Source organism: Lissotriton helveticus, chromosome 8, assembly GCF_964261635.1.
Source record: "Lissotriton helveticus chromosome 8, aLisHel1.1, whole genome shotgun sequence".
Lineage (NCBI taxonomy): Eukaryota > Metazoa > Chordata > Amphibia > Caudata > Salamandridae > Lissotriton > Lissotriton helveticus.
Genome location: NC_136069.1, coordinates 1,116,772,092 through 1,116,844,180, shown reverse-complemented (window position 1 = coordinate 1,116,844,180; position 72,089 = coordinate 1,116,772,092).

Below are 72,089 nucleotides of genomic sequence, written 5' to 3'. Positions count from 1 at the left end.
CGTACCGGACACTTTTCCTTTCCACTGCAGCAGCACCTCACCATTGAAAACAGCGACGATTCCTGACACCATTTAGCACCTATGCACCCGGCTTCCCTGGGTGAGGTAACACGAGTAGTCCGGTGCTCACATGGGTGCTGGTCATAGAACTTTCTAAGTGTAAAGGGGTTTGCTGCAATTCCTCTCCGCAGTGTTCTTAATCTTTACTTTTCCAACAGCAACTTTCCCATAGGATTGTATGGAGCTTGTGGCTGTGTTCTCACACTGCACATGTCCCCCGTGGGTCCCCTGTGTCACTACCTTGTGTGGTTCCTTGGGGTCCCAGCAGTTCTACGTGCTCTAGGCACTGTGTCCAGTCAAGTAGTGGTTCTTCTACCACTTTCTTAATATATGGTTTGGTCTCCCCCTGGGGTCCATTGTATATTGTGCTATTTACTAATGTTCTTGGTTTGCTCCAAGTCCTCTCCAAAGTGTCCTTAATCTTTAGTTTTCCAACAGTGACTTTCCCATAGGATTGTACGGAGATCGCGGCTGTGTTCTCACACTGCACGTATCCCCGTGGGTCCCCTGTGTCACTACCTTGGGTGGTTCCTTGGGGTCCCATCGAATCTACGTGCTCTAGGCACTGCGTCTAGTCAAGTCGTGGTTCTTATACCACTTTCTTAATATATGGTTTGGTCTCCCCCTGGGGCCCATTGTATATTGTGCTATTTACTGAGGTTCTAGTTTGGTGATATTGTGTATCTTGTTCTCTAATCTCATAAAGAGGTTAGTAGAGAGTATTTAGTAATAAATACATATATGTTTTATATACCTGGTGTGGTTCTCCTTTCATTTGGGCATTCAAGAGGTTATAATCTGGTAAACCAAGCTGCTTTACCCTCCTTCAAGACTTAGCCTGAAGGTTGCTCTCCATAGCTACCACTAGGATATCTTTCAATAAAGGTTATCTTTAAATCTATAATCATTAAGGGTTGTTTGGACTGCTGCAAGGTGCCCACTATAACTAGTGGACAGCATATGCCAGGCCATCTTCTCACATTGGTGTGCAGCGGTTGGATTCAAGCTTGCTATTGCTTTACCAGATAATCTCATTTGAGTGACTAACTGAAAACCACTATAGGTACATAGGTACATATAAAACAAGTCTAAAATAAAGTTCTACTGAACTTAGAGTTGGGTAAGTCACGGGTCTGGCATACCCTTTCCCCAACTCAAGAGAAAGTTTATTAGTCCCACTAGAGTAGGTAGGTGCAGACACCACACCACACTAAATATGTCTTCAAAAGCTGAAGCCAGTGGCTCCAGATTAACTAAGTATGACCATGTCCATTTCCAGAATTGAGGAACATGTGTGCATCTAGGAATTTGAAGACAGGGAAAAACCCTAGGGCCCAACGCCTCATAGAGGTATTGCTTTTAGATGATCTCAGAATTGCTTTTAGATGATCTCAGAAAGACCCCAGGGTCTGAGGAGGCAGGCATGTTGGGTGGGGCAGCAGAACAGGAAAGGGAAGGAGGTGAAAACATCCAAGACCTAGACCTTGATGCTGACCAGGAGGATCAGAATGATTCTAACCTGGACAATCAAATTCACCATGTGGATGAAGAAGAGACCCCAGTGACCCTCTCGTCACCCCTCCAGGAAGAACTAGCAGTGTGCCTAGAAGGTCTAGATCTCCTTCTCAGGAATCTAATCATTCTGGTATATCTGTAGGGACATTTGTCTCTCATAGGACCTCAGCCTCCTACAGTAGAGAGTCCTTCTATAATAAAAAGTGCAGACTGCTCAAGTTTGAAGAAGCTAAGCTTAGGATCAAGAGAGAACAGCTGGTCTTAGACAGAGAATTCCTGGAACTCCAGAGAACTTCTATAAAAGATGTGCTAGAGCCCCATGGAGGCAGCTACATTGGCCCTAGAGGTAGAGCACATACTCCCATAAGAACCTGAACAAGATTGCCCCTCCCTATCAGAGTGGGGATGGCATCCACAAATGGATAGCTGCACTTGAGAGAGCCTGTGAAGTACAGAGGGTCCCTTGAAAGCAGTGGGCAACAATCTTGTGGCTCTCCTTTGCAGACAAAGGCAGAGACAAGCTCCTCACTGTAAGATAAGAGGATGCTGATAATTACAGTGTCTTGAACAGTGCTCTGATTGATGGGTTTGGCTTAACCACTGAACAATACAGAATTCAGTTCTAAGACACCCAAAAGGCACAGACTCAAGCCTGGGTTGACTTTGTAGATTGTGCTACTAAGGATCTGGATGAGCTGGTTAATTGGAAGTAAGGTATGTGATTTTAAAGGATTTTACAACTTAATTATGAGGGATCAGATCCTTATTAATTGTCAAAATCATCTGTTGCATCAGTACCTGGTGGACTCTGATCTGACCTCTCCCCAAGAATTGGGTCAGAAGGCAGACAAGTGGGTCAGAACCAAGGTGACTCCAAGAAGCAAGATTCTAAGAACTCTGATAAGGGTGGAGAAAGGGTAGAGACCAGCAGTCTTCTTATGGGCCCCAAAAATATGCATCTGGTGGGGAGTCACAATCCAACAAGGGAAAAGGCCAAAAGAAACCATGGTGTAAAAGCTATAAAAAGAAAACCCATTGGACAAGTGATTGTACTAAGTCCAAAGACTCAACTCCAGCCACCATTACCCTCAAGGCAACTGTTCCCCCTGGTTCAGCTCAAATTGGCGGTACTCAGAATAAGGGTTTAGTAGGGTTAACCCTGGGTTCTGAGATGGACTCTGGCCTAGTCAGAGTTACAACTCAGGCTGTACTGATCTGTGATGGAGGCATGGATATGTCCTCTTTTGTCAGCCACAGTAGTCTGGGCAAAGACAGACAGCAGCCTTTGATAAATGTAAAAGAGTCTTTGGCATACAGGGACACAGGAGCAAGTTTCACAATGGTGACAAAATATTGTGTGGCTCTTGAACAAATCATACTTGGGGAGATGCACCATGTGACCAATGATAGCAATGTCAGGACAGACCATTCCTTGGCAGTTGTTAATTTCACCTCGGGAGGGGTAACTGGCTAAAGAAGGTTGTGGTAAGTGCAGACCTCCCTGTTGAATGCTTGCTTGGCAATGATTTAGAAACTTCAGCTTGGGCTGAGGAGGAACTCAGGACTCATGCAGAAATGTTGGGTATCCCTGCAGATGTGTTTGCTATGACTCACAGGCAAAAATGTCTAACACTAAACAGGTCATGGATCCTGGAGAATGGACCAAGTACCTTCCATGAAAAGGAGCAGTAGGGGTAAGGCAGTGTCTTCCCCCTGGCTCAGAGTACAGATCAGTCTCTTGATGATCCTAGGCCTGAAGAAAGAACTGTCCCAGATGAGCTTGCACCTGATCAGGTTGAGTTCTTGTGGAAAGGGGAGCCTTCCAGGGCAGATCTGAGTCAGGAGCAGCTAAGCTGTCCCTTTCTTGATTTCCCTCAGACAACACGATGTTGGTGAGGTTGGTGGGAGTGCTAGTACGTCCCATAGGAACTACTGGGATGATGAACTCCTTTACTCAGAGAGTAGAGTCCCCAAGCCTGGTGCGGCCAGGAGGTTGGTTATACCTCTGAGGTTTAGGGGCTTCCTACTGACACTAGCACATGACAACTTTTAGCAGGACACCTAGGCCAAAACAAGACCTGGGACAGAATTGTCCCTTACTTTCATTGGCCTCATATGTCTAAAGACACAGAGGAGTTTTGTTGCTCCTGTGTCACCTGTCAAGCCAGTGGTAAGACAGGTGGTACAACAAAGGCCCCCCTGATACCACTACCTGTGATGGGGGTTCCCTTTGAAAGGGTAAGGATTGACATTGTTGGGCCCACGGATCCCCAAACTGCATCTGGGCACAGATTTATACTGGTGGTGGTGGACCATACCACTAGGTATCCAGAGGCAATCCCACTTAGGACCACCACAGCTCCAGTGGTGGCAAGGGCCCTCCTGGGAATCTTTTCCAGAGTGGGTTTTCCTAAGGAGGTAGTATCAGACAAAGGTGCAAACTTCATGTCTAGTTACTTAACTGCTATGTGAAAGGAGTGTGGAGTAAATTATAAATTTACCACCCCTTATCACCCACAATGCAATGGTTTAGTTGAGAGATTTAACAAAACCCTCAAGAGCATGATTAAAGGTCTCCCAGAAAAGCTTAGGCACAGATGGGACATACTTTTGTTCTGCCTTTTATTTGCCTACAGAGAGGTTCCACAGAAGGGGGTTGGTCACAGCCCATTTGAACTTCTGTTTGGACATCCAGTTAGGGGTCAATTGTGTCTAGTGAAGGAGGGATTGGCGTTACCTCTCAAACCCCCTAAACAGGATATTGTGGACTATGTACTTGGTCTCTGCTCCAGGATGGCTGGGTACATGAAGAAGGCAACTAAAAACCTTGAGGCTAGCCAGGAGTTACAGAAGGCCTGGCATGACCAAAAGGCTGTGCTGACTGTTTACCAGCCAGGGCAGAAAGTATGGGTGTTAGAGCATGTGGCCCCAGCACCCCTTCAAGACAAGTGGAGTGGCCCTCATACTATAATTGAGCAAAAGGGAGAGGTTACCTATCTGGTGGACCTATGAACTCACAGGAGCACCCATCGGGTGCTCCATGTCAACAGGCGGCTCAAACCATATATTGACAGGGCAGACATGGGCTTGCTCATGGCTACTGATGAGGGGCAGGAGGAAGAGAGTGATCCACTCCCTGACCTGCTCTTACAGAACCCTCATGATGGTTCAGTAGATGGTGTAGCATTGGCAGGCAGCCTCACAGGCCAGCAACAAACTGATTGCAGAAGAGTTCTACAACAGTTTAGATATATGTTCTCTCTGACTCCAAGCTAGACTACCTGGTGCACTCATGAAGTGGACACTGGGGACAGTCTGCCTGTTAAAAATAGGATTTACAGGCAACCTGATCATGTCAGGGACTGTATCAGGACTGCGGTCCAGAAAATGTTAGATTTGGGAGTCATTGAACCCTCCGACACCCCTTGGGCTTGTCCAGTAGTTTTAGTCCCCAAACCTCACACCCATGGTGGCAAGAGAGAAATTAGGTTTTGTGTTGACTACAGGGGTCTCACTGCAGTCACTAGGACAGATGCTCATCCAATTCCAAGGACAGATGAGCTTATAGATACTTTGGCCGCAGCCAAGTTTCTGAGCACATTTGACTTGACCGCTGGCTACTGGCAGATCAGATTAGCTGATGATGCAAAGCCAAAAAACACATTTACTACCCCTAGTGGGCACTACCAATTTGTGGTGATGCCCTTTGGTTTGAAGAATACACCTGCTACTTTTCAAAGGTTGGTGAACAAAGTCCTTACAGGCCTGGAAGACTATAGTGCAGCATATCTAGATGATATTGCTGTTTTTTGCTTGACCTTGGCGGATCACCTGGTCCATCTTAGAAATGTTTTGGAGACCCTGCAGAAAGAAAGCCTAATTATCAAGGCCACCAAGTGCCAGATAGGGCATAGTCAGGTTGTGCACCTGGGCCACCTTGTGGGTGGAGGCCAGGTTCAACCATTGCAGAGTAAAATCCAGACCATTGTGGACTGGGTTGCTCCCACCACCCAGACTCATGTCTTAGCTTTCTTGGGCCTGACTGGGTAGCATAGAAGATTTGTAAAAGTTTATGGATCCATAGTGACCCATTTGAATGACCTAACTTCTAAAAGAATGCCAAAGAAAGTTCAGTGGACAGTAAGCTGTCAAAAGGCATTTGATGACCTGAAGCAGGCCATATGCACTGCTCCCATTCTGTAAAGTCCTAACTACTCCAAAAGATTCATTGTCCAAACAGATGCAACTGAGTTGGGAGTAGGGGCTGTGTTATCACACTTGAATGCTGAAGGTCAGGATCAGCCAGTAGCTTTTGTTAGCAGAAGGCTGACCCTCAGAGATAATTGTTGGTCAGCTATTGAGAGGGAGGACTTTGCTGTGGTTTGGGCTCTGAAGAAGCTGAGGCCATACTTGTTTGGCACTCACTTCACTGTTCAGACAGACTGTAAGCCCCTCCTTTGGCTAAAACAGATTAAGGGTGAACACCCAAACTTTTGAGGTGGCCCATTTCCCTACAGGGGACAGAATATACAGTGGAACATAGACCTGTGAGTAACCATGCCAATGCAGATGGACTCTCCAGATATTTCCACTTAGAACACAAAGACTCAACTGGTCAAGGTTAGTTTAATGTCCTTACGTTTGGGGGGTTGTGTAGGAGAGTAGGATCTGTTTCCTATAGTAACCCCCACTTTTTGCTGATGTTTCACTGTTTTTCTACTTTAGTCTGGCTGGGACCCTGCTATCCAGGGCCGCAGCCCAGCTGCTTCCTCTCTAAAATGATTGCAGGTATTCCACAGATTGGATTCTGGGGTACCCTTATAAGTCCCTAGTACATGGTATCCTATATGCCTAGGGCATAGGTACACCAGAGGCCTCTCAGGGGATGCAGCATGTATTATGCCACCCTGAGAGACCACTCAAAATGACACCACAGGTCTAATACAGCAGCCTGTGTAAGGTGGTGTATGCACCCCTTACTTAGACATAGGTTCCCTATATCTACCTTATATCACTACACATATAAACCTATCAGTAACCCCATTGGCAGTCCTTATCAATCCTGAAGGCAGGGTGCTGGGTTTTGTGTGAGAGGGTGCCCATGCATGAGCAGGGCCCCTCAGCAGCCTTTGGAATCTATTATTCGGGGTTGTTCTGTGATGCAGCCAAACTATATACTATATCTACCTTATTTCACTACACATATAAATCAGTCACCCCTATGGCAGGCCTCATCAATCCTGAAGGCAGGGTGCTGGGTTGTGTGTGAGAGGGTGCCAATGCATGAGCAGGGCCCCTCAGCAGCCTTTGGAATCTATTATTCAGGGTTGTTCTGTGATGCAGCCAAACCATATACTCTTAAGTGCATTATACCCTCACGGTAAATGATAACTCTGGAATGGCTGCAAGGAAACATGTTGTGCTTAGTTTCAAACACCTTGGAATCATACCTCCCCGCCAGTACTGGCGGCGAGGTATGATTCCACCCTCCTAGCGGGAGAAATGTGACTACACTGGTACACCCGGTACAAGCTTAACAGAACCCTGACATCACAAAATGGATGCTGCAGCCACAGGCACGAGTCTTTCCTCCTGCTGCTGGATGAAACTCCAGCAGGGGAGGCTCTACAATAGGTTTCCTATCACAGGAAGGTGTAACCACCTCTCAGACAGGCTTTAGTATATCGGGCTGGGTGGGTGCATTCCAAGAGTGCTTTGATGTCTGCACTGGGGGCACATTTGGTGTTCCTGTGTATAGTACAGCTCAAACCGGTTGCAGGGGCTACCAGCCCCTGCTCTGGTGTGAAACTGGACAAAGTAAATGGGTGTAGCCACCCCTTTTTCCTGACCCTCCCATAGGTGGGTCCAAAGAGTTGGTCCCACCCCTTCCTTGGGTATAAAGTAGGAACCCCTAACTATAGGAATTTAGATTTACCTGGATGACACTCTGCTACAGAATTCCAGAACTTCAACTATTTACACTTCGTTGAATGACCAAATAATCTCCTGTGGAGTAAAGGAGTTACTCCCCTGCAAGGCAGGCACCAAAGACGCATCTGTCCAGTTTGCAACTACGCAGCTCCTGAAGGACTCCGAAGACTTTGCAATACAGGAGGTGGGTTTCCAAGCTTCCTCAGCAAACCTGAGAGCCAAAGCCATTGCAGGGACCATGCAACCCAAACCCCTGGACACCATGACCATTTGCAGCTGCATGTACTTCTTGGCAATCCCTGAGGCGGTGCATTGGGCTACTTATAGTCTAGACCCTGAGCAGTGATTCCACTGAAGATTACTGGCCTACACTCCATGAGTGACCCGTGGGCTGGTATTTAGGGATTCCTCTTGAGGTCACTGTGCGATCCCTTGTCAGTCAACTTGTGGGTCCCTGAGAAGGGTACTTCATTTTTGAATGGGCTTACCTGGTTGCTCCCCACGTGCCCTGACTCTTCATCGATTGGGGAGTCATCCGGACCTTTGTGGTCCATCCTGAAGCCTTTTTAATCTTACTGTGTGGGTTGCTGTTGCCAAGGCTTGTTGGTCTCCGATCCAGACACCGACCCCCCAGCACTCTACATCTTTTGTGAGACAGGTCGCCTGTGGACTCTGGTTGTTGTCGACATCTCCTCATCGCACCTGAAACACCCGACATTGGATGGCATTGGTCTACCGTGCCCCTGGTCACCCTGAAGTGACCCAGACTCTGTTCCCTCTGCTTTCAGGTTCTTCACATCCTCAATCCAGGCTTGGATCACGCCATACACTTTCCCTTTCCACTGCAGCAGCACTTTGCAGCAATATTGCCATTGAAAACAGCGACGATTCCCGACATCATTTGGCACCTATGCACCCGGCAGTTCTCGCTTGCTTTGCATCTCAGGACCCACAGTTGAACTGTAGTTTTGTGAAATTCATGAAAGCAATGGAAAAGAAAATGCCAAAACTTGAACCCTAAATGTCTTTAGACAGCACTATAAAACAAAACTGTATCTATCGCCAAGTCCAATTTAACAGGATGCATGAAGGCACTGGAAAAGAAAATGCCATAACTTGAATCCTAAATGTTTTTAGACAATATTATAAAGCAAAACTGTATCTATTTCAAAGGCCAATTTAATAGGATGCATCTTTGCGATTTTAAAATGAATTGAGAAATTGTGATCATGATACGCTGGTTTTATCAAATATGCAGATTTATTTTTATATTTTGATTTTGTACTGCAACGGTTTTAATTAACTGTGCAAATAAAATTCTATTCTATGCAGGCGGCTTCCCTGGGTGAGGTAACACGAGTACTCCAGTGCTCACATGGGTGCTGGCCTTAGAACCTTCTAAGTCTAAACGGGTTTGCTCCAAGTCCTCTCCAAAGTGTCCTTAATCTTTAGTTTTCCAACAGTGACTTTCCCATAGGATTGTACGGAGATCGCGGCTGTGTTCTCACACTGCACGTATCCCCGTGGGTCCCCTGTGTCACTACCTTGGGTGGTTCCTTGGGGTCCCATCGAATCTACGTGCTCTAGGCACTGTGTCTAGTCAAGTCGTGGTTCTTATACCACTTTCTTAATATATGGTTTGGTCCCCCCCTGGGGCCCATTGTATATTGTGCTATTTACTGAGGTTCTAGTTTGGTGATATTGTGTATCTTGTTCTCTAATCTCATGACGAGGTTAGTAGAGAGTATTTAGTAATAAATACATATATTTTATACATACTTGGTGTGGTTCTCCTTTCATTTGGTCATTCAAGAAGTTATAATCTGGCAAACCAAGCTGATTTACACTCCTTCAAGACTTAACCTGAAGGCTGCTCTCCTCAGATACCACTAGGATAGCTTTCAATAAAGGTCGTCTTTAAATCTATCATCAATAAGGGTTGTTTGGACTGGTGCAAGATGCCCACTATAACTAGTGGATAGCATATGCCAGGCCAACTTCTCACATCCTTCACATCAATCCAGCAACACATTATGTATTCTTCTCTCTGTTGCAATATGGACTATATACACCCATTTCAAGAGAGCAACAGTGTATAGGATCTCAATTGCTCTCCTTACTGTTTTTGTGTTTCTCCTTGTTTAAAGAAAAGCAACAAAAAAAGAGAGAAAGAACTATTCTCTAAACTGGCACAATGATCTTGATCAGTTATCTCCTTATTTTTCCAGGTTCGTGGTAAGGAGATCCTGGAAACTCTAGAGGCTCATTCCTCCTGAGCAATGGTCTCTGTCAGTTTAACTGGTTGCTCCGACACAGGTATATTATTTAGGTACATCAGCATCAAGGCTGTCTGTGAATTACAAAAGATTCTTCTGGCCCTGGTCATTAGTCTTTCTTGGTGTATTCATTTGGCTGATGATGGAGTGTGTTGCCTTGGATATTCCTCATTGAGTAAGGAATAGGATGAGGAAGGAAACGAGGAGGTAATGTTTGAATAAAGGGGTTTGCTCGAAGTCCTCTCCAAAGTGTCCTTAACTCTTTAGTTTTCCAACCGCGACTTTCCCATAGGATTGTACGGAGATCGCGGCTGTGTTCTCACACTGCATGTGTCCCCCGTGAGTCCTCTGTGTCACTACCTTGGGTGGTTCCCTGGAGTCCCATCTATTCTACGTGCTCTAGGCACTGTGTCTAGTCAAGTCCTGGTTTTTATACCACTTTCTTCTTAATATATAGTTTGTTCCCCCCTGGTGCCCATTGTATATTTTCTATTTCTAGTTTTTCTTGGTGTATTCATTTAGCTGATGACGGGGTGTGTTGCCTTGGATATTCCTCATTGAGTAGGGAATAGGATGAGGCAGGAGATGAAGAGGTAATGTTTTGATATACAAGTTTGCTCCAAGTCCTCTCCAAAGTGTCCTTAATCTTTAGTTTTCCAACTGTTTGTATATTTACCAATAATCTTCATTACTCTCATTCTTCCTTCCTCGTTCCAGTACTTGCGGCCCTCCCTTCGACCCTGCTTGCCTTCATTAGCCTATTTTCTATGGGGTTGGTGGAGAGCAGGCAGTACCAAGAGGAAGGAGGGGATTTATAGGAAAATCAGAATGCCGGTCAGAACCATTCTGACCGACATCATAATGAGGCCCTTTGTTTCAAGATGTTTTGTTTGTTTTTCTGCTTTCTCATCAGATAAATGGGTTTGCAGTTTGCATCTACTGCACTACTAACTGTACTACCTCCCGGAGGGAGCAGCAACTAATGCTGCTCCCTCCAGACAGGAGCAATATTTTGATTTGTTTCCATTCCTGCATTTCTGAGGGTGAGGAAGCAAGTCAAAAGTTTGCTCCCAGCCGGCGGGAGCATTTTCAAAGTTCCCACTTGCTGGGAGAAGATATTGTGTTTGCTCTATTGTGACTGGAGTTTAGAAAATGCTTCCACAGTTTGCCTGACTGCACCGGAGTGGGGCAGCGAAACCACTAGGTCTTGGGATGGGCTTCCCAGGAAATAGTTAGTGAGCCGGATCCGAGGGTTGGGGGACCTGGGGCAAGGAGGGGAGGATGCATGGCCTACCTCCCTTTTACTTCATTTCACTGCCCATGGGATTGCAGCAGGGATTCTGCTGGGAAGCAGAACTATGCCTTGGGATAACAGGATGTCCGAATGTAAGGACTAAGTCTCTCTACTACGTCAGCACCTGTAGACCCAAATCTGATTAGCTCACAGTGCCTCACCTGGACTCCTAACCTTTCCAGAGTAGCAGGCCATATCGGCAAACCTAGAAGATCAACGTCTAGTCCCCAAGGGAACCATGGAAACAGATCATTCTCTTTCGTTTCTCATGAATGTCCGTAGGAAACAAAAAACAGACACAAAGGAAGTGTACAATATGTTTTTTGAAACTATCGTAGTCTATTTTGAAGCACGTGTGCTGTAATAAGTAAACAAATCCAACTGAGCAACGTAATCAACATTACTAGCAAACTGTATACAATGTACAACCCAACCATGGCTAATAATATATCCGTCTAGGCTTACCCTCACTATGTGAGCACATGGATATATTAGTGTTCTCTGTTGCTGACTATGCATAAGGAACCAGTACACCATGCTATTCAACCATGTACCAGATATTCAGACTAAATCTTAAGAAAAGTCACTGAATTACAAATGATATGTGAAGCGTATTTCGAAAATAGGGAGGGGCCATCTATTCCCTTCCCTTCAAAAACATGCTGGGTCCCAGGAAATAGGGCCCAGGGAAGGGGGCTCATGTGCCAATCTCCCCCAACCAATAAACCCCTCTTCCCAACAGTCCCTGGTTCACCCAAGAGACGTTTATAAAACAAGCACAGGATCCCACATTTGTTCTTTTCCTTAAATTTTGCTATGGATTCACGGATCCTCCGCAAACTCATGGCACCATTTTTATTACCTAAAATTGTGGCCAAGAGTATTCCCACCCTGCTACTTGTGTCATTTTTGTTTTTGCTTTTTAGGACTAGGTAAGGACAGAATCAAATATAGCTTTTCCTATCAGGCAGGTTTTGTTTCTTAAAACGACACCTCCTACTCCTTCTCCTCCTACTCTTAGTCCATCTGTCATTGGGTACTTATCATTTAAGTGCTCCTGTGTCTCCACTGGTAGTAGCATTCCCCAAACGGGAGGAACCCTATGATGAAGCATGCCACCCAGGGGAAACCCTGGTGGGTAAGGGTTACAGTAACAAAAGCAAAGTCTTTTTACAACCTTTGTGAGGTTTCCCTGCAGCTATTTGGTTCAGAGTAGGCCCTCATTTTTCTGTGTTTATATAGTCAGGAGAACAGGTCACTCTAGGAATTCCTCTACTCTCCCTCTTTATTTTGGTACCTGTCAACAAATGAACACGTGGTTGAGACATATTAATTATTTAAATATTTCAAATAATTTTTTAAGTTTTAATACTTAATTTCATAGTTACATTTGTTTGTTGATTGATCTGTTAATTAAACACACATTATACTCCCACAAGTATTGCAACACACAATTAAAATGTTATTAAAATAAAAAAATATGCCGACCCCGGGACCAAAAACGCAGATGCCCCCTATGTATCCAAAAATGATCTCATTTTGCATGGGGGGGTCACATGAGTTTTTGGTCCCAGGCTTGGTGGCCATCTAGGGATACCTACCAAACCCACATATTTCTGAAAACTAGAGACACTGGGGAGTCCAGGGAGGTATGACTTGCTTGGATCCCCCAATGTTTCCCTACACAGAATCCCCAGCAACCCTCATATTTTGATGAAAGAAATCACAATTTTCTCAAATTTCTGTGTGGGAAAGTTCTAGAATCTACATGGATCCACAAATTTCCTACCATCCAACGTTCCTCCAGGTCTCTAAATAAAAATGATAACTCACACATGTGGGTGGGTCAAGTACCCGCCTGCGACAGGCAAGGACCCAAGACGTATTGAGGAGACATCAAAATGACCTATCACAAAACAACCTGGTTTTGCAAGGGTGTCACCTGGGTTTTTGGCCCCAGGCTCGGTGGCCATCTTCAGAAACTACCAAACCCACACATTTCTGAAAACTAGACACCCGGGGGGAGTCTAGCGAGGTATGTCCTGCATAGGTCTCCCAACGTTCCCCCACCCAGAATCCCCTGCAAACCTCAAATTTAGCTGAAAAAAATCACTTTTATCTCACATTTCTGTCTGGGAAAGTTCTGGAATCTACGTGGATCCACAAATTTCCTACCACCCAGCGTTTCCCATGGTCTCCCGATAAAAATAATACCTCACTTGCATGGGTGGGTCAAGTACCCGCCACAGGCTAGTGCCAAAACATATTCAGGAGGCATCAAAATGACCCATCACAAAACAACCTGGTTTTGCAAGGGTGGTCACCTGGGTTTTTGGCTGCGGGCTTGGCAGCCATCTTGGGAAACTTCTAAACCCACACATTTCTAAAAACTAGACACCAGGGGAAGTCCAGTGAGGCATGGCTTGCATGGGTCTCCCAACGTTTTCCTACCCAGAATCCCCTGCAAACCTCAAATTTAGCTGAAAAAAAACATTTTTTTCTCAAATTTCCGTGTGGGAAAGTTCTGGAATCTACGTGGATCCACAAATTTCCTACCACCCAGCATTCCCTCAGGTCTCCCAATAAAAATGATACCTCACTCATGTGGATGAGTAAAGTACCCACGACAGGCAAGGGCCCAACACATATTGAGGAGACATCAAAATGACCTATCACAAAACAACGTGGTTTTGCATTGGGGTCACCTGGGTTTTTGGCCCCGGGCTCGACGGCCATTTTGGGAAACTACCAAACCCACATATTTTCCGAAAACTAGAGACACGGGGTAGTCCAGCGAGGTATGGCTTGCGTGGATCCCCTAATGTTTCTCTACCCAGAATGCGCTGCAAACCTCCAAATTAGTTGAAAAAAACACATTTTCCACATCATTTGGGTGGAATCACCGTGCTGGCACAAATGTCCTACCCCACAGCGTTCCTCTTAATCTCCCGAGTAAAATGATACCTCACTTGTGTGGGTGGGTCAAGGGCCTGTGACTGGGAAGAGCCCAAAACATAGGGATTTAGGGTATATCACCGACAATTCAAAGCCCTACATTTTTTTTAAAATGCATTTTTAGCCAATTCTGCATTGGACACCCACACATGTTGTAGTGTAGTTCCTATATTCCCAATAGGCTCTGCGCATTGGAATAATATATCCTATAGATGTGACGTAGGACTTATGTCTACTAGGTCGCTATCGAATATATTAAACTTAATTGTGAGAGCCAGCTAGCTCAGAGGTCACTAGAAACTTTCTCGAATTCACAAGAAGGGATTTAGTTTCTGACAACTGCATAAACATGACAACTTTGTTTCCCCAAGATAAAACTGATCTTCAGAGTCGTGGAAACAATAGATAGATATTTTACTCAGTCATTCGTGCATGCTTCGTTTCTCCAGAGGTGCAGAGAAATAGATAGACGGGTGTTTTCAATAAAAGTATTTATTAAACAGTCTTTTTTCTCAAGCAGAAGAAATGAACTGCTACAATCGTGATACTGGTTGCAAAGTATAATGCGTACAGTAAGAAGAGTAGTATAAAATAATACTGTGAAAGCATTGTATGGTTCCTAGACCATAGATGAATACATACATAAATAACAAAGTCTAAAAAGTACTCAACTGGTGCTTCTAAAATACGCCTACCCCGATGTACCTAACCTAAGTCTAGTACGAGGGAAGAAGTGAGTGAGGTGTAGCATACATTTAGTATCTTTGCCAAGAATCTATCCAAGATTTCTCGTAGGGTCTAATCAGCTCCGTACCTTGGTTTAGAATGAAGGAGGTCAGTCTCAGGACTCGATTTCCCAACAACCCGCAAGGGTAGCTTGGAAACACTGGAGCTGGATTTCTTGGCAAGAGAAAAGACAGCGTCTCTCTCAGTGCCTCTGCTGGAGGGTCGGCTTCCTTTGACACTTGCTGTAGCAGGATGCATCCGGCAAAGTAGTAGTCGAACTGCTCCAAACCACTGTGAGTTTGCTGTGGCAAGTGTGGGCATATTTATGCCTTGAAGGTGCCAAGTTTGACGTAAAGGTGGGCATAATAACGTCATCAAAGAGTCTCAGTTCTTTGAAAACTCCATGAGTACTTGGACAAATCAATATTCAAGCAAGGGGAAGTCCCTAGCTGCTGAAGCCGAGTTGTCCAAGAAATCGTTGTGGATTTTCGGAACTAGTGGAAGTAGCCATGCCGTATTTGGACTGCATGAGCTATGTCTAAATATGGTTATGATTTCTATGCCTATATAAGGATATGGTGATTTATACCTATATAAGGGCATGAATTGGGAAAATTACACTAGGGTCCTAAAATGCTATACAACACCCACTCCACTTTATTATGTTCAACATTACTAAGTTCAAGCATTAAAACATATTCTAAAGCATGTGTTTACAATCCCACCCATAAATACATAAAAATGCATTTGAAATGGTTGCACACGAAAATTAGCATTTGTACTGTACGCATTTTAAAAGCAATGATTTTATTTCAATCATGTAGCATGTTGTTAGTATTGCCAACTGAATGAATCATAAAAATTACATTTATGAAATGGCTCTAAATACAGAAAAAAGGTTGAGACCATCCCATAGCAGCATATATAAACTGTTTTGGTTTCATGATAAGGTCAATATTGTTTCTAGGAAGTATTCAAAGAATTCTTGTTCTCTAAGAATATTTCTACTTTAAGCAGATTGCTTTGTGCAAAAGTTCATTTTTTTTTAAAGTCAAATCAAATCGTAGAAAAATAGAGTTCCAAAGTTTCGAAGTTTTTGTTTTGAAAAAGCGAAGATTTTGAAATAACGCTGTGTGCTAACTTCCAAAGTTATTCCCGGTGTCAGCTGAAAACATTAAATCGTCTAGGCTGGCAAACAAATCGTCTACCACAGTAGATGAAAGTTGAACCACTTCATTAAGTAGATCTATCGTACACAGATGAGAAGCATCGCCATCAGCGTCAGTCGCATTAGCAACGTTCGCAGTAGATGGTACCTGTATGATTGTTGGTCCGCGTATCTCACCCTCAGCTGGAATCGCCGGTGAGATCTCAATGAATGCCATCATCAGGATTGGTAGCCGTTGGGGGCAACACAATGCATGAACCGTTACCGGACACAGAAAAGGGTCAACATCCGTTGGCATTGCTGATGGAAGTGTTAGACAGATATCCAACACGCATTCCTCTCGACAAAGCAGGCTCCGTAGAACAGGTAAGATACAATCTTGCCAGATTGGTCTGAATGACAGGAACCACGTGGTATTAAGATCTCTCAGGCGAGCCAAGTCAAGAATCTGTGTTAAGCGTTCACGATACTGCATTGCCAGAAGAGCGTTTCCATGGTAATCTGAGTATCACTGGTGATCGGATTTGCCATAACGGAGCAGGAGGAATAAAAATAGTATCCCTGCTATGAGTCCCAAGATGAGAGGCAGGCTGCCGAACACAGAGGGCACAAAGTTAGGAAAAATGCCTAGGACTGCTTAAAAGGGTGCTAACAGTCCCGAAAAATCATCTTAAATACATGTACAATACCACTGGTATCAGACATGTTTAAGATACGATCTAACATTTCTGCAAAATGTATGGGGCAGTTTGTTGATAATAAGGCATGTTTCTCCGCAGAGCACCTTGCAACTTGCAGATCATACGTCTCTCTGGACGAGGTCAGTGGCACAGTTTTTTGTAAAAGAATGGCTTTTATTCTGCTTAAAGTATCAATTTGTATAGAAGAGATGTTCAGTGAAGGCCATAGTGGCGACTCCCCGTCTGTCTTAGTTTTCGGAAACAATACTTGCATACAACAAGTAACCCTGGCTGACACACTAACAAGATAGGCTATTCCTGGCATCATCCCACAACAGCTGTGATCATTCAGCGTTATGTAGCTCCCATTGGAAAGCTGCCTAAAAATTGGATCTATCACTGCTGCCGGGGAACCCTGCAGGTGGCATGATAAGTTGCTTGAAGAACCATCACAGGCTCCATGTAAATTAATGCCTTGAAATAGAAGTGTACCGCTCAATGTGGATTTTCAATTTTTACCACTAAGAAATACCTCCTTTTCCCCACTCCAACATTTGTGTGTGTATGGTAAATCCCAGGTCTACTTTATGTATTCTTTAGCCAACCTTTTATACAGGCCTGCTGGTATGTGTTATAAGCAATACTGAAACTGGAAAATCGTCACTGGTATCGTGATGGTGCCATGTATTATCCATTCAACGGCTGGTTTCTCAGAAACGGTTAACGGTAATCTTTCTAGTTTTTCTATGCTCAGCGCCGTATAGTCTGCTCCCCTCTGTGCCAAAGAGATTTGTTTATTTGTAAGGTTAAATCCAGTAAACAATGACGTGGTGTTGGTTAGACGCCAAGGCACATAGCCTGAACGAAGGTTTTGTAACGTCCAGCCTAGCAGCATTATAGAACGCAATTGAGACTGGCCATGTTGTAACATTAGCAAGTCCTGTTCCATTTTGTCTATGGCAGAGGATACGATCCTGTCCAAAGAGTAAATTCTGGACGACAGAGTTATTAACCCATTGTCAACTACAGAGAGAGCTTTCTCTAAATTAATACGATCAATTTCTCGTATTCGTTCTGCAGTTTCCATTTGCGTGACTTTCCATGCTTCTATAAGCAGCGTAAATACCGGTGTATATGAAACGTTTATGACGTTGTTTGCACGGTCCAAGTAAGAATTCCCTCAATCAATGCCATCTTTAAGTAAAGTTAAGTGTTGTTTTATATCTGGGAGTGTTGATTTTTGTAGCCACTCAAGGCACAGTTTTCCTACACTGTAAGTTGTTATTATCACTGGATGTTGTCTCTGGACATATCTTGGATCTGGCCTAGTTACTTTAAATCCTTGTGTCTTGTTCAGGAATCTATCTTGACAGTTATTCGTGTCTGTGGGCCAGATTAAGCATTTTTTTCAAACAGGATTAGTTCTGTTTTGTTGTAAAATATAATTTACGTCTACCTCCTCATCTGTAGTTCTACTACTATCAGGTGTGGGCTTAGGTATGGACGGTTTGTTTAAATCTTTTATCTTAGCCAGGCCAAGACAAGATGTCTGTTGAACAGTTTCATTTAAGAATATTATTTGTTCTGGGATGATGCAGGCTCTGAATAATGCTTCTAAACCTTGTACCTGCCAGTCTTTTGTGCCCCAGACAGTTTTTGTCTCAATGTTGTCTTTCCAAAAGTCAAAACCTAATGTGGACAATTGAGCATAAAAGGCCGCAGAATATATTTGCTTAGTACTAGTAAACATGATTTTCATGTCTGTCTTATTAACATTTTTTAAGTAAAAGGTTTTCAGATTTGTGACATTAAAACCAGTAAAGTATGGACATTTTTTATAAAATGTTTTTGAGCTACCCTTTGGTGGCATTGGACAATGTTCCCATTGATTATAAGTTAAAACATTTCTGGGGTTTGCAGATTTGTGCAAATAATGATGACCAAAATGATTAAAACAATACACTTCTTCATAATTTGATGAACCATCTAAGTATTCATGTTTTGCCAATTTTGCTGACATTTCTAAGTCTGCCATCATGTTATTAACAGTTTCAAAGTCCCAATCATCAGAAAATGTACTTGGTGAAACAAAATCACTCAAGGAAACCTTAAATTGGTGTGGAATCTTCACCAGTTCAACAGGGCCATAAATGTCATAATCAGTTCTATCCCAAGCTATACCACCAGGTAGAGAAACGGCTGTGATGTATACTGATGTCAGGTCTCTTTGTTCACGATGAGATGATTTGTGTGGCTTCAGGAGAAAGTTGATGCTCTTACTTGCTGTGTCCATTTTACTATATTTTCCATCTATCAGCTTTCCCAAACTTAAAACAAGAATGAGCCATAGTAGGCGAAAACGTATACCTAACACAATCCAAAATTCAGCCCATAGTCAAACCAGATATGTATTTGCAAGCTGGTGAAAAAGTTCTGTTACTTGGTCCTTGAAAGATTTGTTTGTTGGCGTTGTTTTAGGCTCACTGGGATCCTCTGAAAAGGTGTCGAAGTTGATGAAATAGCCAGAGGCAGTTCTGTCAATGGTTGGTATTGCATCCGGATTATTTGAAATAGCTGGAGCTGCTTATTCCCTTGACATGTTAGTATAGTCAGATGCTGCATCATTGTAGACAGGAGTTTCTTGACAAACTGTTATTTGGGTTTCAAGAGGCACAAGTTCCATGGCTTTGTTGCATAGTCCTTCTTTTCTCACTGCAGATTCTTCAAAGGTGATGAGTCTTTCAGTATGAACCTCTTGGATGGTAGCAAGATTTGGTCGTCTGCTACATCTTTGGAGTCCACTGGGCCTACTAGTTATTATCGGCCACATTGTGTGGTTTTACCAGGTCAGTTGATACGGACCGGTTCTCCTTTCTTCCAGCAAGGGGCGGCAGTAACACTGTTCTTGATCCGTGGACTGCTAGTACAGGTACTGGCTCTCTGTAAGAAGGCCCAAATTCCTTCTTATCTGCTATTTTCTCTCTCGTACCAGATCCCCAATCTTTGGAATCCAGACAGGTCTTGCTGGGACAGGGGTTTTTTCTTCAGTGGTCGTTGGCTTTTATATTGTGTTGCTTAGACTCGTTTCATTTAAGTTCTAAAAAACAGCCAAACGGTCTTTGATATCAAATGGTTTCTGTTTTACCACTGAAGTATGACGATCGAGGTCTTCGACCATCATTCTAGTACCAAAAAGGATTTCATATGAAGTGATTCCACCCAGAAAATTTCTTGGCAGGTTATTAAGACTACGTTTGACACTTCAGATGTTTGACCCACCCGTCAGCCAAACCTAATACCCTTGCTGTTATAGATTGCTTTATGTCACGCTTTTTTCTTTCCACAACCGAATTTCCCTCAGGATGGAATGGACTTGAGTACCGCAATGCAACGCCCAAGCTGGCCATGGCCTCCTTGTAAGCCCGAGAGCTAAAAGCAGGACCCTGGTCAGACTATAGCGTGCCGATTGCGTATGCGCCGATAAAGACTCGCAAATCTTTTATAACAGTTGGGGAGTCAGCCGAGCACTGAGGCCACATCCAAATGAATCTTGTCCTAATACTTGTGGGATTGTTTTTGTCCATAGGGACGTCTGAGCGTGGATAGTCTAATGCTATCTAACAATGGTGTCTGTACTGGGCTGGCTACACTGTAGTCAGGAATCTGGTGGCGCTCCAAGTTGTGATCTTTGTAGCAGACATCACAATGAATTCCAAATTTGTAAATGTGGGCGCTCATCCCTAGCCGACAGTACATCTCTTGTAATTCTAGTAGAGATTTAGAGATCCCTTGATGTATCAGACCCTCTCCCATATGTGCTTCTTGAATCAAAGCACCTCTGCGATTCCTGTTTGGGATTACCCTATCCCCCACTCCAGGGATTCGAGCAAAAGGAACGGAGTTGGCATCAATTATGTATGAATATTCGAATAGATAGTTTAGAGGTAACTCTGCTCCACTGCCTTTGCTTGTGGCATTGACAGCTAGCATTGTTTGCCATCTATTTTTGTTTTTGAACGAGTGATTGCAGCTACGGAAGCCGTTTGCACAGCCGCCTTTGTGGCTTCATCAGCCAATGAATTCCCTTCAATGTGAATGTAATCACGCTGATGACTCAGTGTATGGATCACTTGAGTCTTTTGTAGTTCTTTCTGTAAAAGAACTACTTGTTCCCAAAGCATTTTATGCCTGATTGTGCCACCTTTTGCGTCTTTAAAACCATTTTGAACCCAGTTCTGCAAATATTCATTGTAAGATTGAACGCAGTAATACGAATCGCACACTATGAGTGTGGGGAATTCGCGATCGGTATTTTCAAGCACCATCTTGAAAGCTTGGAGTTCAGCTCGCTGAGCTGTACAGTCTCCAAGAGATTGCGTTTTTCTGACCATAGGTCTGAATTTACCATCGCGCCAGCATCCTTTAACAATCGCGCACGCAGCACTATAAGCTTATTTCCACCCCAATAGCGGGCTGTGCTGATCCGTCTGTATAAATTATACATCCGTAATGTTCTAGAGGCAGAATCTCAGTGGGCAGAGGACATTGGAGAAATGCTTGTGTCTTCAAGTAGGGGTCAAAAACTTATTCAACGTCTGTTGCAGCAAGAGAATTAACCCATTGTATCCATCTTGGATGTAGAGCTTTTGCATTTGGAATGATTGCCTTTGTCACTGCCTCTAAGGCAGGTACAGGAGGAACGACTTTTATGCGTTTACCCTGTGCGAGGGCTCTCTCTTTTGCTACTGCAGTTTGAACCGCTGTCAGAATTTTTTCTGATGAAGTGAGTTTCATTTCAGCTTGTGTGTACAAGTGTGATTTGTAAGCTATTGGTACCTTTTCACCTTCATTAAAGGTTAGGTACGTGAATCCACATCTCCTTGGGATGATTCGGATTACAAGGTTGCGTTTGTTTACGCATGTCTGTAGGTGTGTTGTTGCTAACATGTCTGTGTGCACTGAACGCAAAATCTCTGTGTGTTTTTGAGTCCAATTAGTTTGTTTGAAATCAGGTTTGATTAATTCGTAGAGAGGTTTAACACTTTCTGCATAATTTAGAATTTAAGTTCTTCCAAAATTCAGGAATTCTAGAGCTGACTGTAAGTTTTTCAGCGTTTTTGGAGGTTGGAGCAGCGCACATTTTTCTAAAAGATTTGCTGCCAGGCTTTTGCCTTCACTTGAAAGTTCGTATCCCAAGAATAGGATGTTGAGGTGGGAAATTCTTGAATTTTTCAAGTTGAATTTGTACCCTTCAGAGGCGAATCCAAGTTTTATGGTGTTCACCTTGGTCAAGTGCCTGTCCAAGTCATCATCTGTAAGATAGATGTCATCGACATAAGATAATGCCTCATCATCATACGTTTGTAGTAACTCTGTTACTATGGCTGAAAATAACCCAGGACTGTTCTTGAATCCCTGTGGGAGACAACAGAAGTGACGCTGTGTCCCCATAATTGAGAAAGCGGTCAAGTACCTGCTTTCAGGTGCGATATTTTGACAGAAGAAACCGTTTGAAATATCTAATGTGGTTTTATATTTTTTGCGTGCTATGTTATTCATCAGTGCTGCATTGTGTGCATTTTGTACTACAAAGGTTTATCAACAAGAATTTAAATGTCTGTAGTCCAAAACTAGACGATATGTATTGTCTGGTTTGGAGACAGGAAACAAAGGATTGTTCATGGACGAGGTGCATGTTTCAATCACCACTTGGTATTCAAGTTGATCTAGGATCTCCCTGACCTGTTTTTTACATTCTTGTTTAACCGGATACTGCTTCTGAGCAGTTGGTTGATTTTTAACTTGATCTCATGGTGAGGAGAATCCTCATCCCATCCCACATGATTTTTATATAATGCTGGTGCCTGGGCCACAGCCCATTTTCTGACATAGGTGTATTTTTTTATTAATAGGAATATGATTTGAGAAGGCTGGCATAATGATCTCTTTGCCATGTTTGCACTCCCTGACAAATTCAGGTGGCCAGTCTTTTTTAGCCAGAAGGATGTCATAACCCTTAGATAGTTTTTCCCAAAAGAGTGTTTTTATTTTCCTAGTTATGTCCCCCTCTATTCGGAGTGTTACTTCATATAACTTATGCGGAACACTAAACCTGGTAACTGCAGTTTCAACCTAAATGCAATCATTCAGGTCCACTGTCTCCAGATGATCCTTCAGTATCTTGCGAGCTATGGTAACCTCTGCTGCGCTGGCCAGCATTGTCTGGGCCCACTCCCCGTTCTTGAGTTGTGTCCTCAAGTTCCTCAGCATGTCTGATTTTAAGACTTGATACCTTCTTTTTTGGCAAGTTGAGTTTTCTTATTTTTCGGAACGTGTTGATCATCTTTGGACTTCACGCGTTCTTCCTTGTGTTCTGATCGTCCTCTTCTTTTGGATTTCTGCGAGGAAGTCTGAAAGGTGCGAGAGGAACATGTATCAGTATCTTGATATATATCAGGTTTTCTCAAATTTTCCCTGTTTCTGATGTTATACCTCTTTGCAGAGGGCTCCTTTTGAGGAGACCTTCAGCTTGATTGAGAACGCTTCTCCTTAGGAAGTGTCTGTCTAGTATTTTCCCACTTCTTTTTAGGAGTAGTAAGAGTGTTTTTAATAAAAACTTTTTCAGGATTTTCTGTTAATTCAGGCTTTACTGGTTTCCCTCCCAAACTATCTCTACCTAGTTCTTCATAGGATTTTTCTATTTTTCTGGCCAGTTGTATGGTTGCTCAGTTACATCAAGTTCTTTTAGTTTTTGGCGGATTGCCACGGATGCTGCTTCAACTTTAATATTTGCTAATATTATAGCTGAGACCTGTTTGAAATCTTTCAGTAACTTCATACCGAGATTTAAAGCAGGTTCTGCCCCGTATTCATTTTAAATCTGTTTCAGGACGTCTGGTATTACCGCCATGGATGGAACACCATGTGTTTTTGTGTAGATTGCAGCAAAGACTGTACCCCAAGTGTCACAGTCCTCCAGGTGTGGTGCGATCCCCATTGGTAAACAGATTGTTAGAATCCTGTGTTTCTCATGAGGTGTACTATCGGGAAATACTGCTTCGATCCGAGTAATTTTTTTAAATTAACCAGAATGGAATTTGTTCCCTTTTTGTGGGTAATTTACCAATGACTGATTATATGGTCTGTGGTGTAATTTTGTTGGTGTTCCCTTGATGAAGGGTTTGCTGTTGAATTCTTATAGCAGGTTGGACTGCTAGAGACCGCATGACATATTGTACCATTTGCTATGTATTTTAATTATTTGTTTCAGCTGAGCTAACAGTTCTACACCTGTCATTCTCTCAATGTCAAAATGTGGTGTATAGCTAGCTAGTACCGGCCATGTTGCTCCTGGTAATGTAATTTTGATGTTGTAGGGTGCCTTTAAACCAGAGCTGATGCTCTTGGTAAGTTAGTGGAATATCAATATCCTCGAAAGGAACGTATTCCGCTGGAGGTTCCTCTATCTTATAGAAGTGGAACACATGTGTTGTTGAATTTGCTTGTGGAAAGATAATCCATGAATAAAATACCTCTGTCTGCCGATATTCATGTGCCTCTATGACAAAAATTACCCTACCACCTCTTGGTGATAGGCCATTTTCTATAAGCTTTATAGCTATAGTTTTCCATAAATTTTCCGGGATGATTATAGCATCTGCGTCATTTTGTTGGAAACCAGTAACGTCTAAACCTGGGCGGGTTGTAGATGCTGCAGTTCCACTGGCCCCGGTATTATCATCGTCGGCCATTTTGTTAAAAGTTTTGCAGAGCAAGTTTCAAGGAAACAAAGATAAGGTGCACAATATTTTGGAACACTGTATCCTTCAACGTTGAACAAAACCAAAAACTAATACATAGGATTTTTTGTCCTACTCAGTAATGGCGGATTGCATCCTTTAACCCACTCCAGACGTCTATTGGAGTGTTGTACAGGAAAAAAGGGGTCTCTGTGAAAAGCACGACTGAGTTACTCTAGTATCTAGCGTTAAATTAGTGCCTTACCAAACGTTGAAATAATATATCCTATAGATGTGACATAGGACTTATCTTAGTCCATATCATAGGACTTAACTTTGAGTGCCAGCTAGCTCAGAGGTCACTAGAAACTTTCTCGAATTCACGAGAAGGGATTTAGTTTCTGACAACTGCATAAACATGACAACTTTGTTTCTCCAAGATAAAACTGATCTTCAGAGTCGTGGAAACAATAGATAGATATTTTACCCAGTCATTCGTGCATGCTTCGTTTCATCAGAGGTGCAGAGAAATAGATAGACAGGCGTTTTCAATAAAAGTATTTATTAAACAGTCTTCATTCTCAAGCAGAAGAAATGAACTGCTACAACCGTGATACTGGTTGCAAAGTATAATGCATACAGTAAGAAGAGTAGTATAAAATAATACTGTAAAAGCATTATATGGTTCCTAGACCATAGATAAATACATTCATAAATAACAAAGGCTAAAAAGTACTCAACTGGTGCTTCTAAAATACGCCTACCCCGATGTACCTAACCTAAGTGTAGTACGAGGGAAGAAGTAAGTGAGGTGTAGCATAAATTTTGTATACTTTGCCAAGAATCTATCCAAGATTTCTCGTAGTGTCTAATCAGCTCCGTACCTTGGTTTAGAATGAAGGAGGTCAGTCTCAGGACTCGATTTCCCAACAACCCGCAAGGGTAGCTTGGAAACACTGGAGCTGGATTTCTTGGCAAGAGAAAAGACAGCGTCTCTCTCAGTGCCTCTGCTGGAGGGTCGGCTTCCTTCGGCACTTGCTGTAGGAGGATGCATCGGGCAAGTAGATAGTCGAACTGCTCCAAACCACCGTGTGTTTGCTATGGCAAGTGTGGGCATATTTATACCTTGAAGGTGCCGAGTTTGACGTAAAGGTGGACAAAATAAAGTCATCAAAGAGTCTCAGTTCTTTGAAAACTCCATAAGTTCTTGGACAAATCAATATTCAAGCAAGGAGAAGTCCCTAGCTGCTGAAGCCGAGTTTTCCAAGAAATCGTTGTGGATTTCGGAACTAGTGGAAGTAGCCATACCGTATTTGGACTGCATGAACTATGTCTAAATATGGTTATGATTTCTATGCCTCTATAAGGATATGGTGATTTATACCTATATAAGGGCATGAATCGGGAAAATTACACTAGAAATGCTATACAACAATGTGAGGTATCATTTCACTCGGGACACTTAGGAAAATGCTGTGGGTTAAGACATTTGTGCTGTCACTGTGATTCCACACAAACAGATTTGGAAAATGTGGTTTCTTTAGCTAAATTTGAGGTTTGCAGGGGATTCTGGGTAGGGAAATGTTGGGGGATCCATGCAAGCCATACCTCATTGGACTCCCCAGGGTGTCTAGTTTTCAGAAATGTGTGGGTTTGGTAGGTTTCCCTAGATGGCGGTGAGCAAAGAACCAGGACCCCTCGAAAAACAGGTAGTTTTGTAATAGGTAATTTTGAAGTCTCCACTGTACGATTTGGGCCATTTCCTGTTGCAGCCACTATGCCTACCCCCACAAGGGAGGTACCATGTTTATCAGGAGAGCTGGGCAAACGCTGTGTGTTAGGAAATTTGTGTCAGCCTGGTAATCCTACAATTTGAGATTTGCATGGGATTCTGGGTAGGGAAAGTTGTGGGATCAATGCAAGCCATACCTCATTGCACTTCCCAGGGTGTTTAGTTTTCAGAAATATGTGGGTTTGGTAGATTTCTCTAGATGGCAGCGAGCCTGGCGCCAAAGAACCAGGCCTTCCCCACAACCGGGAAATTTCTGTCAGCCCAGTGATCCTACGACTTCCCCACACAGGAATGTGAGAAAAATTGATTTTTTCAACAAAATTTGAGGTTTGCAGGGGATTCTTGGTAGGGAAATATTTGGGGACCCAGGTAAGCAATACCTTGCTGGACTCCCCTGGGTGTCTAGTTTTTAGAAATGTGTGGGTTTGATAGTTTTCCCTATATGGCCGCCGAGCCCAGGGCCAAAAACCTAGGTGACCCCCTTGCAAAACCAGGTTGGTTTGTGAAAGGTCATTTTGATGTCTCCTCAATACGTTTTGGGCTCTTGCCTGTCGCGGGTACTTGACCCACTGTAGTAATAGTTCACTACTCAAATGAGGGTTCCAAGTAAGTACTTTTATTCAGTCTAGTTCAAACAGGTGCTCCCGGCTTGGCGGCATGATTTCTCTCACAACATTCTAACTCGCACTCCCGGAGGGAGAGCGGACCATACCACGTGGGAAGCACAAGGAGGGGGGAAAACGGGGGGAATGGAAAAGAGTAAGATTACAACACCCACCCACACAAGTGAGGTACCATTTTTATTGGGTGATCTGGGGAAATGCTGTGTAGAGGAAATGTGTGGATCCACGCAGTTTCCAGAACTTTCCCACACAGAAATTTGAAAAAAAAAAGGGATTTTTTCAGCTAAATTTGAGGTTTGCAGGTGATTCTGGGTGGGGAAATGTTGGCGACCCAGGCAAGCCATACCTTGCTGGACTCCCCCGGGTATCTAGTTTTCAGACATGTGTGGGGTTGGTAGGTATCCCTAGATGGCCGCCGAGCCCGGGCCAAAAACTCATGGACCCCCCTTGGAAAACCAGGTTGTTTTGTGATGGGAAATTTTTTATATTGCCTAATAGGTTTTGGGCCCTTGCCTGTCACGGGTACTTGACCTACCCACACAAGTGAGGTACCATTTTTCTCAGAAGACTTTGGGGAATGTGGGCTGGGTGGAATTTTGTGGATTCCCACATATTCCAGAACGTTTCACCACAGAAAAGGGAGGAAAATGTGTTTTTCTTTTATTACAAATGTTGTGGTTTGCAAGGGATTCTGGGTGACAGAACCTGGTGAGAGCCAGACAAGACACCCCATTCTGGATTCCCCAGGATTTCTAGTTTTCAAAACATGTATAGGTTTGCTAGGTTTCCCTAGGTGCCGGCCGAGCTAGGGTTCAAAATCTACAGCTAGGCACTTAGTGTCTTAGTTTTCACTGTAAAACGTGGTGTGTCCACTTTGTGTTTTGGGCCGTTTCCTGTCCCGGGCACTGGGCCTACCCACACAAGTGAGGTACCATTTTTCTTGGAAGCCTTTGCGAAATGCGGGGTGGGTGGAATTTTGTGGATTGACGCTGATTCCAGAACTTTCAACTACAGAAATGTGAGGAAAATGTGTTTTTATTTATATATATTTTGAGGTTTGCAAGGGATTCTGGGTAGCATAACCTGGTGAGAGCCAGACAAGTAACCCCATCCTGGATTCCCCTGGGTGTCTAGTTTGAAACAATTTATAGGTTTGCTAGGTTTCCCTAGGTGCCGGCAGAGATACTGTTCAAAATCTAAAGCTAGGCACTTTGCCAACCAACACAGGTTCAGTTTTCACTGTGAAAATGTGGCGTGTCCACATTGTGTTTTGAGCTGTTTCTTGTCATGGGCACTAGGCCTATCCACACAAGTGAGGTACCATTTTTCTTGGAAGACTTTGGGGAACGTGGGGAGTGTGGAATTATGTGGATCCACGAAGATTCCAGAACTTTCCACCACAGAAATATGAGGAAAATGTGTTCTTAAGACATATTTTAGGTTTGCAAAGGATTCTGGGTAACAGAACCTAGTGAGAGTCAGCCAAGTCACCCCATCCTAGATTCCCCTGGGTGTCTAGTTTACAAACCTTTAGAGGTTTGCTAGGTTTCCCTAGGTGCCGGCAGAGCTAGGGTTCAAAATCTAAAGCTAGGCACTTTGCCAAAAAAGAATCAGTCTTTACTGTGAAAATGTGGCGTGCCCCCGTTGCGTTTTGAGCCATTTCCTGTCACGGGTACTAGGCCTATCCACACAAGTGAGGTACCATTTTTCTTGGAAGACTTTGGGGAATGCGGGGTGGGTGGAATTTTGTGGATCCACGCAGATTCCATAACTTTCCACTACAGAAACGTGAGGAAAACATATTTTTATTTATAAATATTTTGAGGTTTGCAAGGAATTCTGAGTAACAGAACCTGGTGAGAGCCAGACAAGTCACCCCATCCTGGATTTCCCTGGGTGTCTAGTTTGAAAAAATGTATAGGTTTGCTAGGTTTCCCTAGGTGCTGGCAGAGCTAGGGTTCAAAATCTGCAGCTAGGCACTTTGCCAAAAAAGGTTCAGTTTTCACTGTGAAAATGTGGCATGTCCACATTGCGTTTTGAACTAGTTCCTGTCACAGGCACTAAGCCTATCTACACAGGTGAGGTACCATTTTTCTTGGAATACTTTGGGGAACGCGGGGTAGGTAGAACTTTGTGGATTCACGCAGATTCCAGAACTTTATACCACATAAATATGAGGAAAATGTGTTTTAAGACATATTTTCCGTTTGCAAGGGATTCTGGGCAACAGAACCTAGTGAGAGCCAGTCAAGTCACCCCATCATAGATTCCCCAGGGTGTCTAGTTCACAAAAATTTATAGGTTTGCTAGGTTTTCCTAGGTGCCTGCAGAGCTAGGGTTCACAATCTAAAGCTAGGCCTTTTGCCAAAAAATAATCCGTTTTCACTGTGAAAATGTGGCGTGTCCACGTTGCGTTTTGATCCATTTCCTGTCACGGGCACTAGGCCTATCCACACAAATGAGGTACCATTTTTCTTGGAAGACTTTGAGGAATTCGGGTCGGTGGAATTTTGTGGATCCACACAAATTCCAGAACTTTCCACCACAGAAATGTGAGGAAAATGTGGGTTTTTTTATACATATTTTGAGGTTTGCAAGGGATTTTGGGTAAAAGAACCTGGTAAGAGCCAGTCAAGTCACCCCATCCTGGATTCCCCTGGGTGTCTAGTTTAAAAAAATGTATAGGTTTGGTGGGTTTCCCTAGGTGCCGGCAGAGCTAGGGTTCAAAATCTATAGCTAGGCACTTTGCCAAAAAAGGTTCCGTTTTCACTGTGAAAATGTGGTGTGTCCACGTTGCATTTTGGGCCGCTTCCTGTCGCGGGCATTTGGCCTACCGACACAAGTGAGGTATCATTTTTCTCGGAAGTCTTTGGGGAAGGCGGAGTCTGTAGAATCGTGTAGATTCACACAGATTCCAGAACTTTCCACCACAGAAGTGTGAGGAAAATTTGTTTTTTGGAGACATTTTTAGGTTTGCAAGGAATTCTGGGTAACAGAACCTGGTGAAAGCCAGACAAGTCACCCCATCCTGGATTCCTCTGGATGTCTAGTTGTCAAAAATGTATAGGTTTACTAGGTTTCCCTAGGTGCTGGCAGAGTTAGGGTTCAAAATCTACAGCTAGGCACTTTGCAAAAAAAGGGTCAGTTTTCACTATGAAAATGTGGTGTGTCCACGTTGCATTTTGTGCCATTTCCTGCCGCGGGCCCTAGGCCTATCCACACAAGTGAGGTACCATTTTTCTCGCAAGACTTTGGGGAATGTGGGGTGGGTGGAATTTCATGGATCCACGCAGATTTCAGAACTTTCCACCACAGAAATGTGAGGAAAATATGTTTTTTTGTACAAATGATTATGTTTGCAAGGCATTCTGGGTAATAGAACGTGTTGGGAGCCAGACAAGTCACCCGATCCTGAATTACCCTGAGTGTCTAGGTTTCAAAAATGTATAGGTGTGCTAGGTTTCCCTAGGTGCCGGCAGAGCTAGGGTTCAAAATCTACAGCTAGACACTTTGCAAGAAAAGGGTCAGTTTTCACAGTGAAAATAAAGTGTGTCCATATTGCTTTTTGAGCAGTTTCCTGTTGCGGGCACTGGGCCTACCCACACAAGTGAGGTAAAAATGCTATCGGGAGACTTAGGGTAACACAGAATTGTAGAGCAACTGTTATTACCTATTGACTTTCAATACATTTCTGCCTTCCAATTGAAAGACAATGTGTAAAAAAGAAGTCATTTTGAAAAATTACCTATAATTCTCATGCTAGTATGAGTACTTACAATTTGAGAAATGTGCAAATATCTACTGTTTCTAAACCCTTTATTTTGTTTCAAATTCAGAAACGCATAGGTGTCTCCCATACCAATTTTTCCATGTATATATTTTCCCAAATCAATTGATATATACCCCTTACATAGTAAAAAACCATTGCAAGACGCTGCTCAGTTATTGGCTCTGGGTTTGTCGGGTTCTTGGTGAATCTTCAAGTCCTTTATATCCTCACAACCAGAAAGATCCAGCGGATGTAACTGTATATTGTTTTCAAACAGCTGTCATAATTAGAAGAAGTTACAGGTGAAAACGTTGACACAAATGGCTGTTTTTTCAACTAACCTTCAATTTTTCCTATATTCAACGGTTACTTTCTATAAAGAAATCTTGAAGGATCTACACAAATGACCCCTTGTTAAATTTTGAATTTTGTCTAACTTTTTAAAATGTATAGCTTTCCAGGTTCCAATATTGCTTTCACAACCATTTCTACCATTAACTGGAAGGAGGTTACGAGAACAAAAAATAGCAAAAATAGGCTACGTCCCAGAAAAATGCCAAAACTGTGTGAAATATTTTGGTTTTCTGACAAAAGTCTGCTTTTCCCTGAAAGCTGGGAAAATAGTGATTTCAGCACCACAACCCCTTTTTTGATACCATTTGTAGGGGAAAAAACAGACACTTTCATCTGTAGCCCTTTTTTCCCATAAAAAGAAAGAAATTAAGCTGTATTTTGGCTAATTTCTGGGTCTCCTCCACAGGAATCCACAAACCTTGGGTACCTTTAGAATCCCCATGATGTTGGAAGAAAAGGACGCAAATTTGGCGTGGATACCTTATGTGGTTAAAATGTTACAGGGACATATACTCAAACTACCCCAAATAGCCGAAAAAAGGCTTAGCACGGGGGGGGGGGGAAGGCCTAGCAGCGAAGGGGTTAAATAGTTTCTCCTTCTGCAGGCAGGACATGCTTTTCCTGCCTGCAACATTTGTGCCATAAGCGTTTTCACTTTCTAATCAGCCGGGGACAAAGTCGTCCACTTCTTTGAATAGGTCTCACATTTACCAGAGTTTGAGCTATTGGAATTGTACATGACAATGCCTTTTATTTGGATATATGATGATACCACGCATACTTTTAGCACGCATACCATTACCACACAATTTTTACAACGCAGGACCCTTTACCACGAATACCTTTACAACGCAATACACTACAACGCAGGTACTATTACAACGCATACCATTACAACGTAAGTATAGGTAAGTATATAATATGTTAAAATAATGTAATTATTATTAATCTTTTTTTAATTAATAATTTATTATTTTAATATTAAATATTTTAATTAATTATATTAATTTTTATTTATTAATTTATAAATATATATGTTAAAAATACCCCTGTACCCCAAAACCCAACCCTGAAACCTAAAAATACCCCTGTACCCCAAAACCCAAACCCAACCCTGAAACCTAAAAATACCCCTGTACCCCAAAACCCAAACCCAACCCTGAAACCTAAAAATACCCCTGTACCCCAAAACCCAAACCCAGCCCTGAAACCTAAAAATACCCTTGTACCCCAAAACCCAAACCCAGCCCTGAAACCTAAAAATATTCCTGTACCCCAAAACCCAAACCCAACCCTGAAACCTAAAAATACCCCTGTACCCCAAAACCCAAACCCAGCCCTGAAACCTAAAAATACCCCTGTACCCCAAAACCCAAACCCAGCCCTGAAACCTAAAAATACCCCTGTACCCCAAAACCCAAACCCAACCCTGAAACCTAAAAATACCCCTGTACCCCAAAACCCAAACCCATCCCTGAAACCTAAAAATACCACTGTACCCCAAAAGCCAAACCCAACCCTGAAACCTAAAAATACCCCTGTACCCCAAAACCCAAACCCATCCCTGAAACCTAAAAATACCCCTGTACCCCAAAACCCAAACCCAACCCTGAAACCTAAAAATACCCTTGTACCCCAAAACCCAAACCCATCCCTGAAACCTAAAAATACCCCTGTACCCCAAAACCCAAACCCAATACCCCTAATAAATGTTTTAAAAAAAAGATAAACTTACCTATACTTACGTTGTAACGGTATGCGTTGTAATAGTATCTGCGTTGTAGTGTAATGCGTTGTAAAGGTATTCGTGGTAAAGGGTCCTGCGTGGTAATAGTTTCGTTGTAAAAGTATTTCGTGCTAAAAGTTGCGTGGTAACAGTTACATACCCTTTTATTTATGTGTTCAGGTTTAGGTTTAATTTTATTTAGCAGAGTTACTTAAAACCATTGCTACAAACAAGTCATTGCAAGTTCAAAAGCTAAAATCGATTAAAAAACATTATAATATTAAAGTCTATTAATAAAATTGATTATTCTAACAACGTCAGTCTCTTTCCTTGTCAGCTGCAGTGCCGATCTGATTTAACATTTTCTTCTCCACTTTTCCTAAATATTTCACAAGCCTACAGTTAAGCTGCGTGTCCCCAGGTGAAAAGTACGCTAACACGGCTTGCCTCCGTGTACAGATGCCTCTCTTATTGAAGAGTGGTTTTAAAGGCTGTCTCCTTTCCTCTGTTAGGGCTTTGCACGTACAGATGAGATGCAGCATATCTTCCTCCTCTGTCTCAGACAGACGGCATTTAAAATCAGATTGTTTTTTCAGCCAATGTGGAAAGTGCCTTGTGCATGGCAACACGCCTAGCCTGTATTTTAAAATTTTAATTTTTATATGTTTGGTAAAGCCGGAAGCTAAGTACTTTTGTGCAGCCTGAGAAGAGTAAGTTCCCAGGGTCAACCAGCCATGCAACCTCTTTGCTAGGTTTGCCTTGTCTTCGATCCAAGCTGAGCGCAAATGGAGAAAGAACTCAAATTATCGTACTTGTCCCTCCTCAAAGAGTATAAGCTCTCCATTCTCTTTTGTAAAACCGAGTACTTTTCGTTAAAGATGCAAAATTCTGCCAATAAAACAAAAGAGATTTTCTCTATCGTGTACGAATAGACTGGCCCCGAGAGAGTTTCTGCGCAACCAGTACATTCACAACCTCTTTGTGACTCACTAAACTCCTACTTTTTTGATAAAATAACAACAATAAAGGCCAGGCCAGCAACCCTGCGAACAACACCTCCACGTGGCCATCTGTTGTATGGCAAGGCCGGGCTGTATTAAACCATTTCCCCCCTATCACCACGGAAAATCTCCTTAATCTGATCAACAAAGTTAAATCGAGGTCTCCCCTTGACAGTGGTCCACCTCACATTTTGCGGGAAGCTTTCCGCATCTGCCCTGACCCTCCTATCTCTCTACTTAACACCTCCATTAGTAGTGGCACGGTCCCCGAATCTTTCAAAAACACAGAAATCCTTGCCATTCTAAAGAAACCTGGCGCTAACCCTCAAGTGATGAGCAACTATGGCCTGATCTCTCTATTACCTTACTTGAGTAAGATCTTGGAGGCCCACTTGGCTGGCTGTATGAGCTCGTTCATAGAGGAGTCACACCATCTTGATCCCCATCAGGCAGGTTTCCGACCAGCTCATTTGACAGAGACAGTACTTCTTGATCTGTCAGCTGCATTTGACACGGTCGATTACAACATCTTGATCGACCGTGTCCGCAGTGCAGGAATCGGCGGCCAGGCACTGAAATGGATCCAGTCCTTTCTGACAGACAGATATTAATCAGTTCGCCTGGGCAATTTCTGCTCAAAAAAAGGAAAACTTCAATGTGGAGTCCCAAAGGTCTCCTCTTTATCCCCGCTCCTCTTTATCCCCGCTCCTATTTAATTTGTATTTGCAGCCCTTGATCCTTGCATTGAAGGAAATGGAGGTTCTAGTCTTCAATTATGCAGACGACCTCCAACTAACCTTCAACATACAACCTACTAGCTCCTCTGAGTCCAACTTGAAGTTTGTCACGACATACATCAGCAACTGGAGGAGTGCCAACCAGCTCAAGCTGAACCCTGATAAAACGGAGCTCATACTGACAGGAGGCACCCTCAATTCTTGGAACACCAATTTTTGGCCAACATCTTTGAGCTCCTCGCCTGTCCCGGCACTTAAAGTAAAAAGTCTGGGGATAATGATAAGCAATGACTTATCAATGACTCCTCAAATTAGCTCCGTAGTGTCGTCCAGTTTTTTTCCTTCTACGGAAAATAAAGAAAATAATAAGATTCCTCTCAAGGGAAGCACTAACTCTGGTTGTTATGGCGCTTATTATTTCCCGACTGGACTATGCAAACTCTCTTTATGCTGGAATCCCAGCCTATCAAGTCCAGCGCTTGCAGCTGATTCAGAATCATGCGGCCAGACTTATTCTCCAACTTCCGGCGCGCCAGCATGTGAACCCAATGCTGAGACAACTCCATTGGCACCCGGTGAGTCAACGCAGTGCTTTTAAGCTGGCCTGCATGGTTCACAAGGCGCTACATGGAGGAGGCCCCAAGTTTATTTCCAATAAGATCAGGAAATACACTCCGTCCCACACTCTTCGATCTTCTAGTCAACATCTAATGACCATCCCTAAGTTTAAGCGCGCCAAACACGGGGGACTGCGGTTTTCCACCCTTGCACCTCAAAAGTGGAACAAAATCCCTCTGCCAATACGGACAATAAATAATCACCTTCAGTTTAGAAAACAGTTGAAAACCTGGCTTTTTTCACAAGCGTACCCCAACTAACCTCCTCTCACAGACAGAGCCCTGCCCTTTCGAAGCGCCAAGAAACCCAGCCGGTGTACACTGCGCTATATAAGCTCTTTTTACATTACATTACATTACATTACATTACAAGATTCCGCTGCTTGCCTTCCCTTCTTGATGTGCTTATTAATTGATTTGGATAATCACTTAAAGGAATAAATCCCAATGATTCTCCTTCAAACAGTTCCTCAGAAATTACATTTCCCTCATTGACTTGATGCTTTGAGATCCTATACCACTTTGTAGAATCTATGCTGGTTTCAGCGTGCGAAGCAGACCTTCCTTGCTTAAAGTGGTTTCCAAGGAAAGTGGCCCAGTCCTCTTCAGATGTATTTGAAGACAGGCCCTTGTGCGTTGGGTGAGTAAATCTTTTTATAGTTTCCCAAAATCTTGCACTGTTTTTTAATAGGGTATGCTTGTTGTTGTGCCTGGCTTCCTAGATCGCTCCCTTTAAGCATGCTTTCTGTTGTCGCAAGTCAGCAAGTTTTATGATGTCAGTTGGATCCTGGCGCACCTGCTGCAAAGAGTAATTAATGCCTTTTTTATGGATTTTATCTTACTCTTTTGATGCATGGTAAAGTTAGCAAGTCCCTGCTTTGTATTAGATTTAATTGGGACAGAGTAAGTCGTAGCCAGGGCGTGAGTAAAGCTTATCCATTTCTCTATTTCATTGTCCCCAACCCGTGATTCAAATAGACATTTAGCATTTTCCTGAAAGTTATCTTGCGATGCCAGTGTGAATTTTATTTTCCTGAGGTTAATAGTTGCAACTGTGCCCGGTAAGCCTTTCCATTTTGTAAATCCAGGAATATTTGTAAGCAAAGTAAGTTCCTGGGGCCGGTGATTGCTGTCAGCTTTATCTCCCATATTAAATGAAAAAATTTCTTTGAAGAGAGTGAGGGACACAAAGGTGTAATCCAGCGTTGAATTTTTTGTTAAGGAATGATGAGTAAATGCAGGGGGTGTATCGCCTGTGATTCTTCCATTTGTTGCTCGCAGCATAAGATGTTCAAGATCCTCTATAAGAAGCTGACCAATTTTGGAGGGAGCTGCTGCTGAATTACTTCCCTGATGCGGTATGTCCCATAACTGGTTATGTAAAGAGACTTCCTCTGCTTTTGATGAGCCAAGTAGATGTGGATTAAAGTCTCCTGTTAGTATCGTTTCCAATGTATTGATTTCACTCAATCAAGACTCTACGAAGTTAACCAATTGCTTTGTGTCATCAGATTTCCTCTTAGGATGTATGTATGTATTTATTAGTATTATCTCGTTGTGCCTATGTGATGGCCTTTTTATGGATGAGATTTTAATAGCGATTGTTTCCAGTGTTAGAGCAACTTGATGGACTGAATTTGTGCAGTTGTTGCTTACGTAAGTCACCAGACCACCCTGGAGAGGACCAAATCTTGCTCTTCTAAGAGCTGGGTCAAAGAACCGTAGATATCCTTGTAGGTGAGGTGGATCCGTTAACCATGTCTCCTGGAGGGCAATGATGTGGAATGACTTTAGATAATTCATGGTGGCGCAGTCTGGCAACTTGCTGTTTCAGCCATTGATGTTCCAGGAGCATATCTGAAATAGATTTATTTCACATTCTAAGAGAGTATGCCTGCTATCCTGTCATTTACTTATTTCATGCTTGGAGACTACCACTCTCATGGGCCATCTTGGGTCTTCGTAGAAGGGGTCTCGATAGGAGTGATTCTGACGGTGGCTCCCATTGTCCTGAGACTTCCTCAGGTTGACCAGTGAGGGACCCCTTGCCCCTCTCAATATTGATTTAGAGGCGTTAGGTCATTCGGACACCCAACAGTCCCCTTGATTTTGTAATAGAGGTGCTGGATAACCAGAAGAGGTAAAGGGTTTTAGTTTTATGCCCCAATTTTCAAATATCGATAATTCCAATAAGATTTTTTGGGCAATGAGTTCCGACCCCCATGTTGTCCTTGTGGACTCATCCCCACTTTGGCCATAATTGATAAACTTAACTGAGTCCAAATCTTTTGAGTTGACTTCCCTTAGTGAGGGTATATGTGAAAATAGGAGAAGAATATTACAGCGATTCAATGTGTCGTGAGCCCCTCTAGATCTATATACTGGAACAAATTCTATTGTTTTCATATTCCTAATGGTTTTTTTTACTGGATTATCACTTTGTGGTCTGTGGGTGTTTGTACTTGGGTTAAATAACTTTACAATAGTTCCTGGCCTGCTCTGGGTATCCGAAGATGTATTTATGGCAGCCCCAGCATAGAGCTGACTCGTAGGTTCCACGCAGGCAGCCTCAGTTCTTAAAATCTCATGTTTAGGTTCTATATGTTCGTCTTCTCCAATTTTGGGAGCAGAGACCGGCAGATAGGTTGGCGTCCTTCCTAATTGCTGGTCAGGCTGGTTGCCAGAGATGGTGATTGTAGAAAATGTGCTGTCTTTAACTGTAGTTCCTGCAAATGATCGGTGGAAAATAAGATCCTGTGCAATTATTTATGTGTTAATTAGCAAAGCATATAACTAAAAGGCTTTGTTATGTAAAATGCCAATGGGAACTCAGGGGGACCGAGGCGCGAGCCGGTGTCCCCCTGGGATGTTTCGCGTGTAGAACAATCCACCACAGCGCGATTGGAGGAGACAGGTTTGGTGGGCGGGACTTAGTTAGGAACGTCCGGGAGGCGGGAGGGATTAGTCGTCACTGTGGGAGGCGGGAAGCTGTGGTGGCGCAGTTCATTGTTCCCACCCACCCTCCCTCTTTTTTCCTTTTTATTCTTTTTCTTTATTTGTTTTTATATATATAAATATATATATATTACCTACTGGCGGTCGCCAGTAGGTATATATAGTTAGGATTTTTTCTCTATGGGTTTTTTGAATATTCTATGTCTAATAACTTTGGCGTTTGTTGACGGAATTGGCTGAAATTTTCAGGAAATGGCACATTTTGTTTCTGAGCAGCCCCTGAAAATTGGGGGGGGGTTCGTCCAGGGGGGGTCGAGAAAAAAGGGGGGTCCCAAAACGTGTTTTTAACATTGAGTTTTCCATAGGGCGGTTGGCCTCACTTTTAGCCCGAACGGCTGAATGGATTTGCACGAAACTTGGCAAAATTGTAGGGACTGGTAGCCCGATGTGCCTTTTGTAGGTCTCAATATATGTGCTACAGTGTATTTTGAGAAATTAACGTTTAAAAAAAGATATATATCTGTAACAGCGGACCGGGCAGCGCTCCAGGACGCGTACTTTTCGCGCAACGGAGCTTTGTGAAGCGAAGCTGATTGGTTCTCCGGCGTCTGTCAACATTCCAAACAGTCCGTAGCGGCCGCCATCTTGTCTCTCGGTAGGATCGAGAGACAAGAGGAGGCCAAAGCGAAGGGGCAAATGACCATAAGGGGGAATAGTAGATCCTCGCTGACCCCCTAGGTTTGATGTGGAGGTTTTAAAAGGGCCCTGCGGGGCCAAAAAAAAAATAATAATAATAATCGAACGGCTGAATGGATTTGCACGAAACTTGGCAAAATTGTAGGGACTGGTAGCCCGATGTGCCTTTGCTAGGTCTCAATATATGTGCTTCAGTGGATTTTGAGAAATTAACGTTCAAAAAAAGATATATATCTGTAACAGCGCACCGCTTCGCGTACTTTTCGCGTTACGGAGCTTTGCGAAGCGAAGCTGATTGGCTCTCCGGTGTCTGTAAACATTCCAAACAGTACGTAGCGGCCGCCATCTTGTCTCTCGGTAGGATCGAGAGACAAGAGGAGGCCAAAGCGAAGGGGCAAATGACCATAAGGGGGCATAGTAGATCCTCGCTGACCCCCTAGGTTTGATGTGGAGGTTTTAAAAGGGCCCCGCGGGGCAAAAAAAAAAAATAATAATAATAATCGAACGGCTGAATGGATTTGCACGAAACTTGGTAAAATATTAGGGACTGGTAGCCCGATGTGCCTTTGCTAGGTCTCAATATATGTGCTTCAGTGCATTTTGAGAAATTAACGTTCAAAAACAAGATATATATCTGTAACAGCGCTCCGCTTCGCGGAGATAAAATTATATCTGTATTACCTAGCTGTTGCTAACACCAGTTAGCGACGGCTAGTAGGAGATAGCGACCATCTTGGGCCCCACTTTGCATGTGAGTGATATTTATCACTAATGACATGCAAAGTGGGCATACCAAGATGTTAGCGACTGGAAACAGTCGCTAACATCGCTATATCCTATTATCAACTTTTGGAAATATTCGAGATAAGCGCGAATATCTCCAAAAAGTAACAGCTGCCCTGAGCAGTTCTTAGCCATGTTATCCAATGGGAGGTGGATAACATGGCTAAGAGCATTAGCTCGGTAATGCATGAATATCGCTGAGTTTTCAGCGATATTAATGCATTGCGGTCGTTTTTTATCGTATTTGCGATAAACCTTGATAATAGCAAGGTTTATCTGCGATAATTTCTGACGGTAAAAAAATCTTTGCAATGCATCGTTAGGGATAAATATCGCTTAACTTTGGTAATATGCCCCAACGTCTGTTAACGTTCGATTCGAAGGAAATCAGGAAGTGTTGAAAAACATTGTCTGCGCCATCTTGTCTTTTTTCAAATGCCACACTTTTGTCGTGCACGGCAGCCATTTTAGATGCCTTGACCAGACCCACTCTGTGCACGCTGTCGATCCTTAGCATGGCTCCCCACCCTCGCAAGCATCTCACCCAGGCAGTGGTCACCCCCGCTCTCTGTCTTATGCATGGGTAATAAACCTCCCCCCATCTGCGCTGCTCTTCCCTGAGAATCACACCCTGTGCCCGCCCGACACCTCCCTTTCGCCCTATTCACTACCGCACCCTCTGACACTCCTTTTCCTCTGTGTCCGATTGTCCAGGCCGGTCCTAGGCTATCAGCTAGCCCTGCAGATGTAGTTTATGGCCACATCTGTAAAGAATCACCCCTCTTCAAAGGAGTTATAGTAGATCAAGGCCCACACTCGATGAGATCCGTCACAGCAGAAGCGTTGCTATTATCTGAAAACCATCCTGTATTGTGATTGGGGAGGGGACCGAGCGTGAAGCGGAAGATTCCAGGGATGACTCTTTGTACATCAAAGTTTTTACAATTATGTGTCACATTAAAAATATATAGCACTCCGACAAAGTAGTAAGATTATAAAACTTTAATAATTTATAAATATATACAAGAAAACAAAAATAGTAATAACATATAAACATTTTTAGGGAAAAACAACGAAGTAGCGGTCGGCTGTGCGAATAGTCCCAACGCAGCACAACGTCCAGATTTCCGGCGTGGGGCGTCGCGGGGGGTGGGTCATCAGTAGCAAACTGTTGTGCGAATAGTTCCAAGGCAGCAGAACGCGCCGAAATCTAGATGACACGAAAGTGATGTCTAGTAAGTTGCCACCCAGCAAATAACGGCGTGGGGCGTCGCGGGGGGTGGGTCATCAGTAGCAAACTGTTGTGCGAATAGTTCCAAGGCAGCAGATCGATGGCACCAAGGTGATGTCCAGTAAGTTGCCGCACTGGTTTTGGTATCCTACAATGCTGCTCCGAATAACGGTGTGGGGCGCCCCGGGGGAGGCGGCGTGAACGGGCCTCTCCAGGTGGAGTGTCATCTGTTGTAGTGGGGCGCCCCTTTACCGTTTCAGTTGCCATTCCGTCCGTTTTTGGTCCACTGTGTCAAAAGCCGCAATTCAGCTGAGTTGCGCCCACTCTTGCGGTGCAGCGATAGGCGGCTGTCACAGGACTCTCAAAATGGCGGCAGGCTCTTTCCTTTTTGGGCCTGGTCCACTGAAATGGCCCTGGGACACCTTGGAAATCGGACGCTTGTCTGCTAGGTCTTGGACCCCATTCTCGAAAGCGTCCCCTCCGCCTTGAGAATTCATCAAAAGTTTTGGGGGCCCCGACTCCTGCAGGCTTCTGGTGGGGAGCGGCTGCCATGATTGCTCGCGGAATGACCACGACGGAGCTACGAGATGGTGGTGCTCTCATGCTGACGCCAGTTTAGTCTGAAACATCCAGAAACAAGGTGGGGCTTTCATCGTTTGGGAAAAAAAAAAGTTTTCATCCAATGAAAAGTGTTGTTTTTAGGTCATATGCTCAAGCCTTCCATCATTAGGAAACCAAAAGTAAAATGAACCAATGAAAAGTTTTATAAACAAGTCACATGACCTGTTATGCGGCATAGGGTATAAAATGCGGAGAAAATACGTTGGCACGTGAGGCGGCGTCAGTAGCGGACCGATGTGCGAATAGGCCGAAGGCAATACAACGCGCCAAGACCCGGATGGCACCGAGGTGGTGTCCAGCAAGTTGCAGCACTGGTGTGGCCATCCTACAATGCTGAAAGTCGGCGTGGGGCGCCCCGTTGGCCTGTGAGTTTGCGTCAGTAGCGGACCGATGTGCGAATAGGCCGAAGGCAGCACAACGCGCCAAGATCCGGATGGCACCGAGGTGGTGTCTAGTAAGTTGCCGCACTGGTGTGGCCATCCAACAATGCTGAAAGTCGGCGTGGGGCGCCCCGTTGGCCTGTGAGATGGCGTCAGTAGCGGACCGATGTGCGAATAGGCCGAAGGCAGCACAACGCGCCAAGATCCGGATGGCACCGAGGTGGTGTCTAGTAAGGTGCACTGGTGTGGCCATCCTACAATGCTGAAAGTCGGCGTGGGGCGCCCCGTTGGCCTGTGAGTTTGCGTCAGTAGCGGACCGATGTGCGAATAGGCCGAAGGCAGCACAACGCGCCAAGATCCGGATGGCACTGAGGTGGTGTCTAGTAAGTTGTCGCACTTCTGTGGCCATCCTACAATGTTGAAAGTCGGCGTGGGGCGCCCCGTTGGCCTGTGAGATGGCGTCAGTAGCGGACCGATGTGCGAATGGGGCCAAAGGCAGCGCAACAATATTTTCTGACTGACACCACAAGGCGCTGAGATGCCAAGATCCGGATGGCACCGAGGTGATGTCTAAGTTGCGGACTGATGTGCGAATGGGGCCAAAGGCAGCGTAACAATATTTTTTGTTTGGAAGATACCACTAGGCGTTGAGATGCCAAGATTCGGATGGCACCGAGGTGATGTCTAGCAAGTTGCTGTACTGGTGTGGTCATCCTACAATGCTGAAACTCGGTGTGGGTCGCCCCATTAGCCTGTGAGATGGCGTCAGTAGCGGACCGATGTGCGAATAGGCCGAAGGCAGCACAACGCGCCAAGATCCGGATGTCACCGTGGTGGTTTCATAGTTGAGAGGCACTTCATCTGCAGTGGGGCGCCGAGATCCGGATGGCACCGAGGTGATGTCTAGCAAGTTGCTGTACTGGTGTGGTCATTCTACAATGCTGAAAGTCGGCGTGGGGCGCCCCATTAGCCTGTGAGATGGCGTCAGTAGCGGACTGATGTGCGAATGGGGCCAAAGGCAGCGCAACAATATTTTCTGAAGAGAAGACACCAAAAGGTGCTGACATTCCAAGATCCGGATGGCACCGAGGTGGTGTCTAGCAAGCTATGCAGTTGAGTTGTGTGCGCACTTGCGGCGAATAGGTCGAAGGCAGCATAACAATGTTTTTTGAATAGAAGACACCACAAGGCGTTGAGATTCGGTTACCACCGAGGTGATGTCTAGCAAGTTGCCGCACTGGTGTGGCCATCCTACAATACTGCTCCGAATAACGGCGTGGGGTGCCCGAAGGGGGGGGGAGCCGGCGTGAATGGGCCTTCCTAGGTGGAGGCTCGTCTGCTGTAGTGGGGCGCCCCTTTACCGTTTCAGTTGCCATTCAGCTGAGTTTCGGCTGCTCTTGATGCTACAGCGACAGGCGGCTGCAAGAGGACTCTCAAAATGGCGGCCTGTTCTTTGGATTTGGGCCTGGTCCACTAAAATGGCCCTGGGACACCTTAGAACTCGGACGCTCGATTTTTTTTTCCTTTCCTGTACATGCAAAAAAAGGTAAATGCCCGGTACGTTACACGCTTCATCTGCCACGATGAACTCTCCAGAGGAACCGAAAAAAAATATAGTTGTGGTAACTATACCATGCATCGTCATATGGAGAGGTGGCACCAATTAATTATAGTGCTGCATAAAAGAGAGATTTGGAGGAGAACCCCTGACCTGCTAGTACATTCATCAAAGAAGTGGCACTGAGAGCTTCAGAGGCAAGGGAAACGGTCCCAAATATTTAGAGGAACTTTGGAAAGATTAAAATGACATGTTTAGATTGTGGCAAATTAATTTCATGTGGACAGATGAGTGTTACTCTAATAAATACAGCATATGAACATCATCATAGTCGATGGTTGGTAGAGACATTTTGACTATATCCTGGACCTGCCCGTCCTCGCCCAAAATGGCGCCGGAATAAATGGGACTCGTAACTCCTTGTTGTGTACTGGTTGCAGAACCTTGAAATCACGAGATACGTATGCAGTTTTGAAGCACATGGCGGGCGGGGACGAGAATTGATTGAATATTTCGACATCCCTATTGATATTAAGTTCTGATGTGTTATTGATTACTGTACTGTTGAAAGTTCGAATTAACGTCACCCATGGTACTTGCCCGCAAATGTATATCTAGATAATTTTATTGTAACTGGCCCTGTCGTATTTTAATTATAAAATGTACGTCCACCGATTCCGTAACTGTTAGACACCTTAGTTCTTGCAACCTAATGGCCCGCCCGTTACGTTCCTCTACAGTGTAAATGTCTATTCATCATATACGATTACAGTTTGCTCTGTGGCAGGCCCACGTGGTTATAGGCTCGTATTTGTATAATGAAATTTTCACAATAAAGGTTTTTAAAAGAAAACATGGTAGTAGTATATACATTGGTAAAGTTTTTAATAATAGTCACTGTTTTAGAATCATTAAAAGGCAAGTGAAATAAAGCAGACCAATTACATGAAGGGTAAAAGGTATAATACGAAGGAACGCAGTAAAGATAAATGGTCAAGGGCTGTTGTGTTTTCTATTCCTGCAACATAAAGTGATCGATAAGAATCTCATATTCAGGCGTATCGGCGACTAAGACAGCAGGTCGACCCTCTTTTGCTCAACGGCTCCGTCATGGGACGAAGAAACGCTCTTTTTCTCGAAAAAAGAATATATTTTACTTGCAGGACAGTTGTAAAATTTCCGGGAAAGTACATTAGCCTGGAACATTATAACATATATTTAAGAAAAAATAATGTTCGGAAGTAATGAAAAGCGTAATTTTTAGGTCATATGACCATGCCTTTCATCATTACAATAAGAAAAGTAAAATGAACCAATGAAAAGTTTTATTAACAAGTCACATGACTTGTTATGCTTACGTTACGCGCTGCGCGCCCCGGATGACTTCCGGATGCGCTAACGCGGCGCGTCATATGACGCATTACGCGACAACGCAGGTACAGAATATAGTCAAAATGTCTCCACCAACCAGCGGTCGGAACACAACCCCTTTCAGCAGGCTAAATAGTTCTGTTAAATGACAACAGAAGGGACAGGCAACAAGAACCATCAGTCAAAGAGGGGAGGGCTAGTTCTTCTCTACCGGGTTACATTGGGGCGCTACCGGAACTGATCGAATTGGTAGTCTACAGTGTTTCTGGATGTTTCAGACTGAAGCTGGGGTTAGCATGAGAGCAGCACCATTTCGTAGCTCCGTCGTGGTCATTCCGCAACCAATCATGGCAGCCGTTCTTTATCGTTATTTTGGGCGGGGTGGGTGGCGGAGCCGAGCTGTTTTGCAGCCATCATTGTGTGGAGTTCAGTTCATCTCACTAGTTTTGTATTTGTCATGAGGGGTTGTTCCTAATGTTTCTATTTTAGCGAGGTCAAAAAGAGATCCCATTAGTGGCCTACTGATTTTGCTCGATTCCTTTTCTTTTTTTTTACACGATTTTTCGTTATCTGCAAAGACTAAACAGAGTATTGCGACTCTGTGTTTGTTTGTAAATAGAGAATGAACCAAAGAGAACTAATTCTAAAACAGTAAATACTTGGATAACAATCAATCAAATGGAGAGAGAAGCAGGCACGACGGATTACAACGGGGGCAAAGGCCTGCGTTAACTACCTTTCACTATCTGCAAAGAGAGAGTACTCCTAATAGAAATGAGGGGGGGGGCACCATTCAAAGCAGATCAGTGTGCATAAACACGAAAATGTTTTCACTTACCACGTACTTGACATTCGACAGCTTATGATATTTGGTATTAAAAAACCATTGAAATTCACTGAAAAAACCATAGGTTATAGACCATATATAGTTAGGAATTAGCATTTACAAAACCTTGAAAATTCACTGAAAAAAACCATAGGTTATAGACCATATATAGTTAGGAATTAGCATTTAAAAAACCTTATTTTACTCACACAAAACCATTGAAATTCCATATATAGTTAGTTGCACTAACTATATATCGCGCACCCGCAATCCACTGCTGATCATGTCACATATTACATCATTCATGACATGGTCAGTGACATCACTGATGACATCACTGATGACATCTCAAATGACATCACTGATGACATCACTGATGACATCTCATTTGACATCATTCTTGTGCTAATACGATAAACCTCTTCAGACTCTAATATAACCTTAGATACACTCAGTGTATACAGACACTCACACACTGCCACTCATCCATGGAGTTACTCACACACCCAGTCAGTCATGCAAAGAAACAATCTCACCTCCATTTCTTCAACTATACAGTTAAACACACCTTACTTATTGAAACATATACTAACACATATTTACTCTCTTATACAATCCCTGATACAAGTTCACAATGATCGATACAACCACTCACTCATTCAGTGGCTCTCATGCACAGTTATTTATATATGCCAACTCTCACATGTACTGTGTTTTACATATGTACTTACTATGACATGTAGCATTGAGATATCCATTCACTCATCAATACACTGATGCACACAGTCAACTGCCCATGTAGCTGTTTCCACATGCACTCTTGAACTCATACACCTAGTGAATAAACTGCTCACACATCTATGCATAGAGTCACACACCTTCCAGCCACCCCCACACAAACTCAATCTCCCATAGAAATACTTGGGCAACCAATTATTAACACATATAGCCTCTCGTATAGCTAATGATCAACACATGCAGCAGTTTACAGAACAACAGACATAATGATGCACAAATTAAGACAGTTTAGTCACTAACCCATGCATTCAGTGAGACACATTTAATCACTCACTCATACAGTCAGTCACGCACCTACTAAATCCTTCATCCAGACACTTATACATCCACTCATTCTTCAATATGTAAGACATATTTTAACTTTACAGAAACATACAGTCACTGGATGTTGTCATCAGTGATGTCATCAGTGATGTCATTTGAGATGTCATCAGTGATGTCACTGACCATGTCATGAATGATGTAATATGTGACATGATCAGCAGTGGATTGCGGGTGCGCGATATATAGTTAGTGCAACTAACTATATATGGAATTTCCCTGAAAGTTTGGGGGGGATTCGTCAAGTGGGGGCCGAGATAAAAGGGGGGTCCCAAAACTTGTTTTCCCTATGTTAATTTCCATAGGGCGGTCTGTTTCACTTTTAGCTCGAATGGCTGAATGGATTTGCCCCAAACTTGGCAAAATTGTAGGGACTGGTAGCCCGATGTGCCTTTGCTATGTCTCAAGATATATGCTCCAGAGGATTTTGAGTAATTTAGGTTAAAAAAAAATTATATATCTATAGCCGCGCCCTGGTATGCGCACCAGGGAGCGCTCCGGGCGCGCTACGCGACTTGCGCGCGGAAAGCTGATTGGCTCTCGGGTGTCTGTAAACATTCGAAACAGTCCGCAGCGGCCGCCATCTTGTGTCTCGGTAGGATCGAGACACTAGAGGTGGCAAAAAACAAAGGGGGAAATGACTCAAAGGGGGCAGGGTAGACCCCCCCTGACCCCCTAGGTTTGATGTGGGGGCCATAAAAGGGTTTCGCGATACAACATTTTTATTTTATTTTTTCGATTTTCGCGGGTACGCGCACCAGGGAGCGTACCAGGGAGCACTACGGGAGTCCTCCATTTTGTGTTTAGGTAGATTTGAGTCAGAAAATGGCGGACAAACAACGTTGGGAATGGGTATAAGGGGGCACGGTAGGCACTCCCTGACCCTCTAGGTTTTCTGAGGGGGTCGTAGGAGGCCCATATAGGCCCAAAAAATATTTGTTTTTTAAAATTTTCACGGGGGGGAGCGCCCGGTACGCGCACCGGGGAGCGTACCGGGGAGCGTACTTTGGTGAAAAATAGTGAAAAAAGTTAGAAAAAGATAATCATTTGGAGTGATCAGAGGTAGGGTAGCCCTGAAAAGAGCTTTTGGGTTCTGTGGCTGATTTAGGTACCTACAAGTACTCCTGCTTAGGTGTCAGAATCCTATCACATGGGGAAAGCCCTATGTGAAAGTGTTTGCCTCAGTCTTATCCCTGCTGTCAGGCAGGTGCAAGATTTTGACGTAACAGTGTCCTAAAAGTGACACAGTGAAATCTCATAGATTTCACTGCGTCATTATTACGAGGCTTTTTGTGGAGAAATGACCCCTCTGTGTACATTACACTTGAAAGAGGTATAATGTGGCGCAGAGGTTTAAAAAATGACGCATCTACCTACAGGGAGCGTACCGGGGAGCGTAGCATGGGGAAAACCCCGTTCATTCACTGCATCTCCTCTACGACCCTTACTTGCGTCAATATACCCATTTTGCATACATTACACCTGACGTAGGTATAATGTGGCGCAGGGGTTTACAAAGTGACGCATCTACCTAGATGCGTCACTTTGTAAATATGACTGAGTAAGGTGCATTTTTAACAGCACTGGTGCGTCACAAAAAGTGACGCACCGGTGGCGTAAAAGTGACGCATGGCCTCATAAATGAGGCCTTCAGTCTTCTACTCATGCGTCATATTACATATATGACGTATTATGTCGCAAGTACTTTTAGATACGTCAGTATTTCAGATGTATCTGTAAGCGCAAAAGTGATGCATTGCTGGAGTCTGTCACAAAAATGATGCAACTCCAGGAATGCATCCTTTCACATGGGGCCAGGCCCCATGTGAAAGGGCCTGCATCAGTCTTACGCCTGCTGTGAAACAGGCGCAAGATTTGGACGCAACAGCGTCATAAAAGTGACGTAGTGATATCTCATAGATTTTACTGCGTCACCTCTACGACCCTTTCTTGTGTCAATACGTCCCTTTTGCATACATTACACCTGATGTAGGTATAATGTGGCGCAGGGGTTTACAAAGTGATGCATCTACCTAGATGTGTCACTTTGTAAATATGACTGAATAAGGTGCCTTTTTAACAGCACTGGTGCGTCACAAAAAGTGACGCACCGGTGGTGTAAAAGTGACGCATGGCCTCATAAATGAGGCCTTCAGTTTTCTACTCATGCGTCATATTAAATATATGACGTATTATGTCGCAAGTACTTTTAGATATGTCAGTATTTCAGACGTATCTGTAAGCGCAAAAGTGATGCATTGCTGGAGTGTGTCACAAAAATGATGCAACTCCAGCAATGCATCCTTTCACATGAGGCCAGGCCCCATGTGAAAGGGCCTGCACCAGTCTTACGCCTGCTGTGAAACAGGCGCAAGATTTGGACGCAACAGCGTCATAAAAGTGACGTAGTGATATTTCATAGATTTTACTGCGTCACCTCTACGACCCTTTCTTGCGTCAATATGTCCCTTTTGCATACATTACACCTGACGTAGGTAGAATGTGGCGCAGGGGTTTACAAAGTGATGCATGTACCTAGATGCGTCACTTTGTAAATATGACTGAATAAGGTGCATTTTTACCAGCACTGGTGCGTCACAAAAAGTGACGCACCGGTGGCGTAAAAGTGACGCAAGGCCTCATAAATGAGGCCTTCAGTCTTCTACTCATGCGTCATTTTAAATATATGACGTATTAAGTCGCAAGTACTTTTAGATACGTCAGTATTTCAGACGTATCTGTAAGCGCAAAAGTGATGCATTGCTGGAGAGTGTCACAAAAATGATGCAACTTCAGCAATGCATCTTTTTTTATCCTTCCACACCCCGTTCCTTTTCTACATTTTGTTTGAATAACCACATTCCCCATGTTCACTCTCCTTCTCCTTACTTTCGTTCCCAACACTCACCTTCTTTCAGTCCCCCTACTTCACTTCCTTTCTCCTCTCATACTTTTCTGTTCTTTCTTACTCATTTTCCTTTCATTTATCAATGCACTCCACTTCACTTACTCTTTTTCATTTTTTTAAGAATATAGCTCTTTGATGAGAATTGGAGGTAGTTCTGAAAAGAACTTTTTTTTTCTTCTTTTTTCTTTTTTTAGAACTACAACAAAAACAGGGAATGGAAACTGCTCAACAGGAGCAAAAAAAAACAAAACAAAAATTAGGGCTGGTAACGGCAGTGATGGTTCTCCAATGCTCGAACCATGAGCAGAACACTTTGCTCCCCACAGGAAAGTAGCTGATCACAGTATCTGCATTTAAGGGCGCCTTTGTTAAATGCAGGCTGAATGTTCAGAACCTGCTCTTGTGATCTCCCCCTCACCGATGGTGTTCGTCCTCCGGTTGATGTAGAGGCCCCATCACTGGGAACCTTTTGTGCCAGAGCCCTGACACTTTCCCGGTCAAAATTCTTGGGGTGCCTTCTCTCCACATGGCGAATCATTGTGGAGTTTCCAAACGAATATTTTTTATTGGGGTTACCCCGTGACAGGACTGTGTGACAGATCCTGCACTCCACTTTTGGAGCATTTACCTTCTTCTGGCCATGAGGTATGGAAAAAAAATTCCAGATGAAATGTTCTTTGTATTTTGCCTGAGGAGGCTCTTCATCAATGAATTCAATGGAGTCATCTTCACTGCTGGATGGTCTGGCAGCCATGATAATCCAAGATATCCACAGCAAAACAGGCAGGTCTTTCAGTCACAAAAGTGAAAGAAGAAGTGAAGAAAATGGGTGGGGATTTCATTCTTTATAAAAAAAATGTTAGCAACCAATGAAAAGAGTTATTTTAAGGTCACATGACCCGACGTGCTTACGCTGCGCGCCCCGGGGCGCGCCCGTAGTCGCGCTCCGGGGCGCGCCCGGGGGTGCGTAGCGTAAGCACATCAGGACGTTGCGCGATCGTATGCGCTCGCGTGCTTCCGGGTGCGCTTACGCAGTGCGTCATATGACGCATCACGCGGTTACGCGAAACGTCACGATGTTGTTTTCGTGCGCGAGCATAGCGCTAACGGGACGCTCCCCGGTACGCGCCGCGGGGCGCGACGCAACATTGCGCTTACCTGTGCGTTTACCGGTACATGCCCCGGGAGCGCTCCAGGGAAAAAAATAAAAAATAAAATACATAATTATACAATTTTAAATTTGTTATAAAAATTATTACTTTTCATACCTATAGATATTTGCTATTAAAAAACCTATGAAATTCACTGAAAAAACAATAGGTTTCACACCAGTTATAGTTAGGAATTAGCATTTAAAAAACCTATTAAATTCACTGAAAAAACCATAGGTTTCACACCAGTTAAAGTTAGCTGGAAGTTTTACTCGCATAAAACCATTGAAATTCCCACATTATAGTTAGTTGGACTCACTATAACTTGCGCGTGCAATGCACTGCTGATGACGTCACATATTACATCACTCATGACATGGTCAGTGACATCACTCATGACATCACTGATGACACCATCCAGTGAATGTGTGTCTTTCTGAAAAATAAATATTAGTGAGTAATGTTTAAATATTTAAATATATGTATTAGTGTTTCACTTTGTGTATAAGTGGCTGCATGGGTTGGTGAGTAGCTACATGTGTATGTATATGGGTTATTTGATGTTTTTCTTAGTATCAGTATGACTGTTTCTATGGTTTGGTGGGGGTATTACTTAGCACATAGATGCATGAATGACTGACTCTCTCTTTGTATGTGTTTTGAAGACAGCATATGTGCAGGACTGTATGGGTGGATGAGTGTGTATACGTGTGTGTTAGTGAGTGAATGACTATCTCACTAGTGTCTTTATCAGTAACTATATATGTTTTAATCTAGTTTATGTGAATATTGATGTATATAAGTGAGTATATGTGAGAGTAAGAGATTGTAAGAGTTCCTGTTTAAATAAGTATGTGTTTCTATAAGTGATTTGTAGTGTAGTTCCTATCATCCCAATAGGCTCTGCGCATTGGAATAATACCTACAGCAGTAAAGGCCTAGACCAGACGTTAACTAGGTCTACTACTGTCGATACTAGACTTAAAGTTTTGGGTTTGCCAGCTTAGCTCAGAGTTCACTAGAAACTTTCTCGAATGTTCAGGAAAGAATTAACTCCCCTGATTAGACAAGAAGGGATTTAGTTTCTGACAACCATAGAACATGACAACTTTGCTCTCCCCTAATCAAGAGTATATCTCGAGAGTCGTGTGAACAAAAGGCAATTTATTTTACTCAGTCAGTACGTGCATTCTTAGTCTCATCAGAATGTAGAGAAAAGGAAGAGACGGGCGTGTTCAATAAAAAGGTGTTATTTATTGATCAGTCTCTTTTCTCGTACAAGAGAAATGGATCGATATTATTGCAATACTTATAGTTAAGTAAAGTGCATACATTAAAAGCAATAGTATAAAATAATACTGTAAAAACATTGATATGGTTTCTAAGCCATAAGATGTTTTAAAATGAATAAAATATATTACATACACATATACATTTGACTAAACGTACTCAACTGGTGTTTCTAGATACGCCTACCCCGTGTACCTGACCTAAGTCTAATACGAGGGCGGGAATAGAAAGTTACAGTTTAAGTTAAGTTCGTTTTTGCCAAGTGAATAACTTAAGAATTCTCTGTGAGGGGTTATTCAGTTCTGTACCTGGAAGTTAGGATGAATGAGGAATGGTATCTCTCTCTCTGGTCTCGATATTCCAGGCTGCCTGCGAGGGCTACCCAGAAACGCCGGGGCTGGATTTCTCGGCTGGAGAAGTCAGCGCGTCTCTCAGCGCGTCAGGAAGGCGGGGCTGCTGCCAGCGGGGTCTGCTCTGCTCTTGGCTTCGGCAAGTATGGCTGCTCCGTCTCGTCACCACGCGTGTGTTTGCATAGGGCAAGATCGGTAATATTTATACCTTTAAGGTGCCGAGATTGACGTAAGGATGGACATAGATACGTCAATAAGGATGTCATACGACTTGCTCGTTAGCACATTCTTTTACTGAAGTTCTCGGTGAAATCAAAACAATGGCCGCAGGGTTTTGCCCAGGTTGTCATAGGTTTGATTTGTTATGAGAACTCCGTATGCCTTATCAGGGGCTGGAGGAATATCGCTTGTCTAATTAGATCGCAAGCGTTATGACCTAATCAGATAACACGTTCCTGTGCCGTAGTGTGACTGCGTCAGATAACGGTATCTGCATCATGGGGATTTTCTGCCTCATGGGCTGATTACTAGTTAACTTGTTAGTTTACTAACCAGAATAGGGTCAGGAATAGGGGGATCGATTCAGGACCTATAGGAATACATCACACCCACTCCACGCTAACTATGTACATATTTACTAATCTATGCATAGTATAACATAGTACAACATACTATAGAGTATAGTGTATACCTTACCACCCCAAAATACATAAATGCATTTTGAAATTTTTCAAATATACGGAAAAATTGCAGACATATGTATAGTATGCACTCAAGCTGTAGAATAATGCCAAAGTAATCGCATTTGTATACATTATTGCGTATTTGGTATATGAGAATTACACATGAAATGGCTTCTTAATACAGAAAAAAAGTTCGAGACCATTCCATCACAGAATAAAATATTTATGAACGTATCAGCGGGCAGCTAATGTCTATAAGCTATCTAAAATTTAGAAACCTTAGTTCTCTAAGAATAGTTCTTACTTTAAGCAGAAGATAGTGTCCCGTAAAATATGCAAAAATATTTGGGGCTGCTGAAAAATTGCTGTCCGTGAACTGGAGGGAAAATCTGTTCATGTGACTTTATTTTTAAAGTTGAAGGCCGAATTCAGGGAACGCCGTGTGCGAGCTTGCTCAAAAGTCTCTATTTCTGTTCTGGAGAGAACATCATATCATTCAGGCTTTCGAAAAGACTGTCAACAGCTTCCTGGGAAAGTTCCACTAACTCGGAAATAGGTGTAATCATGCATTCTACCCATAAATCGCATAGCAGACACCTCAATACAGGTAAAACACATCTTTGCCACATTGGTCGAAATGATAGAAACCAAGTCATGTTCAGGTCTCTAAGCCGGGAGAGTCCCAGGATTTTTGATATCCGGTCCCGGTATCATATGGCTAGGATTGTTTCTTCCCTTGTCGCAAGAGTTTTGTCTGTGACATGGGTTGCCATAACGAAAAATAAGGACTAAGAATAGGATTCCTGCAATTAGTCCCAGGATCAGGGGAAGTCCGCCAAAAATCGAATGGACGAAATCTGGAAAAATACCCAGTATGGCTCTGAATGGTGTTAATGCCATCGAAAATACTGTCTTAAATACCTTTGAGACCCATTGGTATCAGAAATATTTAAGATTTCATTCAGGATTTCCGCGAAATGTACGGGGGAATTAGTTGATAATAATGTATGTATCTCTGCAGTCGTCCTTGCGACTTGTAGATCATACGTTTCTTTTGATGACGAGAGCCTGGTAGGCGTCTGAAGAAGCACTGTTTTCATTCTGCTTAAAGTATCTATTCGAATAGAAGTAATTTTCAAATCGGGCCATGCCCTTGCCTCCCTGTCTGGGAAGGAGCTGGGGAACAATGAGCGTCCACAGCACTTGACCTTCGCAGTCGTAGTTACTAGATAAGGAGTCCCGGGCATAAGACTACAACATTTGCGGTCTACAATAAGAATGTAACTCCCATTATAGAGTCTTTGAAAGAATGGTTCTATTTCTGTTGCAGGTGCGCCTTGCTGGTGACATGAAAGGTTGTATGAATTCCCTTCACAGGCTCCATGCAAACTAATTCCGTTACACAGAAGCGTGCCGCTTAGTGACATCGCACAATTATTGCCACTAAGAAACACTTTCTGTCCTTTATTACTGACACATGCATGTGAATAGGGCAGGTTCCATGTTGTTTTAAGGTATCCTTTTCCCAATTTCTCGTACATGCCAGCCTGTATATATTTTTGGCAGTATTGAAACCTGAAGGTTGAGATTGGAATATTTATTATCCCATGTATTATCCATTCACTGACAGGTCGTTCTGACATTGTCACTGGTAATCTCTCAAGTTTCTCAATGCTCAGGATTGTATAATCAGCACCCTTTTGTGCCATACTGATTTGTCTATCAGTAAGGTTAAAGTTTTGGAATAGTGACGTTGTGTTGATTAAACGCCAAGGCACATAGCCTGAACGCAGATTTTGTAACGTCCAGCCAAGCTGTACAATAGAACGCAATTGTGACTGACCGTGTTGTAATAACAGTAAGACCTGCGATAATATGTCGATTGCTGAAGACACAATGCTGTCCAAAGAAAAAATTCTGGAGGACAGAGTCATTAACCCATTGTCCACTACAGAAAGTGATTTTTCCAAATTAATACGGTCAATTTCCCGTATTCTCTCTGCTGTTTCAATTTGAGTAACCTTCCAGGCCTCATTGTATGCTGCATATACAGAGGCTGCTATGAAACGCTTTTGACGCTGTTTGCGTGGTCCCAAAGTGAAATCACGCAAGTCAGCACCATCAGTCAGTAAAGTTAGGTGTTGCTTAATTTCTGCCAATGTGGAAGTTTGTAGCCATTGAAGGCATAATTTGCCCACACTGTAGGTTGTTATTATCCCTGGGTGATGTCTTTGAGGATATCTAGGGTCTGGCCTGGTCATTTTGAACCCCTGTGTTTTGTTCAGGAATCTGTCTTGACAGTTATTAGTATCTGTGGGCCAGATCAACCACTGTTTCCAATCAGGATGTGTTCTGTTTTGGTTTAATATATGGTTTACGTCTATCTCTTCATCTGTAGAAGTGTTGCTAAACATTGTTGGTTTCGGAATAGACGGTTTAATTAAATCTTTGATTTTGGCTAGGCCAAGACAGGTGGTTTGTTGAACAGTGTCATTTAAAAATATCATTTGTTCTGGGATCATGCAGGCTCTAAACAAAGCTTCTATACCCTGTACTTGCCATTCCTTTGTACCCCAAACACTTTTCAATTCAACATTTTTGTCCCAATAATCAAAACCAAAAGTATTCATTTTTTCAAAGAATGAGTCTGAATATAACAATTTTGTGTTGGTTATCATGGTCGTGGTCCCTGTTTTGTTTGACAATTTAAAATAAAATGTTTCAGCATTACTTGTGTTAAAACCTGAAAAATATGAATATTTGTCGTAAACGGTTCTTGAGCTCCCTTTTGGAGGTGTTGCACAATGTTCCCATTGATTATAATTTAAAACATTTCTAGGTTGTGCAGATCTATGTAAAAAATGGTTACCATAGTGGTTATAACAGTACATACTATCATAATTTGTAGAACCCTGCAAATAATCATGTTTGGTAAATTTAGCAGACATTACTAAGTCAGACATCATATTATTAATGCTTTCGAAGTCCCAATCATCAGCAAATGAGTTTGGTTTTACAAAGTCACTCAAGGAGATCTTAATTTGGTGTGGATATTTCAGGATCTTGACCGGACCATAAATTTCATAGTCAGTGTTGTCCCAAGCTACCCCACCAGGTATCAGATTGGCTGTGAAGTTGGCTGAAGAAAGTTCTCTTTTCTCGACGTGTGAAGATGTGTGTGGTTTGAGGATCAAGTTGATTTTCTGACTTGCTGTGTCCATTTTAGCATATTTTCCCTCAATGAAGCGTCCCAATGTTAGTATCATGATGAGCCAAAGTATGAGGATAAATGCACCAAAACCCACCCAAAATTCAATCCATGGAGAAATCAGATATGTTTCTTTCAGTTGTTTCAAAAGTTCTTTAGCTTTATCTTTAAAGGTTTTTGATGATGGCTGTGTTTTTGATTCACTGAAGCCTTCAGAGGAATCATCGAAGTTTATGAAGTAGCCGGATGCAGTTCTGTCAATTGTTCCAATTGGTTCAGGTTTCTGTTTCTTGCATTTTCACTTGGTACTTCATTGTAGATTGGTGTGTCTCTGCTAAATGTGTTTATTTGGGTTTTCAGAGGTCTGAGTTCTATTGCATTGTTGCATAGTCCATGTTGTTCTTCTGTAGGCGTTTCGAATGTGATGAGCCTCTTTGTTAGGACCTCTGTACTGGTAGCAAACCTTGGTGTTCTGCTACTTATTGGGAGTCCACTTGGCCTACTGTTTGTTATCGGCCACATGATTGTGGTTTTACCAGGTCGATGGATACAACTCGGTTCTCCTTTTTACCAGCAAGTGGCGGTAGTACAACTGATCTTGTCCCGTTGACAGACAAGACAGGAACTGCTTTTCTGTAAGAAGGCCCAAATTCCTTCTTTACCGCGATCTTCTCCCTGACTAGATCCCCGACTTTTGGAATCCAGACAGGTCTTGCTGGGACAGGTGGTGGTTCTTCAGTGGTTGTTGGCTGTTGTTTCAACTTTATGTTGCTCAGGTCTTTTCTTGTTTTGTTTAAGTCCTGCAAAATAGCCAAACGGTCTTTGATATCAAAGCTTTTTTCTTTCACCACTGAAGTCTGACTATCAATGTCAGAGATCATCATCCTAGTTCCAAATAATAATTCGTACGCACTGAATCCCTTCAGAGAATTTCTTGGCAAGTTATTGAGACTACGTTGGACACTTATTAGATGTTTGACCCACCCAGCTCCCGAACCTAATACCTTCGCCGTTATAGATTGCTTTATGTCACTGTTTTTTCTTTCAACAATTCCGTTCCCCTCAGGGTGAAATGGACAAGAGTACCGCAATTGCACGCCCATGCTGACCATGGCCTCCTTATAAGCCCGAGAGCTAAAAGCAGGACCGTGGTCTGAATGCAGCATGCCAATTGCGTATGTGCCGATAAAGACTCGCAAATCTTTTATAACAGTTCTGGCGTCAGCCGTTCGCTGGGGCCACTGCGACCAGGATATATTTATAGTTACCATCCCTTTGTAAGGGACCACAGTGGTCTAGGTAAACACAGGCTAATGGTTTATCCGAGATTAGAAGGGGCGTCTGAGCTGGACGTCTCACAGTTGATACTTTCATTTTTTGACATATCTCACATTCTAGAACATAGTTCCTTGTTTGTCTTCTCATTTGTGGCCACCAGTATCTCTGTTTTAATAATGATACTGTGGCTGAGACGCCAGCATGGATAGAAGCAAGCCCTTCGTGTGCCGCTATTATTAGTCCTAACCTATGTTCCATGTTTGGAATTGCCCTATCCCCCACTCCAGGGATTCGAGCAAAAGGAACATTGTTTGCATCAGTTATGTATGAGTATTTTACTGGAAAGCCTTTCGGGAGTGTTTCTATCGAATCCTTTTCTGAAGCGCTGACAGCTTGCAATATTTCGCTGTCTATTTTTGTTTTTGACCTGGTGATGGCAGCTACGGAAGCCGTTTGCACAGCTGCCTTCGCGGCCTCATCAGCCAATGAATTCCCTGCAACGTGAACGCCATCACGTTGATGACTCAGTGTATGTATCACGTGAGTCTTTGGTAGTTCTTTTTGTAAAAGAACTACTTGTTCCCAGAGCATTTTATGCTTGATTGTGCCACCTTTCGCATCCTTGAAACCATTCTGAAGCCAGATCTGCAAGTATTCATTGTAAGACTGAACGCAATAATACGAATCGCACACTATGAGTGTGGGGAATTCTCGATCGGTATTTTCAAGCGCCATCTTGAACGCCAGTAGTTCAGCTCGCTGAGCTGTACAATCTCCTAAAGATTGTGTTTTAGTGATTGCTGGTTTAAATTTTCCTTCGTGCCAGCGACCTTTAACGATCGCACACGCAGCACTGTAAGCTTGCTTACCCCCCACTGCGGGTTGTGCTGATCCGTCTGTATATATTATACAGCCGTAGTGGTCTAGAGGCAGAATTTCGGTCGGCGGAGGACATTCAAATTCATATTGGAGAAATTCTTGTGTTTTTAAGTTATGATCAAATTCGTACGCCACGTCTGTTGCAGCAAGAGAATTAGCCCATTGTATCCATCTCGGATGGAGTGCTTTAGCATTTGGAATGCTTGCCTTTGTTACCGCCTCTAGGGCTGGTATTGGTGTCACGATTATTATTCGTTTACCTTGTGCCAGGGCTCGTTCTTTTGCTATAGCTGTCTGTGTTGCCGTAAGAATTTTTGCCGTTGGGCTAAATTTCATTTCAGCCTTAGTGTACAAGTGTGATTTGAATGCAATTGGTACCTTTTCTCCCTCATTAGAGGTCAGGTATGTGAATCCGCATCTCCCTGGGATGACTCGAATCACAAGATTGCGTGTGTTATCACGTGTTTCTAATTTTGTTTTAATTAGCATGTCTGTTTGTAGGGATCTCAAAATTTCTGTGTGTATTTGAGTCCAATTGGATCTTTTAAAATCTGGTTTTATCAGATCATAAAGGGGTTTGACCCTTTCTGCGTAATTTGCAATGTATGTTCTTCCGAAGTTTAGGAAGCCTAGAATCGACTGTAAGTTTTTTAGTGTTCTAGGTGCTTGGAGTACGGCACATTTCTCTAGGAAATTGTCAGCCAGGCTTTTGCCTTCACTTGATAACTCATATCCTAAGAATAGGACTGTCAGATGGGCAATTCTGGATTTTTTAAAGTTGAATTTGTAACCCTCTGCTGCGAACCCAAGTATTATGGTGTTCACTCTCTTCAAGTGAGTCTCCAAGTCATCATCTGTTAAGTAAATGTCATCGACATAAGATAATGCTTCATCATCATATAGTTGTAGTAATTCGGTTACTCTCGCTGAGAATACCCCCGGGCTGTTCTTGTACCCCTGGGCTAACCGACAGAATTGTTTTTAAGTGCCATTTATTGAGAACGCAGTTAAATATCTGCTCTCTGGTGCTATGTTTTGACAAAAGAATCCATTAGAGATGTCTAATGTTGTTTTGTATTTTTTGCGCACTATGTTATTCATTAGTGCAGCACTGTGTGAGTTTTGCACTGCAAAAGTTTTGCAACATGTGTTAAGGTGTCGGTAATCCAAAACTAGACGATATGAATTGTCTGGTTTGGAGACCGGAAACAAAGGGTTGTTCATTTGTGAGGTGCAAGTTTCAATCACCCCCTGGTATTCTAGCTGATCTAGGATTTCATTTACCTGTTTTTTAGCTTCTTGCTTAATTGGGTACTGCCTTTGTGCAGTAGGTTGTGATTTTAACTGGATTTTGTGAGGAGGAGAATCCTCATCCCATCCCACGTGATTTTTATATAAAGCAGGAGCTAGAGCCACTGCCCACTTTCTAGCAAGTGTGTATTTTTTATGAATTGGAATTTGATTTGAGAAGGCAGGCATAATTATTTCTTCGCCATGAGGGCACTCCCTGACAAACTCTGGTGGCCAGTCTTTTTCAGCTAGAAGGATGTCATAGCCCTTGGAGAGATTATCCCAAAATAGTCCCCTTATTTTCCTAGTCTTATCCCCCTCTATACGCAATGTTATTTCGTATATTTTGTGAGGTTTGCTAACTCTGGTGTCCGCAGTTTCCACTTGAAGATATTCATTCGTGTCCACTGTCTCCAGATGATTCATAAGGACTTTGCGAGCTATGCTCACTTCTGCTGCACTGTCTAGCATTGTCTGAGCCCACTCTCCGTTTTTCAGTTGTGTCCTCAGTATTCTCGGCATTGTTAACTACCTTGATACTGGCTACCTTCTTTTTTGGAAATTGTAATTTCTTTTTTAGTTGAGCAGGTTCCTTGTCTTTGGACTTGGCGTGCTCTTCTCTTTGTTCTGATCGTCCTCTTCTTTCCGATTTCTGCGAGGAAGTCTGAAAAGATTGAGAGGGACGTGTATCAATGTCTTGATATCTATCAGGCTTCTTTATATTATCCCTATTTCTAAGGTTATATCTATTCCCAGAGGGGTCACTCTGGGGTGACCTGTGTCTTTGGTTCGGAGATTTTTCTCTTCGCCTAGGAGACCTTCCTCGGGACTGGAATTTCTTTTCTTTGGGATTGGATTGTTTGTTTCCATCCCAGCTCTTTTTTGGTGATGTAGATTTATTATTAAAAAATATTTTTTCTGGACTTTCAATCAGTTGCGGTTTTACTGGTATTCCACCTAAACTATCTCTACCTAGTTCCTCATAGGATTTTTCTATGATTCTGGCAATTTCCGCTGGTTGGTCTGCTATATCTGTCTCTTTTAACCTCTGGCGGATCGCCACGTTTGCTGCTTCACCTTTTATGTTGGCTAATAATATAGCCGAGACCTGCTTGAAGTCTTTCAGTAATTTCATACCAAGAGTTAAAGCGGGTTCAGGACCATATTCGTCTTGAATTTGTTTTAGCACATCTGGTATTACCGAAATGGATGGAACACCGTGCGTTTTTGTGTAGATGGAAGCAAAGACTGTACCCCAAGTGTCACAGTCCTCAATGTGTGGTGCGATTCCCATTGGAAGACAGATAGTCAGAATCCTGTGTTTTTCTAATGGGGTGGTGTCAGGAAACACCGCCTCTATTTGGGTGATTTTCTGTGCCAACCAGAATGGTATTTGTTCCCGTTTAGCCGGTACTTTACCTAGGCAGGACTGGATGTTCTGTGGTGTAATTTTATTTGTGTTCCCCTGGTGAGGGGTCAGCTGTGGGAGTTTAATCGCTGGCTGAATTGTTGAAGTCCGCATCACATATTGGACTAATTGTCTATGTATTTTTATTAATTGTTTTAGCTGTGTTAACAGCTCTGCTGTTGGCATCTCATTGATGTCTGGATGTGGTGTGTATCCGGCTAGGACCGGCCACGTTGCTCCTGGTCTACCTAAAGGACCGAGCCTGGTGATGTGATTATTATGTTTTAGGGCGCCATCAAATAAGAGCAAATGCTCTTGAAATTTGAGTGGTACTTCCACCTCCTCGAAAGGAGTGTACTCATTAGGAGGTTCCTCTATTTTGTAATAGTGGAAGTACTTTGTTACAGCATTTGCTGCTGGAAAATGTATCCATGAATAGTATACCTCTGTCTGCCGATATTCGTGTGCCTCAATTACGAATATGACTGTGCCACCTCTAGGTGTCAGTCCATTTTCTATAAGTTTTAGAGCTATAGATCTCCTTTTGATGACCGGGATGAGTATTATATCCTGGTCTGCTGCCTGCATGGTAGCATCAGCTGTTGCGAGTTCAGTTGCTAATCTAACTGCCTCTCTTTCATCCTCATTGTCTGACATGTTACTGACAGGATGGTTATTTCTTTTGTTTGCAGATCAGGTTTCTTATGGAAACAAAGGTTAGATGCACAATATTTTGGAACTGTTTATCCTTCAACGTTGACTTATACCAAGAACCATACATAGGAGTTCCCTCCTGCGAGGTCTGGCGGATATAACCTTTCACCCACTCCAGACGTCTTTGGAGTATTGTGGGAAAAGGGGTCTGAGTGAGAAAGCACGACTGAGTTACTCTAAATGTCTTACGTTAGTTTTATCGCCCTTTCCAAACGCGTTGGGCGCCATGTAGTGTAGTTCCTATCATCCCAATAGGCTCTGCGCATTGGAATAATACCTACAGCAGTAAAGGCCTAGACCAGACGTTAACTAGGTCTACTACTGTCGATACTAGACTTAAAGTTTTGGGTTTGCCAGCTTAGCTCAGAGTTCACTAGAAACTTTCTCGAATGTTCAGGAAAGAATTAACTCCCCTGATTAGACAAGAAGGGATTTAGTTTCTGACAACCATAGAACATGACAACTTTGCTCTCCCCTAATCAAGAGTATATCTCGAGAGTCGTGTGAACAAAAGGCAATTTATTTTACTCAGTCAGTACGTGCAGTCTTAGTCTCATCAGAATGTAGAGAAAAGGAAGAGACGGGCGTGTTCAATAAAAAGGTGTTATTTATTGATCAGTCTCTTTTCTCGTACAAGAGAAATGGATCGATATTATTGAAATACTTATAGTTAAGTAAAGTGCATACATTAAAAGCAATAGTATAAAATAATACTGTAAAAATATTGATATGGTTTCTAAGCCATAAGATGTTTTAAAATGAATAAAATATATTACATACACATATACATTTGACTAAACGTACTCAACTGGTGTTTCTAGATACGCCTACCCCGTGTACCTGACCTAAGTCTAATACGAGGGCGGGAATAGAAAGTTACAGTTTAAGTTAAGTTCGTTTTTGCCAAGTGAATAACTTAAGAATTCTCTGTGAGGGGTTATTCAGTTCTGTACCTGGAAGTTAGGATGAATGAGGAATGGTATCTCTCTCTCTGGTCTCGATATTCCAGGCTGCCTGCGAGGGCTACCCAGAAACGCCGGGGCTGGATTTCTCGGCAGGAGAAGTCAGCGCGTCTCTCAGCGCGTCAGGAAGGCGGGGCTGCTGCCAGCGGGGTCTGCTCTGCTCTTGGCTTCGGCAAGTATGGCTGCTCCGTCTCGTCACCACGCGTGTGTTTGCATAGGGCAAGATCGGTAATATTTATACCTTTAAGGTGCCGAGATTGACGTAAGGATGGACATAGATACGTCAATAAGGATGTCATACGACTTGCTCGTTAGCACATTCTTTTACTGAAGTTCTCGGTGAAATCAAAACAATGGCCGCAGGGTTTTGCCCAGGTTGTCATAGGTTTGATTTGTTATGAGAACTCCGTATGCCTTATCAGGGGCTGGAGGAATATCGCTTGTCTAATTAGATCGCAAGCGTTATGACCTAATCAGATAACACGTTCCTGTGCCGTAGTGTGACTGCGTCAGATAACGGTATCTGCATCATGGGGATTTTCTGCCTCATGGGCTGATTACTAGTTAACTTGTTAGTTTACTAACCAGAATAGGGTCAGGAATAGGGGGATCGATTCAGGACCTATAGGAATACATCACAGATTGTTTAAGAGAATAAATATGTGTAAATTTCCTTAGAAGTAAGGTGGTAGTGTGTGTATAGCTCTATATGCAAATAAATGGATGTTCAATAGTTTTTTTGCATGTGTGAGTATGTGTGTGAGTAACTTTTGAATGACTGTCGGTGTGTCACTACATATGATGAGTAAGTATATGTATGAGTGACTATATAGAACTGTTTGTGAATGAGTGGATGTGTATATAGATGGTGGAATTACTGAATTGGTTGTTGAACTGATATGGATATCTCAATTTTTTTGAAAATTTTAGTTTCTCTTCTTGAATATGTGTTTCAAGGGTTACATTACAGTGAAAGGAGGTCTGTCACTCTGTCACAAGGATGGTGTCATCAGTGATGTCATGAGTGATGTCACTGACCATGTCATGAGTGATGTAATATGTGACGTCATCAGCAGTGCATTGCACGCGCAAGTTATAGTGAGTCCAACTAACTATAACGTGGGAATTTCAATGGTTTTATGCGAGTAAAACTTCCAGCTAACTATAACTGGTGTGAAACCTATGGTTTTTTCAGTGAATATATATATATATATATATATATATATATATATATATATATATATATATATATATATATATGAAAAAAAATCACGTTAAGACAGTTGTTACAGTTTATCCTTTATTAGTGCATTTGGTATTAGGCGCTCTGTGGGGGGGGTCTGGATAGTCTAGAGCGGGCGAGCGGGCTTATCCTTTCCCTCTGGCACATCGGCCTTCTAATGGGGAAAATGAGAAACACGCCGATAACGGAGGTTAGAAATGCTGCCTGCTGGGAAATGGAGTACACATGAGGAAACACGACGACTCCGTGCCACTTTTTTGAGGTGCCCCACACTACTTCAGTGTTGGAGAGCATAAAAGACATGGAAAAGGGGACTGTGTGTAACAGAGGCACTGGGACATTGAGGGCGTTTGATAAAGGAAACCCTCCGAAACGCGTCATGCCCTGATGTTCAACGAATAAAGATGATGGTGTTATGAGCCCCGCTGTGCCTCCCGAATCTGATTCAACTGATGATGATTAGCGGCGGAAATATATATATATGAAAAAAAATCACGTTAAGACAGTTGTTACAGTTTATCCTTTATTAGTGCATTTGGTATTAGGCGCTCTGTGGGGGGGTCTGGATAGTCTAGAGCGGGCTTATCCTTTCCCTCTGGGGTGGGGGGAGCGGGGAGAAAAATGGTGAGGAAAAAGAACAAGGGGAAAAAACAATGATGGGGGATTTTTACAGTATTTGGGGCAATGATTGGAAAATGGTTTGGAAATGTTTTTAAAGTTCACAGTATTTTATGGAAATGTTTGGGGAAAAATGTTTTTGGGGTTTTCTCATTCATAACAATTGCAAAGATTGGATATCTGTTTTTGACTGTCGTAAATAAAAGTGACCTTTTATGCTACAATTTATGTATGGTGTGGATTGTTCTTATTGCGCGATAGCTGAAACTCTCGCAAATGCCATAAAAGGGTTTCGCGATACAACATTTTTTTTTTTTTTTTTCGATTTTCGCGGGTACGCGCACCAGGGAGCGTAACAGGGAGCACTACGGGAGTCCTCCATTTTGTGTTTAGGTAGATTTGAGTCAGAAAATGGCGGACAAACAACGTTGGGAATGGGTATAAGGGGGCACGGTAGGCACTCCCTGACCCTCTAGGTTTTCTGAGGGGGTCGTAGGAGGCCCATATAGGCCAATAAAAATTTGATTTTTAAAATTATCGCGGGGGGGAGCGCCCGGTACGCGCACCGGGGAGCGTACCGGGAAGCGTACTTTGGTGAAAAATAGTGAAAAAAGTTAGAAAAAGATAATCATTTGGAGTGATCAGAGGTAGGGTAGCCCTGAAAAGAGCTTTTGGGTTCTGTGGCTGATTTAGGTACCTACAAGTACTCCTGCTTAGGTGTCAGAATCCTATCACATGGGGAAAGCCCTATGTGAAAGTGTTTGCCTCAGTCTTATCCCTGCTGTCAGGCAGGTGCAAGATTGTGACGTAACAGTGTCCTAAAAGTGACACAGTGAAATCTCATAGATTTCACTGCGTCATTATTACGAGGCTTTTTGTGGAGAAATGACCCCTCTGTGTACATTACACTTGAAAGAGGTATAATGTGGCGCAGAGGTTTAAAAAATGACGCATCTACCTACAGGGAGCGTACCGGGGAGCGTAGCATGGGGAAAACCCCGTTCATTCACTGCATCTCCTCTACGACCCTTACTTGCGTCAATATACCCATTTTGCATACATTACACCTGACGTAGGTATAATGTGGCGCAGGGGTTTACAAAGTGACGCATCTACCTAGATGCGTCACTTTGTAAATATGACTGAGTAAGGTGCATTTTTAACAGCACTGGTGCGTCACAAAAAGTGACGCACCGGTGGCGTAAAAGTGACGCATGGCCTCATAAATGAGGCCTTCAGTCTTCTACTCATGCGTCATATTACATGTCTGACGTATTATGTCGCAAGTACTTTTAGATACGTCAGTATTTCAGACGTATCTGTAAGCGCAAAAGTGATGCATTGCTGGAGTCTGTCACAAAAATGATGCAACTCCAGGAATGCATCCTTTCACATGGGGCCAGGCCCCATGTGAAAGGGCCTGCATCAGTCTTACGCCTGCTGTGAAACAGGCGCAAGATTTGGACGCAACAGCGTCATAAAAGTGACGTAGTGATATCTCATAGATTTTACTGCGTCACCTCTACGACCCTTTCTTGTGTCAATACGTCCCTTTTGCATACATTACACCTGATGTAGGTATAATGTGGCGCAGGGGTTTACAAAGTGATGCATCTACCTAGATGTGTCACTTTGTAAATATGACTGAATAAGGGGCCTTTTTAACAGCACTGGTGCGTCACAAAAAGTGACGCACCGGTGGTGTAAAAGTGACGCATGGCCTCATAAATGAGGCCTTCAGTTTTCTACTCATGCGTCATATTAAATATATGACGTATTATGTCGCAAGTACTTTTAGATATGTCAGTATTTCAGACGTATCTGTAAGCGCAAAAGTGATGCATTGCTGGAGTGTGTCACAAAAATGATGCAACTCCAGCAATGCATCCTTTCACATGAGGCCAGGCCCCATGTGAAAGGGCCTGCACCAGTCTTACGCCTGCTGTGAAACAGGCGCAAGATTTGGACGCAACAGCGTCATAAAAGTGACGTAGTGATATCTCATAGATTTTACTGCGTCACCTCTACGACCCTTTCTTGCGTCAATATGTCCCTTTTGCATACATTACACCTGACGTAGGTAGAATGTGGCGCAGGAGTTTACAAAGTGATGCATGTACCTAGATGCGTCACTTTGTAAATATGACTGAATAAGGTGCATTTTTAACAGCACTGGTGCGTCACAAAAAGTGACGCACCGGTGGCGTAAAAGTGACGCATGGCCTCATAAATGAGGCCTTCAGTCTTCTACTCATGCGTCATTTTAAATATATGACGTATTAAGTCGCAAGTACTTTTAGATACGTCAGTATTTCAGACGTATCTGTAAGCGCAAAAGTGATGCATTGCTGGAGAGTGTCACAAAAATGATGCAACTTCAGCAATGCATCTTTTTTTATCCTTCCACACCCCCGTTCCTTTTCTACATTTTGTTTGAATAACCACATTCCCCATGTTCACTCTCCTTCTCCTTACTTTCGTTCCCAACACTCACCTTCTTTCAGTCCCCCTACTTCACTTCCTTTCTCCTCTCATACTTTTCTGTTCTTTCTTACTCATTTTCCTTTCATTTATCAATGCACTCCACTTCACTTACTCTTTTTCATTTTTTTAAGAATATAGCTCTTTGATGAGAATTGGAGGTAGTTCTGAAAAGAACTTTTTTTTCTTCTTTTTTCTTTTTTTAGAACTACAACAAAAACAGGGAATGGAAACTGCTCAACAGGAGCAAAAAAAAAAAAATTTAAAAAAAAAAATTAGGGCTGGTAACGGCAGTGATGGTTCTCCAATGCTCGAACCATGAGCAGAACACTTTGCTCCCCACAGGAAAGTAGCTGATCACAGTATCTGCATTTAAGGGCGCCTTTGTTAAATGCAGGCTGAATGTTCAGAACCTGCTCTTGTGATCTCCCCCTCACCGATGGTGTTCGTCCTCCAGTTGATGTAGAGGCCCCATCACTGGGAACCTTTTGGGCCAGAGCCCTGACACTTTCCCGGGCAAAATTCTGGGGGTGCCTTCTCTCCACATGGCGAATCATTGTGGAGTTTCCAAACGAATATTTTTTATTGGGGTTACCCCGTGACAGGACTGTGTGACAGATCCTGCACTCCACTTTTGGAGCATTTACCTTCTTCTGGCCATGAGGTATGGAAAAAAAATTCCAGATGAAATGTTCTTTGTATTTTGCCTGAGGAGGCTCTTCATCAATGAATTCAATGGAGTCATCTTCACTGCTGGATGGTCTGGCAGCCATGATAATCCAAGATATCCACAGCAAAACAGGCAGGTCTTTCAGTCACAAAAGTGAAAGAAGAAGTGAAGAAAATGGGTGGGGATTTCATTCTTTATAAAAAAAATGTTAGCAACCAATGAAAAGAGTTATTTTAAGGTCACATGACCCGACGTGCTTACGCTGCGTGCCCCGGGGCGCGCCCGTAGTCGCGCTCCGGGGCGCGCCCGGGGGTGCGTAGCGTAAGCACATCAGGACGTTGCGCGATCGTATGCGCTCGCGTGCTTCCGGGTGCGCTTACGCAGTGCGTCATATGACGCATCACGCGGTTACGCGAAACGTCACGATGTTGTTTTCGTGCGCGAGCATAGCGCTAACGGGACGCTCCCCGGTACGCGCCGCGGGGCGCGACGCAACATTGCGCTTACCTGTGCGTTTACCGGTACGTGCCCCGGGAGCGCTCCAGGGAAAAAAATAAAAAATAAAATACATAATTATACAATTTTAAATTTGTTATAAAAATTATTACTTTTCATACCTATAGATATTTGCTATTAAAAAACCTATGAAATTCACTGAAAAAACCATAGGTTTCACACCAGTTATAGTTAGGAATTAGCATTAAAAAAACCTTTTAAATTCACTGAAAAAACCATAGGTTTCACACCAGTTAAAGTTAGCTGGAAGTTTTACTCGCATAAAACCATTGAAATTCCCACATTATAGTTAGTTGGACTCACTATAACTTGCGCGTGCAATGCACTGCTGATGACGTCACATATTACATCACTCATGACATGGTCAGTGACATCACTCATGACATCACTGATGACACCATCCAGTGAATGTGTGTCTTTCTGAAAAATAAATATTAGTGAGTAATGTTTAAATATTTAAATATATGTATTAGTGTTTCACTTTGTGTATAAGTGGCTGCATGGGTTGGTGAGTAGCTACATGTGTATGTATATGGGTTATTTGATGTTTTTCTTAGTATCAGTATGAGTGTTTCTATGGTTTGGTGGGGGTATTACTTAGCACATAGATGCATGAATGACTGACTCTCTCTTTGTATGTGTTTTGAAGACAGCATATGTGCAGGACTGTATGGGTGGATGAGTGTGTATACGTGTGTGTTAGTGAGTGAATGACTATCTCACTAGTGTCTTTATCAGTAACTACATATGTTTTAATCTAGTTTATGTGAATATTGATGTATATAAGTGAGTATATGTGAGAGTAAGAGATTGTAAGAGTTCCTGTTTAAATAAGTATGTGTTTCTATAAGTGATTGTTTAAGAGAATAAATATGTGTACATTTCCTTAGAAGTAAGGTGGTAGTGTGTGTATAGCTCTATATGCAAATAAATGGATGTTCAATAGTTTTTTTGCATGTGTGAGTATGTGTGTGAGTAACTTTTGAATGACTGTCGGTGTGTCACTACATATGATGAGTAAGTATATGTATGAGTGACTATATAGAACTGTTTGTGAATGAGTGGATGTGTATATAGATGGTGGAATTACTGAATTGGTTGTTGAACTGATATGGATATCTCCATTTTTTTGAAAATTTTAGTTTCTCTTCTTGAATATGTGTTTCAAGGGTTACATTACAGTGAAAGGAGGTCTGTCACTCTGTCACAAGGATGGTGTCATCAGTGATGTCATGAGTGATGTCACTGACCATGTCATGAGTGATGTAATATGTGACGTCATCAGCAGTGCATTGCACGCGCAAGTTATAGTGAGTCCAACTAACTATAACGTGGGAATTTTAATGGTTTTATGCGAGTAAAATTTCCAGCTAACTATAACTGGTGTGAAACCTATGTTTTTTTCAGTGAATATATATATATATATATATATATTACCTACTGGCGGTCGCCAGTAGGTATATATAGTTAGGATTTTTTCTCTATGGGATTTTTGAAAATTCTATGTCTAATAACTTTGGCGTTTGTGGACGGAATTGGCTGAAATTTTCAGGAAAATGGCACATTTTGTTTCTGAGCAGCCCTTGAAAATTTGGGGGGGGTTTGTCAAGGGGGGGCCGAGAAAAAAGGGGGGTCCCAAAACGTGTTTTTAACATTGAGTTTTCCATAGGGCGGTTGGCCTCACTTTTAGCCCGAACGGCTGAATGGATTTGCACGAAACTTGGCAAAATTGTAGGGACTGGTAGCCCGATGTGCCTTTTGTAGGTCTCAATATATGTGCTTCAGTGGATTTTGAGAAATTAACGTTCAAAAAAAGATATATATCTGTAACAGCGGACCGGGCAGCGCTCCAGTTCGCGTACTTTTCGAGCAACGGAGCTTTGTGAAGCGAAGCTGATTGGTTCTCCGGCGTCTGTAAACATTCCAAACAGTCCGTAGCGGCCGCCATCTTGTCTCTCGGTAGGATCGAGAGACAAGAGGAGGCCAAAGCGAAGGGGCAAATGACCATAAGGGGGCATAGTAGATCCTCGCTGACCCCCTAGGTTTGATGTGGAGGTTTTAAAAGGGCCCCGCGGGGCAAAAAAAATAATAATAATAATAATCGAACGGCTGAATGGATTTGCAAGAAACTTGGTAAAATATTAGGGACTGGTAGCCCGATGTGCCTTTGCTAGGTCTCAATATATGTGCTCCAGTGGCTTTTGAGAAATTAACGTTCAAAAAAAGATATATATCTGTAACAGCGCTCCGCTTCGCGTAACGGAGGTTTGCGAAGCTGATTGGTTCTCCGGCGTCTGTAAACATTGCAAACAGTCCGTAGCGGCCGCCATCTTGTCTCTCGGTACGATCGAGAGACAAGAGGAGGCCAAAGCGAAGGGGCAAATGACCATAAGGGGGCATAGTAGATCCTCCTTGACCTCTTAGGTTTGATGTGGAGGTTTTAAAAGGGCCCCGCGAGGCAAAAAAAAAATAATAATAATAATCGAACGGCTGAATGGATTTGCACGAAACTTGGCAAAATTGTAGGGACTGGTAGTCCGATGTGCCTTTGCTAGGTCTCAATATATGTGCTCCAGTGGATTTTGAGAAATTAACGTTCAAAAAAAGATATATATCTGTAACAGCGCTCCGCTTCGCGGAGATAAAATTATATCTGTATTATCTAGCTGTTGCTAACACCAGTTAGCGACGGCTAGTAGGAGATAGCGACCATCTTGGGCCCCACTTTGCATGTGAGTGATATTTATCACTAATGACATGCAAAGTGGGCATGCCAAGATGTTAGCGACTGGAAACAGTCGCTAACATCGCTATCTCCTATTATCAACTTTTGGAAATATTCGCGATAAGCGCGAATATCTCCAAAAGCTAGCACCTGCCCTGAGCAGTTCTAAGGCATGTTATCCAATGGGAGGTGGATAACATGGCTAAGAGCATTAGCTCGGTAATGCATGAATATCGCTGAGTTTTCAGCGATATTAATGCATTGCGGTCGTTTTTTATCGTATTTGCGATAAACCTTGATAATAGCAAGGTTTATCTGCGATAATTTCTGACGATGCTTAGCGGTAAAAAAATTCGTTGCTAAGCATCGTTAGGGATAAATATCGCTTAACTTTGGTAATATGCCCCAACGTCTGTTAACGTTCGATTCGAAGGAAATCAGGAAGTGTTGAAAAACATTGTCTGCGCCATCTTGCCTTTTTTCAAATGCCACACTTTTGTCGTGCACGGCAGCCATTTTAGATGCCTTGACCAGACCCACTCTGTGCACGCTGTCGATCCTTAGCATGACTCCCCACCCTCGCAAGCATCTCCCCCAGGCAGTGGTCACCCCCGCTCTCTGTCTTATGCATGGGTAATAAACCACCCTCCATCTGCGCTGCTCTTCCCTGAGAATCACACCCTGTGCCCGCCCGACACCTCCCTGTCGCCCTATTCACTACCGCACCCTCTGACACTCCTTTTCCTCTGTGTCCGATTGTCCAGGCCGGTCCTAGGGTATCAGCTAGCCCTGCAGATGTAGTTTAAGGCCCCAGCTGTAAAGAATCACCCCTCTTCAAAGGAGTTATAGTAGATCAAGGCCCACACTCGATGAGATCCGTCACAGCAGACGCGTTCCTATTATCTGAAAACCATCCTGTATTGTGATTGGGGAGGGGACCGAGCCTGAAGCGGAAGATTCCAGGGATGACTCTTTGTACATCAAAGTTTTTACAATTATGTGTCACATTAAAAATATATAGCACTCCAACAAAGTAGTAAGATTATAAAACTTTAATAACTTATAAATATATACAAGAAAACAAAAACAGTAATAACATATAAACATTTTTAGGGAAAAACAACGAAGTAGCGGTCGGCTGTGCGAATAGTCCCAACGCAGCACAACGTCCAGATTTCTGGCGTGGGGCGTCGCGGGGGGTGGGTCATCAGT